Genomic DNA, 71,672 nt, shown 5'->3' with positions numbered 1-71,672 from the left:
AGTCATATCATTTTTCATGCAATGATATACTTGGTTTTAAATTTAAAATACATTAGTAAAACTCATTATTGTGATTTCCTATACATAAACTAGCATTTTTTGCACGTGATGCGTGCTTGAATTCTTTTCAAGACAGAAACTCGATTTTTTCCGACTTATATAAAAGTCAAAATTTGAACATTAGTCATACAAAGTATGATTATTTTTAGTTGCAAAATTTAATTGGTTTAGTCTCTGTCACTTAAGGGCCTGTTCTCTTCGGCATAAAACAACTGAACTGAACTGAACTGAACTGAACTAAACTGAATTGAACTGAACTGAATTGAACTGAACAGAACTGAATTCAACTGAACTGATCTGTACTGAATTGAACTGAACTGAACTGAAATGAATAGTGATATGTGAGAGTAAAAGTATTGTCAAGAGCTGAGCTGAACTGAACTGAACTGGTCTGAACTGAACTGATCTGAACTGAACTGAATTGAATTGAACTGAATTGAACTGAACTGAACTGAACTGAATTGAATTGAACTGAACTGAACTAATAATAAGCTGGGGAGAACAGGCCCTAAGTCTCTCACCAGTCTCTTTTTTTTTCTTTTCAAGGTCAAAATTCTATGATCAAAATAGAAATTTTATTGAATTTATCTATGATTTCTAATATTATAATTTTTTAGTTGATTTTTAAATTAAGTACACTACTTCATATATTGTGAAGAAAGTGGACACTTGGATTTCAAGTCAAATTTTTGTGAGTATGTATTGACGTTGTAGTGTATTGGTTGTAGTTTGTAAGTTAATTTTTTGGTTTTTGTAAAGTTTCATCATTTGAGTGTTTTGTATAATGTAAATTATGCAATTCTATGATTTAAGTTGACTTGTGAATGATTGTTATAATTTTATTTCCAGTATTTTTATTTGAATCTCCCTTTGGTTTGTAATTGGATTTGTAATTTAGAAAGGAAAAGGGGTAAAATAGTCTCTTCATTCGGGGATACTATAGCCCCCCTTCCCTTATATAATAGAGATATGTTGTACTTTAATTCTTGAATGATATTTTACATAAACCTTTTTACCTTGATAATTAATCGCTATTATATAATAGAAAGAGATAGGTCCAAATATATGTAAAAGTTTCATTATATATAGGAAACACTATGAAAAATAAATAATTTTTTTCCTTGTCTAACTTCTAAATTATGATTTCACTACAAATACACCTCAGTTTTTTTTTCCTTGTCTAACTTCTAAATTATGTTTGCACATTTATATTTAAAAATTTTCATCATTCCAATTTTTGTCCTTTTCTAAATTTTAACACTTTGAGCTTGAATTATATTTGAATTGAAGTTTTGATTTTTTTTTCATAAATTTGATATTGGATTTTTTTAGAAAAACAAAAATCGTTACTTTTCGCAAATTAATTTAGTTTTTTTTTTTTCTGAAAATGGATTTTTGCAAAAATTGTTCGCAAAAAGTTTGATATTGTTTTGCTTTTCAAAATTTATTTCTGAACATGGACTTTTTGCAAAAGTTATGGGAAAAAATTTATATATTGGCATTTTTTTTAGAAAAAACTAAATTTGTTTTATACGAAAATAAATTAAATTTAAGTCTGATTGTATAAAAGCCCTTTTGAACTCATTGTTGTCATCTCCATTTTTTTAACTACATAACAGTCAACTAATTTGCTATTGTTTATTTCAATTAATGTGAAATAATTTTGAAGGTTAAAAGAATTATGTACCTTTTTCGAAGTTACAAATTGCCGATGGATGAATGTGTGATATCACCGTCAAAATCTTATGTTTTTCTCAAATTTGTGTTTATAGGTAACTTTTGTGAGTATGTAATTGTGAATGGTTCTTGAGAACAGTGATTTGTAAGTAAATTTTTGAAGTAAATGTTTTTTGTATGTATTGACGTTCTAAGTTATTAGTTTTACTTTGTATGTTAATTTTAAGTTTTAATAAAGTTTCCTGATTAAATTTGAGTGATTTGCGTGATTTTTATAACGTGATTTTCTCAATTGTATGGGTGATTTGTAAAGTTTCTTCTCTTTAAGTGATTTGTGAGTGAGTGTTGTAAATTTATTTTCGGTAGTTTTCTTTGAGTGACAATTTTGATTTTGTAATTCCTTTTGTGAGTGAGTGTTGTAATTCCTTTTGTAATATATAAGGGAAGGGGGGAGCAATGGTGTCCTCTTTTGAAATGCCTATTTTACCCCTCTTTCCTTTCTAAACTACGAAAGGACTATCAAAATCAAAATCGACACTCAAAGAAAACTATTCAAAGAAACCTACTCAAAGAAAACTACCGAAAATTAATAGAGTATTGTATTTAATTTAAAAATCAACTAAAAAATTATAATATTAGAAATCATAAATACATTCAATAAAATTTCTATTTTGTTCATAGAATTTAACTTTCAAAAGTAAAAAAAAAAAAAAAAACGAATGGTGAGAGACTTAAGTGACAGAAACTAAACCAATCAAATTTTGCAACTAAAAACAATATATTTCGTATGTCTATATTCAAATTTTGACTCTTATGCTGAAGAAAATCGAGTTTTTGTTTCGAAAAAAATTCAAGCACGCATCGCGTGCAAAAAATTCTAGTATATTTAGTACGAATTACCTAACCTCATTTAAAAAAAAATATGTAATCAATTGCATTTCAACAAAATTGAACCGTTGGTGAGCAACTTAAATTCCCTTATATATGCTTTTAATGTTATTTATTTGCTCATTTTAGTATTTTTTTTAAACAAGTTTGTCAATGATCATTTTGTCCAACAAAAAAAAGCTTTACGACAATTATATGTATTACTTAGACGAAATTTTGTTACAATATGAAATTGCTATGAAGATTACAATTAATCCTAGACGTAAACAAGCAACAAAATCAAAACATTGGTGAGCAACTTAAATTTTTTAAATATGCTTAAAATATTTTTTTGCTTATTTTAGTATTATTGAAACAAGTTTGTCAATGATCGTTTTGTCCAGCACAAAGTAAAATGGATAAAAGAAAGCTCTTTGCCATTATGTAGAGCATTGTCAGTATCTAATGCAAGGAGGTCAACAATTAATAAATTTCTATCTATAAATGATGCATGTATGTGTATTGCCAAGTTTTGAAATATGGGTGTTATTTTATTTTTTAATTTGTGTTATTATGACATCCCTCCGTTTCCTAAAGATCTTCCCTCTTTCCGTTTAAGGGTGTTTCCAAAAGATCTTCCCTCTTTTGCTTTATTCCTTATCTGGCAAAACAAATTTCCCTATTTACCCTCTCATGTCACTATCATATGGTCCACCATTACCTTATTAATTCAATTTTACCCCCTTTCTCTCTCCTACTTTAACCCCTTTTTATTTGTTTATTTATCTTAACCCCTTTCTCTCTCCTACTTTACTCACACCATGCCCCACACAACTTGATTTTCCTTGGTATCTGTAGGAACAGTAAGTGGGAAGATCTTTAGGAAACGGAGGGAGTATTTAAGTTAAGACATTAACAATAAAATATATCTCAGAAAAATTACAAAGTAGTACTAAAAGTAGTCAGGTTGGATAAGCATCCATTAGCATTAGTGTCAGCCTTTGCGATATGTGCTTGAGGAACTTTAATGATCATATACCATAAAAATTCTTCAAAAATTTCCGAATTCTGTCAATGGTACAAATCAGATTAATATGAGAAGTAGAGGTACCCTGCAAAAGGTAAACTAGGTTAATAAAATATGTTAGGAAGGTAATATGTGATAAAAATGTTGCTTGAAGTTCTGAAAATAGTTTCATTTCTGTGAATCCATAAACTCCATGCATAAAGCAATAATAAACTTGATCAAACAATTGCTGAGAAGTCCATCCACGCTTCTAAAGAGCAGGATATGTTTAATAATCCACTAAGTTTGAGATTGTGGATCATGTGAGATTGACGAGTTTAGAAGATTATTCTGATTCTAAAGGGTGTTAACTGTAGTACAATTCTTGAAGATATGATTTTGATATTTTACTTATCTTTGTTGTTTATTCAATATGTTTAATTTCACTCTTATTATAGGTAAATTGATTTTTTAATTTTATGACATACACCATTTCAAGATTTTCAATTATGTATTACTTCCTCCGTTCTAGAATAAATGAAACACTTATAATTTTGGGCCGTTTCAGAAAAAATGAAACGTTACTTTATTTAGTATTTACTTCTCTGTATCTCTGTGTTCATCACATGAGTCTCTCTTTTTCTTTCTCTCTATCTATCTTCTCTCTTAGATCCCCATGCTAGTCCCCTGTATTTCATTTAAAACATAACGGATGAAGTATATAATTTGATAAAAAAATACCAAAATATATGTACAGGGTGTAATCGAGTTGAGCAGCTCGCAAGTAGCTCGAACTCGACTCGATCAAAGCTCGACTCGAGTTAGCTCGAAACTCGATAACCTTGCGTACAACTCAATTGTTTTCATTAATTTCTCTTCGAAACAAAGAATTACATTAACACTCATTAAAAATAAATTGATTTAGTGTAAAAGGAAAAAAATTGTAAAGATAAAAAATATAATAATTAAGTGCCGAGAATTTTAAAGTGAACCGAAAATTTAAATGAGTTGCTCTTGAACAATCGACTCTACTCGAAATTTAGCGAGCACGAGTCGGACAACCATGTGCTCATAATCGACTCAATCTATTAACATCATTATTACTTGTGCATTTTTACATGGGTCCAAAAACTAGTAACGAGTAAACCATAGAAGTCATCAAACTGTTGCTAGTTGCTAATAACGATAAGCAACCGGAACTAGTCCATTTTATGGTGGTCGGAGCAACGGTAAATCCTATCATGGAAAGCGCGCAGGTTGAAGAAGCATTGAAAGTCTTAAATTCATCTCTCTCTCAAATCAAATGGCGCCTTAAATCTTCATCAAAGCTTCGTCTTGAAATAGGTTTGTTTTTCCCCCCTCTAATTTCTTGATTATATTACTCTAAACTCCCCACTTTTTGATCCACCCTTTCCCTTTAATTATTGACTTCCTTGCATTCAATCCAATTTAAATAATGATTTCACACATGGGTTTTGATATCAACTTCCATGTCTTTCTTTATCAATGTTTATTCAACTTCAAGTTTCACTGATTTTAATGTGTTGATGTCTTATTCAAGATATTCTGAAGATTATTCGCTATGAGATCGTCTCAATATTTATTCTAGAGGGGTCACTTTTTTGTTTAAATTAGTTGTCATGTAACTTGTTTAGTTCAAATAGTAAGTTAAGATGGTCTTTTTATAGACCAATTATTACATCATTAGCGCTTTGTGGATGTTTTTGGCATTTACAAGTTTCATGGTCTTTGGAGAATTGTGTAAATAGAGGAAAAGAAAAGTGAATGAAGAATATTGGGGAATTGATGATTTTGCTTTTGTAGATGTTATGGCATTGTGCTCAGGGATGAGGCCTCTTGTGATGGTAGACTATGGTGGAAAGATGCCTGAGCTGCAAGAGCACTTGTGTTCACTTCTTGAGGTTATTCACAAGGTTTTGCTTCTAATTTGCTCGAATTTGTCGCGATTCCAAATTATACGCAGCTGAACACCTTTGTCTGGTAGCATTAGACATAGGAAACATTTTTAAAAGGTACCAAAAAATAGAATTGGAGTTAGCAATTGGCCTGTTCTTCTTATTGAGGAGGTTAAGGGAGAAGCAGAATTACTGTAAAAGTGCTATAAAGCGAGAAATTTTGGTTGACTATTGAGTCTATCTTTTTCTCAAATTAGTTGGTGGATTTAAGGTGCAGTTATCTATGCATTTTCTTTGATAGTTTAATGCTTGTTATAGATTGCATTCTTGCCTTAAGGATAGTTCAGGTTTAAGTTGGAAATATATTCAATTTATTACCTCCATTACAACAAAACAGGCAAAATAAATCACATTTTTATGGAAGTATGTACGGATTAAACAATGATTGTTAATGATGTCATCATCACAGTGTATCATAATATAATGAGAAAATTATTGTCCATTTCACTGGGTTTAACACCAGATGTCTATGGTAAGCTAGTTTTAATCAGAGGGAGAAATTTCAAGACTGTCATTATTAATCTGTCATTTTAAAATTTTGATGTTCCGCATGGTAAAGGCGTAAACTATTATCTTAGCAAATCCATCTTTGTGGATCTTGGGTAAGGACTTGTTAGTTGGATTAAAAAGAGCACTGGTTAATGTATTTAATGTTCTTACTCTCTGCTCAAGCAATCTACATTGTTAATGCATTGTTCAGCATAATTACTATCTTAGTAGCAGTAAGTTGTTGTAATAGTTTTTACTAATTTTTGCAGTTTAATTCGAGTTCAATTAGAAGTTGGCTTTGAAGCATAAGTAAACGGACTACCCTTAAAGTTAATTTTGGTGTTTTTTGCAAAACTTTACTGTAAAAGCTATATTCGATAACTTTTGCAAAATCCTGCCTCAAGAGCAAGTAGCTTTTGTGAACTTTTCCCAGAAGATGAAAGCTAGTCCTATCCAATAAACATTCTGACATCGATTCGTAAAATCAGTGCTGCACACGTCATATATGTTCTAACTTCTATTGGAAAGTGTATACACCATATCAGGTATTCATGTCCCCCTCTTGGAGAGATTGGTACAAGTTACAGATGAAAAGTAGTTGATCGATGTGTTTTGGATCTCCGTCAAGCTATAGGTAAAACCATCCATTCTAAGGTCTTGAAGCTTTAGTGCTTTTAGTCTCTAAGCTACTTGGGCTAAAGTTGAAGCCAAATTTCAAAATGGCTGGACTGGAAACAAAAATGGGGACAGAGGTCCTGATTTAGGACCAACCAGTCTAAGGAGGATCAATCCTTGTTCAGGACCTGGTCGCCTCCTATCTTTTGTCCAAAGTAGTTGATGGGACTGGGATGGTTAGATCCCCCAGCCTAGATGAGACCAGTTAGTTCCTGGACCAGACTGTGCTGTGATGCAGTAATTAGAGGTCTCCATGTCTGACGATGGTTTCGGACCAGTCCGTGTATATGGGGATTGGGGGGGACTTTAACCAACTTGAAGTTCCTCCACCCATGACTTTTAAAATTCTCTCCCTTTCTTAGGAGATTCTTGCTCTTGAGAAATCAAATTTTAAGGACATTACAGTTGGTAATTCTTTGGAGGATTTTGATTTGTCTAATGGTAAGTAGTATGTAGACAAAGCAACTTCAGAAATCTTATATCTTTCTTGCACTGCACAGAAATTCCGAAAGCTTCATGCTCATGATCCTTGTCTAACTTCTAATATTGTCATTAATAAGTGATTGTCTAATGATGCCTTTTTTCAGGAGTCTACTATTTTCGAGCAGTTGAGAGTGATGGTTATTGAAGATATGATCTACCTGCTAAATGTTAGGGAATTTTCTGAATATGTCAGCTGGAGTTTGAGCGCGGATGCTAAACAGCATTTCGTGGACCTTGAACAGGATCCTCCAAAGGTAGCTGCAAATCAACAGAAAATTTTCAGCTGTTTGTATGTTTCTTGAGTTTTTTTTCTTTTCTTTTCTCTTTGACTTCCTTAGCTTATGTGCATCAGATGATATCAACAGCTCTTCAGAGCTCAGCTATCAAGGACTTGGTGTCGGTTCAAAATTTTTTCTCTTTGGTGTTTACTAGTGATGGTGTTAGTACTGTTGCTTTGCATGGACAAAATGAAGACCGACAGCAATATGCTAAATCTCCATCTAAACCTTGCCAGTTTTTGGAGGTTCTTGATCTCAGCAGTTGCATGCAAGACAATCAGATAACAATACCGACCCTAAATGGGTAACTCCTATTGAGATTTCTACTACTTGCTATGAACTATGAAGAGCTCATGTTTCAAACACTTGCATTGGTAGAGTACGTGGCATAAAGATTTTGTTCTCCATGGTGAATTATCTCTTGATTATGCTTTTATAAGAGCTAACAAGTTCATTGCTCTTTCCCTAGATGAATTTTATAGGGGCGACTTCTATATTAACCAAATTTCATATAGAGAAAGTCTTATGGTCCTGATCGATTAATAATGCAGCAGGTTACTGGTTTCTTTATACATGTTTTGAATATTATTATCGGTATGTCATTGACAAAATTTGTTTCATTGATGAACTCTAATTCATCAATGTCCATTGATTGTCGATTATTAGATTTGGTCTTCTATAACTCAAATAATAGCTTCATTCCCCTTTCCCCATTCTTGCTTTCCTGCTGATTCTTTGCTCTAGGTTCTGGTTCTGAATACACAAGGACGATGGCATCTGAAAATATGCTCAATCACTTATCATGTAAATTTTCGTTTGATTAATTTGTAGGTGGTGATAAGAATATGTGCCCTGCATAAGAAGGCACCCTTTATTAATTTCTGTTACTGTTACTACTATTCCGATGCAATACTTAATACTTCCTCCGTTCTGAAATAAGTGAATCACTTCTCTCTTTTATGTGAGAGCTTTTTGAGAGAAGTGTTTCTCTTATTTCAGAATGAAGGAAGTGTATAATATTTTCATAAGAAAATGAGCTCTGTTTGTAATTGTAGCTCTGAATTGTATGCAGCTGGCTTCTTGGATATCCAGTGGTATACCTGTTTGGCAAAGACCACATATCAGACGCTATCTATAATCTCTCAACCAAGCCTCTTCGCCTTTACAAAGTTCTTGTCAACAGGTCTGCTGCCTTTGAACCTTAAATATGTTGCTGTTTCTATGTACTCTTTAGCTCTATGCTTTTCTCCATGTTGAGCTGAAAATGAGAGTTGGCAAGTTTTATGGGATCTGTGAGAATCTAAACAAGTTGTCTTCATTGCTTATGCATCTTTCTTTTAAGAAATAGGACAGCATACCTTAATTAGGATATAATGTGCATAATTATAGAGTATACACAAGGCTTGAAGAAAGAGATATTATAATGTAATAACTGAAACTGATAGCAATATAGCATATATTTAACAGCAAGATAAATTTCTAAATGATTGTATATACAACTTTCAAATAGTTACCCGTGGTTGCTAGTGAATGTCAAATGATGCTGGTGTGACCTTAGTTTTAGTCTGCTTAGAGGTATAGAGAGGATTAGCCTTAGGTATTTAAAATATTAGCTAACTGTTGTAGTATTACATAAACTGAAGCGGGATATATTCTGATAATGTCCGGTGAGGACTGGTTCTCATGGTTTTCTTTGATCTTTAGAGAAGTTATATACACCCAAGATATAAGAGCGATTCTCCATCTTTGGAATCTATCTTAGTAAATCGAAATCGATCTTGTGCTCTCAGAATTTGAAAGATGATAGGATACCTGTCGAAGAATGTGGATTGGAAACAAACATGAAACAACTATAGATCTAATTGTTTTTTACTTGTAAATTTTCTCAAATTTGACCGCAATACCATGCAATCAGTTGAGGTCACTGAGATCTCATGAAACATTCCACACTTTGCACTCTCATGACTGAAAATACTTAAACATATTGATCCTTGTTGATTTTTCTTTCTCACTATTAGGCCATCATTTTCTTTTTCTTTCTGTCTGCGGCTTATGTCTTCATAACTTATTAATTTTCTCCCCTCAAAAAAAATAAACAGAGCAATGCTGATAGAGAGTAATATGTTCATGGATATTTAGAACTTCTGTTTGCTCTTCCAGTTTTCCTTGTGAGCTTATGTAGATAGGAAGCTAGGGATTAAAACAGGTGTTTTTTTATTTTGTGAAGTTTCACATTCTCTTCTTTCTGAATGTACACAACAGAAACCCAAAACTACCTTGTCGCACTTGTATCATAAGCATCCTTGATGATAATAAGAAATAATTATAAGCAACTTGAAGAGCTGAATCGTTTGAGGCACTGGCCTGCATCACAACCTTGTCATCTTTATCTTAAGTTGCTCAGAAGATCAATAGTTAGCATTGTGCTTATATATATGTGCTTATGTTTTGACACATTTTGCTGATTGTAATATGATGTTTCTGGTGGTTGACTGAGAGCATACCGAGTGACTCTAATTCTTCCAATCCTGCAGAAATGCCTCGTGCAGTAATGTGTCACCATTGGACGAGCTAATGAGGTAAGCCCATATTTTGATTATATTTCTCATCTTCTGTCACACACACGTGACATGCTCACCCATGGAATCACACACATACATTCTTACATTAATCTGCCTTGTGCCTAGCATAGGATTTGTTTAAGCACTTTTCCTTTCTGTGACACTGATTTATTTAAGCATTTGATAATTAATATGCACGAACAAACCAAACACTTACAGAACAACTCTGACAATTTTTCTCCTCCAATAGGATGGTACGTGCATATGCACACATCTCCCCAGTATATAGTCTATCTGCTAAAAATAACTTATCTCTAGGATCTTTGGCAAGTTTAAAATTACTGTTCAAATATTCTAGAACTTTTACACTCTTGAAGCATAAATTATGTATTTGTGGTCATCAGTAGACCTTTCTGATGTTTTAGCTCTGCTGGTTAAATCTTGGATAAGACACATGACACACCTTATGGCATACTTTGACATGAGCTTGTGGTATAGGCTGCACTTTCTTCTTGCTTTTTGCCAAACACTAAATTATCAACATTGCTCAATGGAGATCACTTAGTCTAGTACAGAGAATACTGAATGCAGTACGATCAGCATGAACATGGCAGTTGCTTGGTTTTTTTTTTTCTTTTCTGGTGCTACTAGAAGTCAGATTGACTCGATGAAGATGTTTAATACTTGTAAATCATGAAGTTGTTGATTCTGGTGAATTATTAGTTTATACAGCAAGATATTGAGTATAGAATAATGGATGTTCCAATTTCTTTTGATGTGTAATGCCTTTGCTAAGACTACTGGTCCTCTTATGTTGGTCATCATCGAAGGAGCGTCTTTTCTGTCGTAATGTAGAATTAAACACTAGACATACATCTCCTTTTCAGGTCCTTTTTATTTTTAAAAGAAGTTATGTACCAGAAATTCTGATATATATCTGCTGACATGATAATTGGTTACAGTTTTTCAGTGCCATACGACTTGAGCATGGAAGGTCGCAATGAACCATGGGCAGAAGCGTTTTGGCTTCAGGTGCAAGCGAAACATGAAAAATGCAAACAAGTCTGGAGTTCCTTGCAAATGGAGGTGAATGAATGTTATCCACAGGCAATTGCATTGTAAGGCAGAATATTCATCTTGGGAGAGTTATAAATCAGCAGAGTAATTGAGTCAAACATGAATCCTATTGTCACTAACAATTGTGCCCTACTTTTGAGTTTTTGAGCATTGAAATGAAGGCCATTATCAGTTTAGGTCATACTAAACTGTCAAATTTATAAGTCACATTTTGGTGCTTAACCTTAGCGTTGTTAATCCCACTCCCAACTTCCAACGTAGCAGAACACCATATAGAATACTTTAGGAACTCCCTGGGAGAAAGATCGATGCAGACAAGACAGTGAAGAGAGAGGTGGAGAGGAAGAAGAAAACCACTCATGAGATCTGATGAAAGAATACGAGTCCTAATTTGTGAATTTGAAAAATAATTCTATGATGTGCTGCCATGTGCATGTGCATATTTTTACTCACAAAGATAGCAAAAAATATGGAAAGACTATCAAATTATCAAATGTGTCCATATGTGGTGGGGTGCCTAGTTCGGAAAAAGGCAAATAAGTAGCATTTCTTTGTAATATTCTACAAATTTAACCTCTACTATTGATTGTTATTTCTTTTCACTAGTAGAAAAATGATAATTTGCGGTTGCTTATTTGCATCGCATGTATCAAGAATTGACGCAAATGGTCAAGAGCAGACGATTTGCGTCGGATTGTAATCAACATCCGACGCAAATACCCACAACAAATAAATGGCAAGAGGATTTGTGTCGCGTGAACCTACCCATCTGACGCACATGAGTAATGTAGATCGATTTTCTAGATCGATTTTTAGAAGGAAGAGAAGCTGGCTATTATTCTTCAAACTTCATGAAAAATGTATAGTTTGAAAATTTTGAAAGCCTCCTCTTTCAACAACGAGAATGAGGGGGTGGGGAAGTGAGAAGATCACTATGCTCATCTTAAGATGTAATAGTTTGATTAAAGAGAGTAATCTTACTTTTGCTCATTTTAAGATGTACTTTCTCACCTTTTTTGTAGTAGTCCAATTTTAGAAAGGTTGTTCTAGTTTATAAATTGAGTTTTGCTCAACCCCTTCCTGTTTTTTCTTAGTAACACTTTGTATTTTAGTACAAAAATATGAGAGCCTTCCTAAATTCTAGTTTTGAAACGAAGGATTCAGGTGAGGCAGATGTGATTCTTGGTATATAGATTTTTAAAACTACATATGACATGTCTTCAAACCAATCTCATTATATTGAGAAAAATTTAAAGAAGTTTAATCAATTTGATTGTACTCTTGTGAGAATCCCATATGATATAATTCTAGTATTCATTTGAAAAAGAATAAGTGTGACAGCATGTCACAAGAACAATATGCCAAGATAATTGAAAGTGTAATGTTTTTGATGAATTACACTCAATCTAATATGGCATATGTTGTTAGTATTAGATTGAGCAGGTATACTCATAATCCTAATCAGGAGCATGGAATGCTTTGGATAGATTGTTGAAGTACTTAAATGGCACTATCAATCGGGGTTTACATTATTTAAGATCACCTTGTGTTCTTGAAGGATTTTGTGATGCCAATTGGGTGTCAAATAATGATGAGATTTATTCTACTAGTGGTTATATGTTTCTTGCTGGTGGTGCTATATCTTGAAAATCATCAAAACAAACTTGTATTGCCAAATTTATTATCGAATATGAGTTTATTGCTTTAGAATTGGCAGGATAGGAAACTGAGTGGCTAAGGAGTTTGCTTGTTGATATTCCATTGTGGGGGGGGGAAGCTAAGCCAACTCCATCAACTTCCATGCGTTGTGACTCACAAGCAGCAATTGAGATAGCGAATAATCAAGCTTATAATGGAAAAGGAAGGCTATTCCCTTGAGGCATGCTATTGTGAGAAATCTAATTAGAAATATTGTAAAGCCCACTCGAGTACGTAAAGTCAGAGAGGAATATTGGTGATCCTCTCGCCAAAGACTTTTGTAGAAAAATGGTGCTGGGGTCAGCACTAGGAATGGGTTTAAGAGTAAATTGTGATGGATACCCTTCTTAAGTTTTCCTAAGTTAAAAGGGTCAAAACAAGTCACAAAGTGCTCCAGATGTGTATACTACGACATTCCTATTAATAAAAGTGATGTAGTATTTTTAATTACTATTATATGTGTAAGGATGAGCAAAAGGCTCTTAATAAGTTCATAGCCTTGATAAGGTGGTTTGTGACATTACAAACTTGATGGACTTACCTATGTGAATGTGGGGGGGGGGGGGGGAGGGTGTTACACCCATCCCCTATGAGAGTCCCTAAGGCTTAGGACCTCTTAGAGCATTCATGAAAATCCAGGCAAATTGTAGGGCAATTATATTACAAATCGCGAGAATTTGAGAAAGGTGTAAGTGCGCAAATACGAATTAATTACTAACATCGTCGAAAGGTTCAAAGAAAAATCTACCTAATACGACAGTAAGACATGTTTGTATGCACTGGGTATCAATTCAAGTCTATAAGACATTAATGCTTACAAAATTGAACATTCGTGCCCAAGACTCCTTTTCTATTGTCTTTTCCTTCTTTATTCTTTTGAATCATGTGGGGGAATGTTGGAGTTAGTTAAGTGTATTGGTTTTTTCTCACTGCAGAACTTGCTTCAAAAGAATAAAAAGCTAGTTGTCTCACATTGGCAATTTAAAGGTTTTTCCCTTCCTTATATAGAGTTTCCTTCTTTATGCATTTGTTGAAGGTTGAGTGAGAAGAAACTAGTCACCACATGCACGCGCTGGCCGGGCCGGGCCGGGCTTAGGCGAGGGCGTGGCGCGGTTCTGGTTGTGGGATATTTTCCAGTTACTAATTTTTTGTCGGAAATCAACGTCCATGTTTTCGCTAATTTTGTAAATGTTATCATTGATTGATTCTTACCTCTATTAAAATTTTTGTTATTCCTTAACATTCGCCTAATTAATTACCTTCCCATTTTTGGTTCTTGGCTTCCTCTATAAATTGGAGCTTGTTCAGTCTTCTTGGATATACACACAAAAAAATCCTTTTTTCAATAACCTTCTTATACACGATTTTCTTATCCTCCATTTTCTGGGCTTTGTTTAACGTATTCTCGAACTGTGACTCTATACTAAACCGAAGGAGCAGCGGTCGTATAACTCTAGGGGTTGGTTGCCAAGAGTCCGTGTGTACGTAATAGGGCAAATTCAACTTTAGGGCAGCATTGCCACGACTGTTCAGAGAAATTGTTCCAATTGATCTACCTGTTTAGTTCCTACATAAACAACCCCTCTCTTGTCCGTTCCACTCAACTCAACATTTATGTGTTAGGATTCTCACCATGGTTTTTCATCCATTTCCTATCTTACGCGATGACACATAAGCTAGTAAAAGGTGAATTCCTAGAACCCTCCATATTTCCCTCCTTCAAACATTCCAAATTTCAACCATTCTTTAAAAAAAATATTCTCAATCATTAGTAAAGGAAATACACTATCTATTTCTTTTAGGAAATGGAGGGAATCCCAACTCATTTTCTGTAAATTTCCTCCTCAACAATTCGTGTTTAAGGTTTGTCTTTTAGATTTTAAATGTGAACATGTTAGCAGGTCTTTCAACCCCAAGGCCTAACTATCATGGTAACACAAAGCATGCAGAAATAAAGCATAAGCATATTTAAGCAAGCAAGTAGTAAATTAAGTTCAAATTATGATAAACAAAGGAAAGAAATGAGGTCCTTACAACAAAAGATGTGAAGGTTGAATTCTTGGAAAGAAAATGAGATTCTTCCAATAAAAGATTTGAAGGTGGAATTTTTCTCCTCTATGCTGCAAAATCTTCAACCCAAAATAATATTACTACTACTACTAATTAAAAATAAACAAGTGTTTAAGAGTAATTAAAGTACTAGGTATATTTGGACTCGTCACAAAATTGTTAGCTGAACTCCATAATAAATGAGGTTTATATAGGAGAGGAAAAAGTAGAGCAGAAGAGAAGTAGTCAACTAATATAAAAGGAGGTGGGTTCTTAATGTACGTACAATCTCTGCTTAGTTTAGCATGGTCCGTGCTTAATTTAGTGCATGATTTGTGGCTTCTTTTCTGAAGCCTATACTTGCACGGTCGCCCCGACATCTTGCACAGTCTATGGACTGTGCTTGGGATTTCCTTGTCTTCTTTCTTTTTGGTGCAAGGCATATTGAGAGGCACTTTTATGTGAGAAGTGAGAACAATGGTTTTGTTGGAGATCGTAGCTTTGATAATAATGCCATTCTTGGTGCAGAGATGTCCAGATGGAATAGCCTTGATCGGACTTTGAGCATATGTATTTCCTTTGGGCTTGGATAATTGGGAATTCTCTAACTACAGGATCGCCCTAATATTCTAAAATGGACAAACAAAACAAAGTAAAGTGATTACATGCAAAATATCCTGAATGTGATATTGTTAGTGGTAGTGGTACTACCGTAGTAGTGGTGGTGGTACTACCGTAGTAGTGGTAGTGATAGTGGTAGTGGTGATAGTATCAGTGATGGTGGTGGTGATAGTAGTAGTGGTGGTGGTGGTGGTAGTGGTGGTGGTGGTGGTACCATGATAATAGTGGTGATGGTAATATCAAGATGATAAATAATACCAAATAATCACATGTTAAATGGCACTCCTACGTACTACTTCCAACTTGAAGACAAAACATTCCATTTGTAGTAAAAAGTATTCAAAAGTAGTTATCATGTGGTATAAAGTACTCCCTCCGTCTTTTTTTATTTGCTACAAGCACTTTTTCACAAAGACTAAGGAAAAGGGTGGGGACCACTGTGCAGTGGGTGTGCAGTGGGTGATTTGAAGAAAAGTAATGGTGGTTAATTAACTTGTGAAAAAGCAGATTAGAAGGCAAAAAAATGAGTTGGCCCACATGATTTAAAGGTAGGCGCCACATTTATAGAAGGAGGGATTTCATTTCCCTCCAAAATTTTTATACAAGCAAATGGAACTAAAATTTTCTGTTACAATTATACAACCAAAGGGAACTAAAATTTTCCCTCCAAAATTTTTAAGCTAGATTACATAACAGGGTTTTGAAATTTTCCCCAAAAATTCGAAATTAAGGGGGAATTGAATTTTCCCCCCAAAAACATGAAAAAAAATCCTAACAAACTGTGTACTATATATACACAACCACTTTTACACTTGCATTTATTATTTTCACCACTTCCATCAACAAAACCAAAGACACCAACCAGCAGCCAGCCACCACCACCATCAAAGACACCAACCAGCAGCCTAAACCACCATAAAAAGCACCGAACAGTAGCCATTTCCTTGGGGGGGGGGTTTGGGTAGATTAACTCTCAGATAAATCATCATAGAGTTTTTTACAAGCCATTTCTGATTTCATAGCTTCACTTGAGGAAAGTGTGGAAGCTTTCTCAGCTTGAACATGTCTGGCATCCATAGCTTAATTAGCTATGGCCCCCCTAGACAGTTCTACTGATAACACTTCAACACCATCCCATCAGCTCTTAATTCACCACCAACTTACCCAACTTTTGATCTGAATGACCCACTGCCAGAACCAGAACCAGAACCAGTACCACAACCATTACCAGAATTACAAGTTCAACCACAACAAGAGGCCTTTGATCTTAACAGAGCACCAGCAGCATCAAGTGAAGAAGAAGAAAATTTCTTCACAGCAATGGAACATGGAAATGATGAAGAAGAGTTTGTTGCTGAGTGGTTAGATGATGACTCAGATGTACACGTCTCAGAATATAATTGGACAGATAGTGAATCAGAGGAAGAACATGAAGAACAGCAACAGCCAGAACAAGTGGTCAACATGACCCATTTTTTGCACAACCATTCAAGATGTCATGTTGCAAACAGGCTACAACAAGTAGCTTATACAAAATTTAATGGCAGATTCACTATACCTCAAGGGGCTATCAAAAAAATTGCCATTGAATTGAATACTTCAAGGTGGACAAGTGGAAGAATATGGAAGAATGTAAGACAACAACTTCAAGAAAATGCAAGAATAGATGTGAATCACAGAAAAACAGGGAGGGTAGGAAGAAAAAGAATTCAATTGGATCCTCAAAGGTTAATGGCAATTCCTCTAAGAAAGAGGACTACTATAAGAGCAACAGCAGCAACCCTAGGCATACACAGGTCTACATTGCACAGGTTGGTGAAAAGGGGGGCAATCAAAAAACACACTAATGCCATAAAACCACATCTGACCCCAGCACATAAAATTGCAAGGGTGTTGTGGTGTTTGGGTTCTATCATACCAAACACTATCCAAACAATACCAAAATTCAGCAACATGTATAATTTGGTGCATGTGGATGAGAAATGGTTTTGCATGAGCAAAATTTCTCAAAGGTACTACCTAGCTCCTGGTGAAGTAGAGCCATATAGAAGATGCAAAAGCAAGAGGTTCATAGTCAAAGTCATGTTCATAGCTGCACTAGCAAGGCCACACATTGCACCAAGTGGAGAGGTCAGTTTTGATGGGAAGATAGGAATCTTCCCATTCATAGAAAAGGTGGCAGCAAAGAGGTCAAGTTGTAACAGAGATGCTGGGGTGTTTGAAACCAAAGCTCAATTAAGCATCACAAAAGATGTCATAAGGGAGAAGTTCATAAAGCACATACTGCCATCTATAAGAGAGAAGTGGCCAGAGGATGGATGCAAGCAAATATGGATTGTCCAAGACAATGCAAGGCCACACATAGCAAGTAATGATGAGCAGTTCATGTTGGAAGCACAAAAAGATGGTTTTGATATCAGATTAATCAATCAGCCAGCACAGTCACCAGATATGAATGTGTTAGATCTTGGTTTTTTTAATGCAATTCAAACCTTAAAAGATCAAATAGCACCTAGAAGTGTGAAACAGTTGGTGAAGGCAGTGAACAAGGCATTTGACAACTATGATCCTAAGCTATGCAATCATATTTGGTTAACTCTACAACAAGTGATGAAGGAGACTCTAATAGTTAAAGGTAACAACAATTACCACATACCACATATGGGGAAGAAATCACTTGAGAGGAGGGGTGAGTTACCAACAAGTATTGTCATTAGCCCACAATCAGTAGAAGAGAGCAGAAAATGGGCAGAAGAAGGTCATCTTGAAGATGATCAAGAAGAAGCAAACTATGGGGATGAAGATTCAGATGATGGTATTGGGATAATATAAAGCAAAAACAGCAAGCAAACAATTTTTTGGGCATTCAAGTGCAAGAAGAACAAAATTTTTTGTAAGTAAAACAACATATATAGGTTGTTAAACATTTTGTATATGTAAATGCAAACATTTTGTATTAAACCTTTACATTTATAATATGTAAACATTTTGGGTTATGTTTAGTTAAAAAAAAAACAGTTCATGTCAAGTTAAAAAAAAGGGTACATGTACAGTTAGGTAAAAAAAACAGTTCATGTTAAGGTATGGTAAAAAAAACAGTTCATGTCATGTTAAGGTATGGTAAAGAAAACAGTTCATGTTAAGGTATGGTAAAGAAAACAGTTCATGTTAAGGTATGGTAAAAAAAAACAGTTCATGTTAAGTACAAAAAACAGGGTATCATTGTATCAAACAAATGATTGAGAAAAAAAGAAAATCAAATTAAACATTGTTGCAAGAAAAATTCAATTAGATTTCATTTTTTTCTCAATCATATTTAAGACAAAATGATAATGAAGGCCAATTTAATAAAACACAAGTTAGGCATGATTAAAGTTCCTCTCAGGGAGTCCCCACTCATCCATAATACTCAACACATGCTATTAAAACAAAGGTAAAGTTGAAAAGAAGAGCACAAAAAATTGGTGGCAATATGGTTGTGTCTAGTCTTAAAAGGCATAATGTCCAAAGGTTGTTAAATCATCAGACCTCATTCATCATTGAGGAACAAAGTGCACCTCTCAAGTAAACATATTATATGTCATTAAAACACTATTGGACAGCCAAACAAGAACCAAAAGGTAACACATATGCCTCATCAATTCTTTATACTACAATCCTAATCATTTTACCAGTGTTTAAATGCAAAATGGAGTCATACTTTGGATGTAACATCCCATTTCATCCTAGAGGATCACACCAACACAAACAACATCTAAAATGATAAAATCAGAACATGGAACATGTAACAAATGAGAACATGGGAGATAATGAAAGCAAAATCAGAACACAGAACATGAACAAATGACAACATGGAACATGCTCAATGCAAAATCAGAACATAGAACATGGAAGAAATGAGAACATGGAAGATAATCAATGCAAAATCAGAACATAGAACATGGAACAAATCAGAACATGGAAGATAATGAAAGCAAATTCAGAACACAGAACATGAACAAATGGGAACATGGAAGATAATCAATGCAAAATCAGAACATAGAACATGGAACAAATCAGAACATGGAAGATAATGAAAGCAAATTCAGAACACAGAACATGAACAAATGGGAACATGGAACATGCTCAATGCAAAATTAGAACATAGAACATGGAACAAATGAGAACATGGAAGATAATGAAAGCAAAATCAAAACACAGAACATGAACAAATGAGAACATGCTCAATACAAAATCAGAACATATATACATGATCAAACATATTAACATGATCAAATAACACTTTTATAAACAGATCAAGGCAAATCAAACATATTTACACATTCAGAGCACAAAAACAACAGATCAAAGGAAAACTCAAACAAATGCAAACATATTAACACAATCAGATCACAAAAACAACAGATCAAGGCAACCTAAGCATTTATTCGAACTAATCAAGGCAAATCAACATATATATAACAAAATCGAGGCAAAATAAACAGAAATAAAACAAATCAAGGCAACCTAAGCATTTATTGGAAGTATTCAAGGCAAATCAACATATAAATAACAAAATCGAGGCAATATAAACATAAATAAAACAAATCAAGGCAAAATAACCATATTTCTAAACAGATCGAGGCAAATCTAACATTTATACACATTCAGAGCACAAAAACAACAGATCAAGGGAAAAATCAAACAAATCAAGGCAACCATAACATTTATTCGAACAAATCAAGGCAAATCAACATATATATAACAAAATCGAGGCAATATAAACATAAATAAAACAAATCAAGGCAAAATAAACATATTTCTAAATAGATCGAGGCAAATCTAACATTTATACACATTCAAAGCACAAAAACAACAGATCAAGGGAAAAATCAAACAAATCAAGGCAACCATAACATTTATTCGAACAAATCAAGGCAAATCAACATATATATAACAAAATCGAGGCAAAGTAAACAGATATAAAACAAATCAAGGCAAAATAAACAAGTTTATAAACAGATCGAGACATAAACAACATGCGTATAAACAAATCGAGGCAAAAACATGAAAAAAACACAAAAACCTAAACATGCAATCTAATCAAACGCAATCCCACAGGCAAAGCATGTTAAAAAAACTTCCTAAAATTTTAAAAACAAAGATTTAAGTTAAGGAGTGGACCGATCTGAGTCAAAATTTGAAAGGGGACTCTCCGAAACCATTTCGAGATGGTTTTTATACCAAGAGAGGTAAGCTCGCCATGATTTAAAGCCTTCGGAGGTGGATCTTCCAGTTTTCAGGTTTTTTGCCCTCAAATACACCACCAAATTGAAGATCTGGTGGTTTTCTTGAAGGCGCGCCACAAGACCAACAAAACGAACCAAAATCCAAGGATTTTTTTGCAACCCTAGAATTTTTAGCCTCCGCATCTAACTCGTCCATCAAATCAAAGAGCCGTTTCTTTGATTTCGGAGTTAACTCATCCATGAAATACCCAAAAATAACCAAGAAACAGGGGACTCGTTTTCTGAAATCACTCAAAAATGACAAAAACTAGGTTTATAATGATCGCAGAAAAAAGTAGATAATTAATCTACTGTTTTTTCAACAATTTTGGAGTAAAAAAACCCTAGATCTGAGGGTTTGAAGAAGAAGAAGAGAGAGGAAAGTGAGAGTCAGAAGGAGAGAGAGAGTCAGAAGGAGAGAGAAGAAAGTGACGGAGGAAATGAGATTAGGGTTTGGAGGAGTAGTTATAGGGGGGTTGGGGTAGGGTTAAATGGAGGGAGTGGGGTAATAAATAGAGTTAGGTGGGTTGGGTGGGTTTAGGGTATTTGTTTAAGTGGGCTAATTTTTTAGGCTGAAGTTTAGGATGTTTGTTTTATTAGCATTTGTAGTAAGGTTGGCAAATGTAGCAAATAATAAGGGACACACCTAAATGGCAAAATGTAGCAAATAAAAAAAGACGGAGGGAGTATTTAAAATTGGACATCATTTTGTGCAATTGTATGGTTCACAATGTTCAAATCTATACAAATATATTAAAAGGCGTGCGTGACAACGTCGATGCGCCACGTGGCACTCTCCTCCTGCCACTAGAATTTTGCCACGTGTCTGTTAACCAACAAAGTCAAGTAGTCATTATTTAAAAAATAATATGCTGAAGCCTAGGCTCGAACCTTTGACCTTACGTAATTGCATGTTTTCAAAGAATTACCATCTCATCTAGCATCTCTTAATGATCCATGTTTCCACAAAATTAAAAATATGTGTTGTAATTAATGTTTGTTATTAAACATATCCCTTGCATCCTTAGAAATAAATAAATTTATTTGCATGTTCATTAAAATTAATTATCTATGCATGATATCATTTGAAGAGCAGTGTTGACCACTACAGTACTACCCCTAGGGAGTTTTAGTTCATGTAATCTATGTACAATAAAATATTTAGAAATTGCGTAGTATAGGATTCGATCCCAAGACCTCGAGTACATATACTACAGTCTTAACCACTAGGCTAAGTTGTATTTATTGTTATTATCATAAAGTATTATATTAATAAATGAAATTTTTTCTTACCCGGGACATAGCTCGGGCCTAATAACTAGTTTGCTTATAAAAAGGAGTATGGTTTCTCCTCTAAAAGCAGAGTGAAAAAATTGTAATAAGTAAGAAAATATCTCTAAAAAATTATATTGCCACCAACTTTTGTTTTCAATATCAATTCAAAGTATTGCCACCAACTTTTGTTTTCAATATCAATTCAAAGTAAGTTTGAAAAATTATGTCTCAATTTCTTTCTATTCAAATTTATTTTTGTTCATTTATTTATTTCTGATTTAATATTATTGCTCTATAATAGTCAAAAATGATGCTTGGGTTTATTATCTTGGTTTCCCCGACATCTTGCACAGTGCAATGAACTGTGCTTGGAATTTCTTCATCTTTTCTTGTCTTCTTTCTTCTTGGTGCAGGGCATATTGAAGGGGATCTTCTATGAGAACGATGATTTTGTTGGAGATTGTAGCATTCATAATAATGGCATCGTTGGTGTAGCGATGGGATAGTCGAGATTGGACTTCGACCATTATATTGCCTTTAGATTGCTGAAAATTCTCTAACTTTGTCACAATCGCCATAACATCCTAAAATGGACAAACAACCAAAACAAAGCGAATATATGCAATATATCCTACAATGCAACTATATTGGCTTAAAATGGAGTATGAAAATGTACCTAAACTAACATTTAAAAGTGTGCATAGAGCACACACTTATCATATGCCAAGTAGATGTACACTGCATCATTGTCATGTAATAGTATTACATGAACTCGTTTGCTAAATTACGCCCTAAAATTTTCTAGTAACGCCCTAATACGTATAATATAACGTATTTTCAGATTTTCTAATTTCAGATTTTCTCCCCTTTTTCATTCACTTTCCCTCCCAAGTCCAATCTTCTTCCATATACCAACTGGACACCGGCGCACCACCACTGCTGCACCACCGCCGCACCACCACTGCTGCACCACCGCCGCACCACCACCACACTACTACTGGCATCACCACCACCGTCGTACCCCAACCACACCATCACCCATCTTCTTCTCTCTCCTTTGTTTTCTTAATTTACAGTGAAAAAGAAGGGAGGCGTCCACCATGGTGGACGCCTCCCTTCCTTTTTAAAAAAAAAATTCAAAAAAAAAGGTGTCCATGGCAGGCGCCTCATCGTATGGTGGAGCGCCTGCCATGGACGCCTCCACCGGCGGTGGGGTGTCCATGGTGGACGCCTCTCTATAATTTCTTTTTTAAAAAAACAGTTTCCTCTAGTGTATCGGTGGTGGTGATGCGTGATGGTGGTAGTGGTGACGGCGGAGACAAATGTTTTGGTGTGCTAGTGGTGGTGTGGCGGCGTCAGTGGTGGTGTGGAAGAAGGGAATGGGAAGTGAATGAAGGGGAGAAAGAAAATGAAGTTGTATTATGTGAAATCTTCAATGAATTGGTGGTGGTGACGGCGGTGTTGGTGTGGTGTTGGTGGCAGCAATGTTGGTGTGTAGTTGGTGGTGGCAGTGTTGGTGGTGGCGGCTCCAATGGTGGTGAAGGAAAAGGGGGAGGGGAAGTAAAGAAGAGAGAAAAAAATGCATGTATAAACATACAGTATAAAAGTACTGTATTTTGGGCGTTGGTAGGATATTCTAGGACGTCAAATAGTAAAACCCTACATGAATGGAGAGCTAAGGCGTTAATTTATCTATTGTGATTGAAGTGGCCTGCATAAATATACTCTTTAATGAATGATTTGATATGATTTGAAAAATACACAATTTTTAATTTTTATAATTGATAATATTTAATACTCATGATATAGTTGGATGTAAGAGTTATTATATCTAGAACGTTAGTAGGAATTAATATTGGCTCAAGTGGTGATCTTTCTCGTCTCTCTTAGTAAAGTCTATGTTTTAATTCCTACCTCAAACATTTGCTTGAGTTGTAACTTGTAAGACGGGTTTGATGAGTTTGGAGGTGTGGGCCTATGGATGGGTGCCTTATGCGAGGGAGTTTAGGAGATTTCTTCTTACCAATTATATACTTCCTTCGTTTCTAAATAAGTGCAACACTTCTTGTTTTCACGTTTGCCAATGTATTATTTTAACCATTAATATCTTCAATTATCAATAAGTAAAAATTATAAAAAGTTGATATTAAAAGAATTCACATTCAGACGAATCTAACAAGATCTTGCATAACTATGTTTTTCCTAAACCCTAAATCACCAAAGCTAATTAAAGTTTAAACTGTGAATAGTAAACACTATGCAAATGTTGCACTTATTTAGAAACAGAGGAAGTATATAACTAGTATTTGGGTCCAGGCATTGCCCCGGGTTGGTACTGTTTCCCAATCTTGATATGTATTTTTTTTCAACCCTATTAATATAATAATGTGATGAACACTTCATGCATGATTAAAAGTTGGTTGAGATGGTAATTGTGTCATGTATAAAGGAAGAGGTCACAGGTTCAAATCTTGTTGCAAGCTAATTTTACTTTTGTTAATTGACATGACTTATGTACACATTTGACAATTCTAATGGAGTAACATAAGTGTCACGTGGCGTGTATACATTGTCATGCATGTATGCATATTTTTCCATTCCCATCAAAATATATTAAGGAAAACTTAATATTTAAAAGGTACAAATATAATAATGTGGAAATTTAAAGCATGATTAAAGGTTGGTTGAGATAGTAATTGTGTCATGTATAATAGCAAGAGGTCACGTGTTCAAATTTTATTGCAAGCTAATTATTATAGAGAACGTATTGTGTCGGACTCGTCCGACACAACACTCTCATCGGACGAGCAACGCAACGCGCGCGACTTATTAAAGACCGAAAAAATAAAAATAAAAACAAAAAAACACTTTCATCCCCTTCATCCGCTTCATCCGCCATTGTTGAAGAACAAAAACATATCCAACAGATCCACTTTCTCACTACAAATCTAGTTCCACTACTGAAATCTAGTTCGTTACAAATTGAACAAGAATGTCAACCGAAGATTCGAATTCACAAATCGCAAGTTCGTTACAAATTGATCTGAGCAATGAGAATACTCACAGAGATCTCACATTACAAATTGAACTAAACAATGAAAACCGTAACACAGATATCACATCAGAAAAAAAAAGAAAGAAATTACATGAAGAATCAGCTGGAATACAAGACAAAGCAACAGTGTATGTTAATTAATTTTTTTCAATTCATTTACTCATTCATTTTTATAATTTTGATTGTATCAGTTAGTATGCATAAAATTACTCTTTACATTGCAACAAAAGTCTATTTTTCACTCATTAACTTCTTTTTCAGTTAGACTTAATTAGTTTTCAGTTAGACTTATTAAAGTGTTCAGTTAGAGTACTTTAGTTTTCAGTTAATATAGTTTTCAGTTAAACTTAATTATTTTCAGTTGGACTTATTACCTCTTCAGTTAACTTATTTACGCTTCAGTTAGACTTATTTACTCTTCTTTAGACTTATTTACTCTTCAGTTAGACTGATTCAGATAGACTTATTAAGTGTTCAGTTAGAGTAATTTAGTTTTCAGTTAGACTTATTTACTCTTCAGTTAGACTGATTCAGTTAGACTTATTAAGTGTTCAGTTAGAGTAATTTAGTTTTTTTTTTATCCAGTTAGACTTATTTACTCTTCAGTTAGACTGATCTCAGTTAGACTTATTAGTGTTCAGTTAGATAATTTAGTTTTCAGTTAGACTTATGACTCTTCAGTTAGACTTATTTACGCTTCAGTTAGACTTATTTACTCTTCAGTTAGACTTATTTACTCTTCAGTTAGACTGATTCAGTTAGACTAATTTAGTTTTCAGTTAGACTTATTTAGTTTTCAGTTAGACTTATTAACTCTTCAGTTAGACTTATTATTCTTTCATAGTTATTTCTTTCAGTTAGACTGATTCATAGACTGATTCATTTAGACTAATTTAGTTTTCAGTTAGACTTATTTATTTTTCAGTTAGACTTTTTAACTCTTCAGTTAGACTTATTTAGTTTTCAGTTAGACTTATTTGCTCTTCAGTTAGACAGATTCAGTTAGACTAATTTAGTTTTCAGTTAGACTGATTCAGTTTTAGTTAGACTTATTTAGTTTTCAGTTAGACTTATTTTCTTTTCAGTTGGTCCTTAATTTATTTCATTTAGTATATTATTCTTTCATATTGATACTATTACAATCATTCTCAGCTACACTTGTTAGTTTTCAGTTAATGCTTTTGTTCTTTACATTAGTGTCCTAATTTTTTGACAATGAACTCAACAGCTGAACATGAATATCTCAAGTACATCAATGACGAAAATATCAGTAGCAGTTTAATAGGGAGACATGTTACAGATCACAAAGATGGTTACAACTTGTATCAAGCACACTCAAGAGCATTAGGATTTAGTATTAGGAAACAAACTCTAAGGAGGAGGAGAATTGATAATTCAATATACGAATTCTACTTGGTTTGCTCAAAGGAAGGAGGCTCAAAATCAACAAACAAATAACAGAACAAAAAGAAAAAGACACACAACAAGAAAAACCTGTTCAGATACCAGATGTTGAGCAGCCAACCAACAAAAGAAAGGAAAGAGTAGTCAATGAAACAAGAACAGCATGCAAAGCCATGGTCAGATTTAAGCAAGAAAAACCTGGTGAAGACTTTGTTGTAGTAGCTCATGAGTTGCAGCACAACCATGAGTTGGTAATACAACAAGAAATACATCATCTGAAATCAGAAAGGAAGATAACTGAACAAAAAGGACAACTAATACAAACAATGGTTGAATCTGGCATAAAGCCAATGCATGCATACAACTTTTTGTGTCATGAGGCTGGATCAGAAGAAGTAGTGGGCCACACAAAAAGGGACCATCTAAACTATATCACACAGTACAGAACAAGATTGGTTGAAGGAAAGGATATGCAGAGTGTGTTGGACTTACTTCAGCAAAGAGCGGATGATGATCCTGCATTCTTCTACAGGCTGAAATTTGGGGAACATAACAACATGTCAGCTACTTTTGGCGAGATTCAATGATGTTGGAGGACTTCAAAGCATATGGAGATGTTATGATATTTGACACAACATATAGGACAAACAAATATGGACTGATATGTGCACCATTTGTTGGCATAAATTGCCATTGGAAAACAACAATGTTTGCATGTGCTTTCATAACTAATGAAAAGGAAGAGAGCTTTGAATGGCTACTAGAAACATTCAAGAGAGCAATGTGCCAACAAGAGCCAAAGACAATTTTCACTGATCAAGATAAGGCAATGGGCAATGCAATTGAAAAGGTATTTTTCAGTTAGAATTATTTAGTTTTCAGTTAGAATTATTTAGTCTTCAGTTTGAGTTAATTATTTAATTCAGTTAGACTTATTTATAATTCAGTTAGACCTATTTAGTTTTCATTTAGACTCATTAATTTTTCAGATAGCCTTATTTACTTTTTAGTTAGACTAATTTACTTCTCAGTTAGACTAATTTATTTTCAGTTAGACTCATTGAGTTTTCAGTTAGAGTATTAGTTTTCAGTTAGACGTTTTAGTTGTCAGTTAGACTATTGAGTTTCAGTTAGACTTATTTAGTTTCAGTTAGACTAATTTAGTTGTCAGTTAGACTCATTGAGTTTTCAGTTAGACTTATTTAGTTTTCAGTTAGACTCATTTAGTTGTCAGTTAGACTTATTTAGTTTTCAGTTAGACTCATTATTTCCACTATTTCAGTTAGACTTCTTTCTTTTTCAGTTAGACGTCATTGTTATTCAGGTAGACTTATTATTTTCAGTTAGACTTATTTAGTTGTCAGTTACACTTATTTACTTTTCAGTTAGACAAATTTATTTTCAGTTAGACTTATTTAGTTTTCAGTTAGACTCATTTAGTTTTCATTTGGGCTTCATATTACTTCTTTTTGTCTAATGAAATTTTCAGTTAGCATTTACACTGTTTTCAGTTAGACTTCTTAATTTTTCAGTTGGTCTTCATTTATTTCTTTACCTTTTCAATTAGATTCACAAGCATTCAAATGAAAGTGATTTCTAGCATAATATGTACTATCTTAAAACAGGTTTTCCCAAATACAAGACATAGGCTTTGCCTTTGGCATATAGAGAAGAACTTTGTAAGCCACTTCGGATCCCTCAAGACCAATGAAGACTTCAAGAACATGTTCAAGAACTGTTTGATGGGGTGTCAAAATGAATCAGGCTTTGAAGAATTGTGGGCGAAAATGATGGAATTGTATGGACACGAGAAAAAGAATGGTTCGAGCAAGTATATGATCAGAGACACAAGTGGTGCACCGCATTAAACAGGATATGTTTTCAGCTGGAATCTTATCATCACAAAGAAGTGAAGTCACAAATAAGGCAATATCATTCAATGCAAAAGCAACAACAAACCTGTTTGAATTCTATCATATTTTGAGCAAACAGTGAAAAGATGGAGAAGCAATGAAACTAGTGACAACTTCCGGAACAGAACTGAACGTCCAAAGCCGTCAAATCCAAATCAAAGCTTCTGAACATGCAGGCATACAGCAGCTGATGTATACACACTAGACTGTTTAATGACTTTGAAACAGAGTATGAGTGGGCAATGGCATCATTTTTACGAGCATTTGCAACAGAAAACTCACAGCTGAAGTTGTTTGAAGTCTCACCAGAAGAAGATTTCAGCAATTCACATACAGTAGCATACGATGAGGCTACAACAGAATTAGTGTGCTCATGTCAATGCTTCACAGAGACGGGGATGCTTTGCTTTCACATAATAAGGGTCATGCACATGTTCAGCATATTTCAAATACCACAACAATATATCCTTAAGAGATGGACAAGACTTGCAAAGTCAGCAGTATGGGAGAATGTTCAAGGTTAGTGAAATAAATCAATATGACTAACTGACAAATGAAAGCAACTAACTGAAAAACTGAAGACTCCAACTGAAACAATTAACTGATCACCTGAAAGATTTAATTAGTGAACTGAAAAAAAAAGGCTCCAGCTGAAACATTACTATAACTAACTGATAAATTAATGTTACTACCAGAACATTAATTGGGGGTTTTGTTTGTGTGTGGGAGGGGGGATATTAGTGGTGGGGGTTTTGGGGTGTGGGGTTTAACACTTAACTAACTGAAACAATTAACACACCACCTGAAAGAATTTATAAGCTATCTGAAAAATTTAGTTAGTCAAATGAACTAATTGACTAAGAAACATTTATTAAAGCAGACAAGGACCAAAGCCAAAATGCACAGTTGTGGACACCATGGAGACATGCAATAACCAAGAATTTCTACAACCTAGTGTCAATATGTCAATCAAATGAGGATGCAAGAACATTATGTGACAAGTCGTTGAAGGAATTATACAAATCAGTGAAAGAAGTTTTCAAGACTGATCAACAAAAACAACAAGAAATCGAAGATGAAGAACTACGAAGACAAACAGTTGAAAATCCTGAGGTGATAAAGACAAAAGGAAGACCACCAAAGGGAAACAAGAGAGTAAAAGGACATTTTGAGAAGCGTAAAATGAAGACAAGGCATCCGAACGAATATGGAACAAAAACCCCAAATGTACCTCAAGTTGAATAGTGTTCAAATAATATTAGTTTTCAATTGTATTCCACTCAGTAATTGTATTGAAATTTACACTTGTTTATTCCTAAGCTACTCGAAATTCAGTAATATTAGTATTTATTGTCCTTCAGTTAGACTTGTTTATTTTTCAGCTAGTGTTTCTAGTGCTTCACTTAGACGTGTTTTCTTTAAGCTTATATTAATTGAGTTTCAGTTAGACTTGTATATTTTTCAGCTAGTGTTAATTCTTGCTTCAGTTAGACTAATTTATTTCTCAGCTTATCTTATATACTGCTTCAGTTAGACTTGTGTCTTTTTTCAGCTAGTCTTAATGATGCTTCAGTTAGACTTATTTATTTCTCAGCTTATTTATACTGCTTCAGTTAGACTTGTGTCTTTTTCAGCTAGTCTTAATGATGCTTCAGTTAGACTATTTATTTTTCAGCTTGTATTAATTGTGCTTCAATTAGACTTGTGTATATTTCTGCTTCAGTTAGACTTATTTGATTTTCAGCTTCTATTAATTACGCTTCAGTTAGACTTGTGTAGTTTTCAGCTAGTGTTAAATTTCCTTCAGTCAGACTTATTTATTTTTCAGCTAGTATTAATTGTGCTTCAGCTAGACTTCTTTATTTTTCAGCTAGTGTTTATAGAGCTTCAGTTAGACTTGTTTATTTTTCAGTTAGACTTGTTTGTTTTTCAGCTACTATTTACAGTGTATAAGTTAGACTTAAAATTTATATTTACAAATATATGTCATACACTTATTATTATGAGTTAGATTTTTCATTTTTCAGTTGGTATTTGTATTTTTCCAATTAATTTTCAAACAACTTCATTTTTACACAAATGTATTCCATTCAAAGTAAGTGTAAATGTACAATTCATTAAAGAACACAGATATAAAATGTAAAATGAGTTCTGTGCTATTTGTACTGTACATTGCAAAATTCAATGGTTTCTATTTCTACTGTACATTATAATAATAATAAAAAAAGTTTGGCACCTAAGAATAATGAAATTTCAACAGTTGCTCTATTTTCACTTTGTCTCCAAAATTATTATTCAACACATCTTCTACTTTCGCCTCATGATCCCTCCTTCGCCGTAAAATGTGTGCTTCTTTTCTATTCGTCTTCTTTGATCGATTAAATGCTAATTTATCTAGAACAGCCTCTTTATCCTTCCTTATCTTCTGTCTTGCCATCAGTTCAGGTTTCTTTGCAGACCAAACATAACAGTCATGCTTCACTTTCTCTCTCAGTTTGTTTAAAGGATGGTCCACAAGACGAAGAGCAAGCCTACACCGCTCAAGGTTTTTGGTGGCTGCCTAAAAAATAAAAAAATCAAAACTATTAAAAAAGGTTCAAAAATGTAACAATTACAAAATAAAACTAACTGAAAATAAACAACAACATCAACTAGTCTTTATATGCTTCATTTTTTTCAGGTAGTCCTTATAATGCTTTCAGCTAGTAATGATTGTGTTTCAGTTAGACTTGATTGTTTTTCAGCTAGTATTTATTATGTTTCAGTTAGACTTGTTTATTTCTAAGCTAGTCTTTACAGTGCTTCAGTTAGACTTCATTATTTCTCAGCTAGTCTTTATAGTGCTTCAGTTAGACATCTTTGTTTTTCAGCTAGTCTTTCAAGTCCTTCACTAACTGGCTATCATACCTTTTTCTATTAAAAAACTTTCAAAAACAGAAATGTAACAAGCAAAATACTCCCTAAAAACAATAAAGTAATCATACCCTTTTCAGGTCAACAAGTGCAGCATGGTTAGTATTTTGACCGTCATACAGCTCCATGGTTTTGATTGCATAGACACCACAATCAAAATTGTTGTCCTTGCTTCTCCAAGGGAAGTAAAGAGTTGATGTTTGCCAATGGTGGAGACGATCAAAATCACGACATCTCATAGTCTCTTGCATAAAAGAATCAAAAGCACGACACTGCATTTGAAGATCAAAAAAAAAAAAAACAACAATTAAAAAACAAGTAATAAAATGGAACAAAAAAAAAATACAAATGCTCATAAAAAGGTACGTACAAAGTATGTAAGACCGTTAAATTCCTCATGCTTATATCTATCAATGTCCTTCATGTCTGTACGATTGTCAATATTTTCAATCCTTTTTGCTTTCTTGTTCAGCACCAAGACAGTATAATGATCATCCTTGTGAACAGGAACAAAAATCTGGAAGATAAACATAAGATGCAAAAGCAATAAGTCTACCTGACAGAGAACAAAAACAAAATGAAATACTAAAAACACTAGCTGAACTAAAAACATACACTAACTGAAAACATAAACTAGGACTAACTGACAAGTAACATACACTAACTGAAAGAGAAAATTACACTAACTGAAAGAGAAAAAAATGGTTAACAATAATACAACTAACCAGTTCAGCTTCTCGAATATCATTCCGTGGAAATGATTTCACCCATGAAGAAATAGCTTCCTTACATTTCTTGTGAATAAATCATCATCTTTTGTAATAAGCTTTTTCTTGTTTTCTTCCCATTCCTTAAACTTCTGATCATACTGACTAGTGCCCTCCAGGTTCTTCAAAATAATCTCATTTTCAGCAATCTCACTCTCAAACTGAACCTTTTTTACCTTCTCAGCACACAACCAATTGATATAGTTCTACAACAAAAGAAAATAGATTTAATGACAAACTGAAACATTAAGTTTAGTTTTCAGTTAGACTTTTTAAAATGTCAGTTAGATTTATTTACTTTTCAGTACTATTTAGTTTCAGTGACTATTTAGTTTTCAGTTAGACTCATTAAGTTTTCAGTTAGACTCATTAAGTTTTCAGTTAGACTCATTAAGTTCTCAGTGAGACTCATTAAGTTTTCAGTAGACTTATTTACTTCTCAGTTAGACAAATTTACTTTTCAGTTAGACTCATTTAGTTTTCAGTTAGACTTATTAAGTTTTTAGTTAGACTCATTAAGTTTTCAGTTAGACTCATTAAGTTTTCAGTTAGACTCATTAAGTTTTCAGTTAGACTCATTAAGTTTTCAGTTAGACTTATTTACTTCTCAGTTAGAGTAATTTACTTTTCAGTTAGACTCATTTAGTTTTCAGTTAGACTTCTTTATTTTTCAGTTACACTTATTTATTATTCAGCTAGACTTATTAAGTTTTCAGTTACACTTTTTAGTTGTCAGTTACACTTATTTACTTTTTATTAGACTGAAAACATAATATGACCAACTGAAAAACATAACATGACAAACTGAAAAACAGAAGATGACCAACTGACAAAATAATATGACCAAATGAAAACAAACATATAAAACTAAGCAATAACAACACTTACAAAAGGCATAATATTAAACCAGAATCTCCTTGTTGCAGAAGGTGATTCCTCTTCTTGCCTATTGAACATGAAGGCGCATCCGTCAATAACTCCACTTGTCAGCCAACCTTGACGAGGCATGCTAATTAAGTCGAATTGTACAACTGAACCGCATAGTTGCTATGAGGATTATCAAAATCCACAATGAGATCACTTGTTAGTTCACTTTGCATAATGTCATTTTTCATCTTCACTTCCTCAGAATCTGTATCCAATGACATATATGCAACATCTTCATACTCATTGTAAAATAGATAATCAACCAGCAACCTCTGGTCAGGAGACAGATCACTCAAATATCTATTATAATCTGCAAACTTCGACACATATTATGCCATGGTTGTTGACAGGAACAGCATGCAATCCAGGGTAGAAGATGAAACCACCAGCTTCCTTCTCATCCTCTTCTTTTTTAGCCTTGTCAGAAGATATCAACTCCATGATCAGCAATCCTATCAATCAGGTCCTCCAAACCTTCATCGTCATAATCATCACCTGGTTCCTTAACCTCACAACTTTCCCAACTTTCTCTGAAGTAGGGTCATAGTCCCACCCCTTCAATAATTCAGGTGTTGAAGGGATTTCTGACTTTGATTGTTTCTGAGGTTTGTAGGATTTGTATGATGATTGATCAGAATAAGAGCCATCACCCTGCATTCAATTAAAATATTAAAAAAGGATGACAGATATACTAACTGAAAGATAAACATACACTAACTGAAAATAGAAACAGATACTAAATGACAAGAAACATAAACCAAATGAAAATTAAACAATTACTAACTGACAAGAAAGATACACTAACTGAAACAAACATAATACTAACTGACAAAAACAAACACTAACTGACATGAAACTTACACTAACTCAAACATAAACTGATACTAACTGACAACAAACAAACATACACTAACTGAAATAAAAGATATACTAAATGACAAGAAACATACACTAACTGAAACAGAAAAATAAACAAATTAAAACAGAAACTAAAACTATACTTACTCGAGGATATTTTACATTTACTGGAGTGATGATTGGAATTGAACTTCCAACACCCTCACCACTCTCTGCACTGTCTGGAAGATCCTCAACAACAGGACTAGGAGTTAATAGTTGGAATGAAGGGCATCGAAATCAGCAATGTTTTTCCTTTTAGCAGAAGAATCAACTCTCCAAGACTTTCTGCTATATACATTCTCAACAGCTTCAACAACAGGAGGAGGAGGAGGAGGAGTTGGAGTACGAAGATCAACAATATCAATACCAGCAGCGGTGCGAGTAGGGACGTGTGTAGAAATTTTACACTTATCCTTATCCTTAGCCCCTTTGACTTGATCATCATCAGCATTCCTCCTCTTCCTATCAGCTTCCTTTGGTTGTTCTTTCTCAACATCTTAATTCAAAAACAAAAAAAAAATAAAAAATAAATATAAAAAGTTCCATTTGATATTTATATGATATTCAGTTGGTATTAAGACTATTTCAGTTAGAGTATCAAAATTTTCAGTTGGTCTGAATATTCTTTCAGTTTGACTTGTTTATTGTTCAGGTAGTCTTTATAGTCCTTCAGTTAGACTTGTTTATTTTTTCAGCTAGTCTTTATAATACTTCAGTTAGACTTATTTACTCTTCCGTTAGACTTATTTACTCTTCAGTTACACTGATTAAGTTAGACTTATTAAGTGTTCAGTTAGAGTAATTTAGTTTTCAGTTAGACTTATTAACTCTTCAGTTAGGCTTATTTACACTTCAGTTAGACTTATTTTCTCTTCAGTTAGACTTATTTACTCTTCAGTTAGACTAACTTAGTTTTCAGTTAGACTTATTTAGTTTTCAGTTAGACTTATTACCTCTTCAGTTAGACGTATTTGCTCTTCAGTTAGACTTATTTGCTCTTCAGTTAGACTAATTTAGTTTTCAGTTGATATACTTTTCAGTTAGACTTATTTAGTTTTCAGTTAGACTTATTTTCTTTTCAGTTGGTCCTTAATTTATTTCATTTAGTATAATTATTCTTTTATTTGATACTATTACAATCATTTTCAGCTACACTTTATAATACTTCATCAGTTATTGTTCAGGTAATCTTTATAGTGCTTACTTCCTATTTATTTTTCAGTTCGTTTTCATATTGTTACAAACTAAAACAGTATTTCAGTTGCTATTTATAAGATATTATTTCCTTTAGAGCATCACATTTTTCAGTTGGTCTTTGAATTCTTTCAATTAGGAATAACATGAAAGAAACTTACTTCCTCCTTTCTCTCCTTCTGCATGAACCCCAGCATCCAACTCCTTATTTCCTCCTTCCTCTTTATCTCCTTGAAGACCACAATCATCATCAGCATTGCCAGTCTTCTTATTATCATCTTCCTTCGGTTCTTTCTCATTATCTTCATTCAAAAACAAAAACAATAAAAAAAATAAATAAATACACAATAACTGAAAAACACAAAATCAGAAATGAATAAATTCATTGACAAACTAAAACTATTTTTCCACCAGATACCAAAAGTTTCATTTGGTATTTATATGATATTCAGCTAGTATTAATATTATTTCAGTTAGAATATCAGACTTTTCAGTTGGTCTTTTTATTCTTTCAGTTAGCTATTTAACTTTTTCATTTAAGCAAACTAAAACAATACAATAAGAAGAACTTACTTCCACCTTCCTCTCCATCTCCATGAAGACCAGCATCCTTATCTCCTACTTTGTCTTCATCTCCTTGAAGACCAGGATCACCATTATCTCCTCCTTTGTCTTCATCTCCATGAAGACCAGCATCCTTATCTACTCCTTTGTCTTCATCTCCTTGAAGACCAGGATCACCATTATCATCAGCATCATCATCCTTTGTCTCATTATAATTCTGGTGATCCTTATCATATCATCATCATCATCATCATCATCATCATCATCATCATCTTCTTTATGCTGATCATCATCAGCATTCATCTTCTTCTCATCCTCCTCTCCTTCTTTTTCATCATCTTCATTCAAAACATAAAAAAACAACTAAATACACATAAACTGAAACAATGTTTCCAACAAATAAAAAAAAAAATAAACTGAAAAAATCCAGCAATCAAATGAAAACTTAAGTGAATTGAAAAAATTCATTTAGTATTCATCTCATTTTCAGCTGGTGTTCATATTATTTCAGTTAGACTGTCAAAGTTTTCAGTTGGTATTTTATTCTTTCAGTTAGAGTATCAAAGTTAGCTATTTCACTTCTTCAGTTAAACATTTCTTTCACTTAGAGTCTAAAATTTTTATTCCAACCAGATTACAAAACTACAACATGAAAATAATATAATGAAAGGAACTTACTTCCTTCTTTCAAATCAACTCCATGAACACCAGAATCCAAATCAGGAACATTTTCAATTCTTCCAAACTCCAATTCAACAGGCCGCTTCACCAATAGTGAAATTGTAGGATCAACTTTGTTTGCACTGTCTTTCGCTTCCAAATGACGCTTGCATATGTCGTCAATTTGACTCAGAAAATCTGGGTTAAATACTTCACTATCATCCAGAGAAATACTGTCTTGAGACAGCTTCTCGCCTTCCTCCCGAATATTCTGGGCAATCTCCAAATTCACTTGACAGAATGCAAGCGCATTCCTCTTCAACTTGTGCATGTTCTTCACATATTCCTTCAATTAAAAGAGCAAAATAGAATAAACAAACAAATCAATATGATGATGACACAGAAACAACATAAACAAAAATATAAGGACCATCTGAAAGAATCAAACTATCAAATGAAAACTTAAATGAAATATAAATAAACTTATTTAGTTTTCAGTTACACTAATTTAGTTTCCAGATAGACTTATTTAGTTTTCAGTTAGACTTATTTACTTTTCAGTTAGACTTATGTACTCTTCTGATGCATCCCCGAAGCTTGAATGATACTTTCTTCTGTCCAAGCTCAATCTTCTTAATCATAATAGACTGATGACAGTCCAAAACAGCAGCACAAAGACTTCTCAATATATATCCACACCATCATAACTTGAAATTGCAGATGCATCTTCTAAACTCTTGGCACATTTCAGCACAGGCCCTAAATCAGCTATAGGACATAGAAGCTTGGACAACGAAAAGATAACAAATAACTTCTTGAAATCATCACCGAAATTCATATTTCTTAAACAAATCATCCCAATTTTTTCTACCAATATATACCTTCTTGGGATCAGAAATACCAAGAAACCTATGCCAATCCTTCCTGGCACTTCCAGCCTCTATCTGACTACCTTTCCTCCTAAAGGCGTCATCATCTATAACCTCTACTGCTCTATCTGACACAGGTAACCCCAAAACATCACTAATGGTAAACTTATTAAAAATCAGTTTACCATTCTTTGTTGAAAACATCATTCCAGATGCATTGTAATTTAACAACACCTCCAAATTCAGATTAGGACAAAACTTCTTTATCCTAATATCTAAGAGACTCCCAAACCCAATATCCCTAATGTCTCTTTTTTGCTCATCACTCAAATTACTAACCACTTCATTTAAATGGGAATAGTCTGACAATACTTGTAGATTAATTGACTTTATTTCTTGCTCAGTGAAATTCCTAACAAAAGTGAACAAAAATAACTTTAAAACATAAAAAAAAAACACAATCATATAATATAAAAGGAGAATAATGAAAAAAACATACGATCTATCAAATGTGTCTTTCTGTTGATCGGGATTAGATCTTGAAAATGAAAACTTGATTGGTGATAAATCAGATTTGCCTTTCTTCTTAGACAAGGATTTATCACATCTGAAAGAAAGAAAGTTTAATCAAACAATAAAAACTGAAAAAAAAACAGCATCAACTGAAAAAATACAAAGATCAACTGAAAGAATACCAACATCAACTAAAAGCAGACCACCATCAACTGAAACAATAGCCTAGATTATTTTTAAGGTAGTCTATATAGTGCTTCAGTTAGACTTCTTTGTGTTTCAGATAGTCTATATAGTGCTTCAGTTAGACTTGTTTGCATTTCAGCTTATATAGATTGTGCTTCAGTTAGACTAGTTTATTTTTCAGTTAGTCTTTACAGTCCTTCAAAGTAACTTCTTTATTTTTCAGCTAGTATTTGTTGTGCTTCAAGTAGCCTTGTTTATTTTTCAGCTAGTCTACATAGTGCTTCAGTTAGACTTGTTTGTTTTTCAGATAGTCTATATAGTGCTTCAGTTAGACTTGTTTATTTTTCAGCTAGTCTATATAGTGCTTCAGTTAGACTTGTTGTTTTTTCAGATAGTCTATATAGTGCTTCAGTTAGACTTGTTTGTTTCTCAGCTAGTCTCTACAGTCATTCAAAGTAACTTCATTATTGTGCTTCACTTAAACTTGTTGTTTATCAGCTAGTCCTTATTATTTCATTTAGTATAATTATTCTTTCATTTCATTCTATTCCAATTACACTTAAAATTTTCATTGAAAATTTACATTGCTTCAGTTAGACTTGTTTCTTTTATCAGTTAGTCAATATAGTGCTTCAGATAGACTTGTTCGTTTTTCAGCTAGTATATAAAGTGCTTCAGATAGACTTGTTCGTTTTTCAGCTAGTCTATATAGTGCTTCAGATAGACTTGTTTGTTTTTCAGATAGACTTCTCCCTTTGTCAGCTAGTCTATATAGTGCTTCAGATAGACTTATTTACTTTTCAGTTACGCTTATTTAGATTTTAGTTAGACTTATTTAATTTTCAGTTAGACTTATTAAGTGTTCAGTTAGAGTAATTTAGTTTTCAGTTGGACTTATTAACTCTTCAGTTAGACTAATTTACGCTTCAGTTAGACTTATTTACTCTTTAGTTAGACTGATTCAGTTAGACTTATTAAGTGTTCAGTTAGAGTAATTTAGTTTTCAGTTAGACTTATTAACTCTTCAGTTAGACTTATTTACACTTCAGTTAGACTTATTTTCTCTTCAGTTAGACTTATTTACTCTTCAGTTAGACTGATTCAGTTAGACTTATTTAGTTTTCAGTTAGACTTATTTAGTTTTCAGTTAGACTTATTTAGTTTTCAGTTAGACTTATTAACTCTTCACTTAGACTTATTTGCTCTTCAGTTAGACTTATTTGCTCTTCAGTTAGACAGATTCAGTTAGACTTATTTAGTTTTCAGCTAGACTTATTTTCTTTTCAGTTGGTCTTCTTACTACTTCATTTAGTATAATGACTCTTTATTTCATTGTTTTCCAATTAGACTAAAAATATTCAGTTAAAATTTACATTGTTTCAGTTACACTACTTCATTTTTCAGTTACACTACTTCATTTTTCAGTTACACTACTTCATTTCTCAGTTACATCTTTATTTTTTTTAAAAAAGTAAACAAAAACAAATAAAAAAAACAACAAAAGAAAGGTAGAAATGTCTAAATGAAACTAAACAAAATCAACTGAAAGAATATAAGAAGCAACTAAAACAATACTAGAATCAACTGAAACAATACAAGAATCAACTGAATGAATATAACTATCAACTGAAAACAACATCAACTAAAAGAATACAAGTAGCAACTGAAAGAATATTATAATCAACTGAAAGAATATATAAATATCAACTGAAAAACAACAACAACTGAAAACATGTGTATAAAACAACACAAACTGAAACACAAACCCTAAAAACATGAAATAAATACTCTGATAAACTGAAAACATTCAAAAATAGAAAAAAAAAAATCTAAACTACTCTAAGAACTTGAAATCTACCTTGGATCATAATCACCATCTTTCTCTTTCTTCTTCCCAGCAGTAGACATGCCAAAATTTTTCCTGAAGATGCAAGACTCTTCACCTTCTTCGACTTCGGGCTACATTACAATTACAACAACAAAAACGCTCAAATTTTGAAAACAAAAAAAAATTTGCAGCAAAAACAAACGAAATTATACCTAGAATCATCATTTATAATCCTCTTCACCATATTTGCGATGCAAACGTAATGAATTACGAACAAAAAAACACGCTAAGTTTCAACAGCAGAGAAGCAGAGAAGCAGAGAAGCAGAGGAGCAGAAAAATTCTAGAAATAATCAGTAAATAATATATCGGTTTCTTTGAAATGAAGAAGAATCAGTTTTAAAACTAGCGAGAATCAAGCAGAAATCCAAAAAACAGTTTCAAAATCGAAAAAAGATAATGACCTAATAACCGTTATATGTTTTTTCTAAAAATAAACAAAACTGCTGATCAACAAAACAAATATGAAAAAAAAAGAAAGCCCGCGCGTTTTTGATGGCCAGGCCCGTCCGACGGAAGCTATTGGGTCAGACGGTCTGGCCCAATACTTTCACATTATTATTAAATTTCATCTAAATGTAATTTTGAATAATGTAATTACAATCATCGGTAGTTCTAATTAAATATTATGTGGTGTAAATACAAAATATAAAAAGTACTTGATGACGAAGTGATTTTCTTGGTATTTTTATTACTTGTTAATGGATGTTGTATACTTGTATTGTTATTGCATTTTAAAGTTTAGGTAAAATTAAAATTTTATGTCTATGGTTTTGTAATTGATTTGAAAATTGCTTTAGTTATGTTAATTTGTTCTTCAATCATAAACTTTTTCTTTCACTATGCATATTTTTATAAAAGTTTTATAGCTACTTTGAACTTCCGTTGATGTACATATTTTAAATTAGGAAAGGCCATGATTGAGGAAAATATCGAAATCTTTATAGGTAATATTTTTTATTGGATGAAAGGTTAACAAATCTTTTCAGAAGGAACACGGAACACCATAACTCTCCCTTAACTTATATAATAGAGATATAATGTTAGTAAAAGGTTATTTTTATATATGAAGAAAACTGAAATTCGTAATACATTCTTAGACTGGAAAATAAATATTAAAAATGGTTTGGCACGAACTGAAAGAGGGGATATTTGGAATTCCCTTAGTCGTGTCATTAAATTATTATCTGCACCTACACCATGGTCCATATATACCCCATATGTCTTTCTTGGAAGTCTGCTACATACTTTAGGTTTTCTTTATTGGTTCCATTACGAATATAATTTTTACATTATATTGTCTCATCATTATGTTATATATTATTTTCATATATTGTTAAGATAAAGTTAATTTTTCTAACCATGCAAATGATTTCAGAATATAAAAAAGCAAAGTTAACCAAATGATAGCAGTACGCCATTGATAAAATAACTAAAATTGCCTCTTTGAATTGCAAAAAGACGCACAACGAGAATATTTATTTATGATTACGCTTTCAAAGACTTAAGCTTATCATATTACATATTATGGGGGAAAATTTAGAAAGGGGGATTCCACTGTAAGGTTTTGTCCCCGCTCTCTTTCAATTTGCTAATCAAATCAAATCCTGGAAAATCAAAAGCAACCTCCATAACAGAACCAAGTGATCTAACCACCCAAAAAAATTAAGACAAAGAACCCAACCAAGTTGATAAAGGACAAATGCAATAATATGAAACGCATTAAGACTTAAGAAGCGTTCTTCTTAATAAGCTCTAGCGCATCAGCAACTGTAGGAAGTGCTGGGATGGCTCCCTTCTTCGTGGTTGTAATAGCTCCACATGCGTTAGCGAATTTCAACACCTCTTTCAATCTTGATTCGTCCTGAATAGATTCAACAAATTTGCAGTCCATTAGTAAACTGATGATATTATCACTGAAGCATACATATAACAAGTAACGACTATTGCTGAACATGGCTCTTACCTCGATGATAGAATGGTCATCGACGATCTTGTTTAGCAATGCACCAACGAAGGAGTCACCAGCACCAGTGGTGTCAACTGCATTCACCTTAAATCCATCCAAGCTTCCCTTGAAATTCTGCAATGTTGCAGAAAAGAAGTAATTATCATTTGGTGATCACCTTGTTGAAGACGTCAATGTCTTTCAAATTCACTCTAATTGGCTAATTAGTGTAATAACAAGGAAAATCTAAATGGTCCAATTAAGACAATCGTTAACTGAGTAAATGTAACAACTAACAACACTGTTCTTAATTGCCCCCAAGTGTTAAGGCAAACCTCCCATAGTATACTTTACCTAGACATAAATAACCTCTTCGTGATATAATTATCATGAATAAAACACATTTGCACAATAAAATGATATAGTTTTGTAATACAGACGATAGACAATCTTTAATACTCATTAACCTTGGTAAGATTAGAGACAAATAGATTATACTACGATGTTCATGATTCATGATTGTTCCTGAACTTAAAAGTGGTCCATCTATCTTCATCTTGTCCTGTTCTTCTTAAGATTATAGGCTATTTGGCAAATGCTTTAGTAGCAAACAAGTTGCTCTCACCTCATAACCCAACCCATGATTTTGCTCTTGCTTAAGCGCATAAAGATAAAAGGGCAAGTACAGTTACTTGTTGCTACCATACTATTTGCCCCTTTTTCTAATCTTAAAAGGCCAGAAGACCCAACAATATTGACATAAATTAGACACTTCGTCACTACCTATGTGTCAATCTAGACCCATATATTCGTATTTTTTTCGTTAAGAGGAAATTGTTTGGCATCACTAGCACTCCCTCTCAGCACAATTCACATGGGAATTTATAATAAGTGTGCCATTTTCTCGTGTTAACAAAATGTAAAATCCAAAGACTTAAAAAACAAATAATTTGACTTCTTCAGTGAATTCAATCATTCACATGACCAGATCCCCTCTTCCCCAAAAGGGGCGGGGAAAAAAGAAAGAAGAAACCTGTGGTATTAGTTTACTTGAACAAAACTATGGGAAATAATATTTGACCAAAACCAGGTGACAGGACTGTATAAAATTAAAAAATTACATGAAATACATGAAGCATGGAGAACAGGAAAAGGACATAACATTTTAAAGTATAAAGACTTTTATATCTATGAAACTAATATAGCTGACTACAAATTACAAGTATAAATTGTCACACTCACATGCAGAGTCATTGTTGTGGTCCATGCCATGGGTTATTTTACGTAAAAACTACATCACTAATCATGCTTCTCAGCAGAGCAAATATAGAATTGCAACAATAAAAAAAAAAAAAACAGAGCAAATATTTATGCGTTAACCATGAAGCTTGATAAAACAATTATTATGCGCAATTTTGTCAAATGCTGAAAATATCAGTAAGAGAGAATGATTGTTTATCAATACATTATGGACCGAATGGTCACCTAATCATAATTTACCACTATACTAATACTATCATAATGTGGAATTTCTAATACAAACATCAATTGAAAAATGATCATTCCCCTGTATTTACCCGTAGAGAAGTTTAATAGCATGCCATCTAGGGTATTGGAATTAATGGTATGAAGAAAAGTAGTGTGGATTTTGACGGGAATTACCTTGGTGTAGTATCTGCAACCCTGGTCGCCAAGAGTGACCAAGAGAAGCTTTAAGTTAGGGTGCCACAATGACATTGCTGTAGCATCATCTATTGTGGAGTTTCCTGTAAGGAATTCCAACTCGTTATCGCTGACCTTGATCACCTCTGCCTTATCCCAAATGCTCATGATCTGCTCGCGAGCCTCCTCTGCAGAAGGCCACAATGGCAGCCGTAGGTTTGGATCATATGAAAGCAAAGCTCCGGCCTTTTTGGCTTCCTCCATCGCTTTCAAATGTGCTGATCTACAGGGCTCCACAATCAAGCTAATTGATCCATAATGGAACACCTTAGCCTGTAATTTAAACAAACTTACTAATTTAGACTAAACCAATTTCAGAAAACGTGCAGAATTAGGAAGTCAAAATACAGATTTGATTGATCAATTTAAGAAACATTAGGACAACTTATTAAATTAATATTACCCAATTTGCTAACCTCCTTGCAAACAGCAGTCCAAAAGAGATAGAATGTTACATACAAGTAGTATACTTTTGCACTAATCTAACAAAATTAAGTAGCGATTTGTGTTCCCGTATCCATTATAGTAACGCGATTTAGGTACATTGCATAAACCCACCAATTCTAATGTCAAATAAATTACATTGTCATTATGAACCTCATCCAATAAACTACATAGGTTCAATTTCAGAGGATGTACGCAAACAAACTGCTAAATTAGCTCAAAGTGATCTAGTCACATAAAGCTACTCCTTACTTAATGAAGTATTAGGTGGGTTCAACAGCTAAAAGCAAGCTTGAAGAAGGAACAACATAATTGAAATAATATAATAACAATTTGACCCCTTGATAATTTGTTTACAAAATAAGTCCTTTTGCATGCTATACCTAAACAACTCGTCCGAATAAAATTTTATTAGAAGACCACTTTGATTCTAAATGAAACTAACATCATTGTATTGAATAATCCAAAAGCAAAACAGAACGGTCCAATAAAAAAGCATCAGAATTAATAAAGAGAACAGAGGATCTCAATTATGTTTTGTGGCCCTTTAACTCTGCGTAGGACCAGCAGCGAAGGTGGGATTGAATATGAGGTGGCCCCCTCTTTCTGGTTAATGGTCATTGTAATTAACGATGGGCCAACCAGCTTAAACGTATTACTTTTTTCTTTTCAACAAATCAAGGGGAGATGTTTTTTCTACTATACCAAATCTTTGAAGAATTTCATAATACGGTTTGAAAGTAACACAAAGTGGAGTTATGTCACATGCAAACATTTGCAGTTCTTAATCTTCAACTACTTATTAGATCTGGGCTATGTCCGAATATGAAAAAATTTCATTTATTAATATAATACTTTATGATAATAACACTAAATACAACTTAGCCTAGTGGTTAAGACTTTAGTATATGTATTTGAGATCTCGGGATCAAACCCTATACTACGCAGTTTCTAATTTTTTTTATTGCACATAGATTACATGAACTAAAACTCCCTAGGGAGAGCGCCACGTGACACAGTTAGGATCGGAGGCACAACTGGCTTCAATATGGGTTATCCTCTAAACTAGTGACACTCACAGCGGAGCAACATTCTTTCTAATTTTTTTTATTGCACATGAATTACGTGAACTAAAACTCCTTAGGGAGAGCGCCACGTGACACAGTTAGGATCGGAGGCACAACTGGCTTCAATATGGGTTATCCTCTAAACTAGTGAAACTCACAGCGGAGCAGCATTGTTAGGTGTGGGTTAATAACTTCATATGACTACCTAAATTTTAATTTTCTAAATATTATTATGAAAAAATGTAGTACAATCTTTTAAAAGTGGAGCGTATAACCTCTAAAATATTTAAAATTTAATTTGCACCCACTACTCCTAGTATATCGTTTTGAATCCGCCACTAGTGAAACAAATAGGAGCAAATTGCTAAATTATTCCCTTACAAGAAAAAAAAATGATTTTTTAAATGGATCAAATGATAATTACCTCTTAGGATAAAAGTTGTAAGAAAAGAAAATCGAACTTACAAGTTATAACACATTATATTCTTCAAAGCAATGAAACTCTTGTTGATTCACTCAATATTCGAAACATGACAGCCTAACCACATATTTAGGCGTACTAGTCGAATACTGTGGAATTCATAAATAATTAGATTCTTTACACAACTTTCCTTAAAAAATAATAGTAGTATACTATTATACGCCAACTTTAACCCCAGATGATAAGTTTTCATGCAATCTATAACTTATACTCCATTTAATCTTTATTCATTTATCAACTTTTCTTTTTAATTGTCATTTAAAATTATTAATTTACCCACTTCTTTTTTTGTATTTTCGATATAATTAATAATTCACCAGTTTTATACTCACTCTACTTTTTTTGGTCCATAATATTAATTTATGGTAAATAATACGAGTACTTTACCAATTTCTCTCAAAATTTTACGTCTTATAAAGGGAGTAAACTAATAAAAATTAGATATTTTATAATTTATTTTTTTATATTATTGAAGTTTTATTAGTCAAAGGATCTCATCTACTGATTACAAGGTGGAGCCCATGTGATATACTCCTACACATCTGCAGCCACGAGGTCCCACTCTCACATCCAACAATTTCCCCAAACTCAGATTACACGCGTGAACCGCGTGATATAATACACCAAGTTCCACACTCATCCAAATCTTGCGAATTGTCCAAAGTCAATCATACACCAAATTACAAAGCAACAAAAATTTCACACACGTAGGAAATTTAGTATAGCAGTACTACTGTACCAAGCTTTACCTAACCAAGAAGTATGATATATCCCACCTTATTCATAAAACTTAAATAAATATATGCACGTTTTATAATTAAACTTTAATGTTGTAGCTAATTTCATATCCAAAATTAATTGGTAAAATCTACACTCCATATTCAAATGGATCGTCGACAGTGTTGCTCGAGCTCGACATATGTTAGAGAAAATTTCATAATGCAGTTATTAAATCTTGGATCCATATTTTTTGAGATCTTACAAAAAATTAGTATGAAATTCTATAGTAAATATTTTTGTACACATATCAATTTTTCTACGCAACAGAAGCGTAAAAAGTCAAATAAATCCAGACGGATCTCAGACAAAAACAAAAATTACCAGTTTAAACAAACATCACATCACATCCACTAATTAATTTCAATGCATTAATTTAAACTGCACTTGCGAAAAAATAAATTCATTGATCACAACCAATACAAGTAGGAGAGAGAAAGAGAAGTGAAAAAAAAATTACCGATCGAATGAGATCGAGGTTAAGCTCGTCGGGAGTGAGAAGCATGTCGGCGCTAGGGTTCCGGTAAAACATGAACTCTCTTTCACCGTCAGATTTCAAAGTGACGAAAGCAAGCGCAGTTCTAGCGCCTTTATCGAAGCTCAAACCGTCAGCAGAAACGCCGTTTTTCTTAAGGATTCCGGCGAGCATGTGTCCGAATTCATCGTCACCGAGTTTTCCGACGAAAGCGGCGTTTCCGCCGAGGCGAGAAACAGCGATCGCAACGTTCGCCGGAGCACCACCGGGAGCTTTGAGGAATCCCGGCGCTTCTGCGAGGGAAACGCCGGAAGATGTAGGGACGAAGTCGATTAACATCTCGCCGAAGCTTACGACTAATCCTTTGGAATGTCCGCCATTGTTAAGTTCCGCCATTGTTGAGAGGAGAGAGAAAGAGAAGAGTTGATTTAAGAGAGAGAGAGAGAGAGAGAGGGGAAGGAGAGGGAGAATAAGGGGGAGAAGAGGGGGTTTATATAAAGAGGTGGTTTGGTTTGGTTTAATAAAGGAAAAGTTGGATTTGATTTAGGAGAAATTGTTTTTGGGGGATTAATGTGAGAGAGGTTAGTGAGATTTATAGATTTAAAAAGGGGGAATTAGTGGGTAAGATCAAGGATGAGGTTGGGGATAATAATGATATATGATGACAATTTTATTTTTAACTTGGATCTCACGAAAGTTATTCATGTCCTTTAAAAAAAAAAAAAGGGATGAGTGGGGACCATTTTGTGTTAATCCAATTAGGATTAAGATTAACCCTACTAATACTAAAATTATCATAAGTCTGATTAGGTGTAATTTCAAAGGATTACTCACTCTTAACAAATCGTTAAAAATTATTGATATTGAAATGGATTCCAATTACATTTAATTCCATTAATAGTGGGTACATTACCACAAGATCGACTAAGGATAAGAGTTAGTTCAAGTGGGTAGAGCGCTCCTTCTTGGCCTGTGAGGTCAGGGGTTCGATCTTTACCCTCAATATTATATTGTGCTATTTCTTTAGCATGATATGCATGCCTTATCAACCAATATGTTGGTGTTTCCTATAGGCTTAGTAGCCCCTTGGGCTGACTTAATTTCGTAATTAAAAAAAAAAAATCGACCAAATTTTATCCTTATTTACCCTTTTAACTTATTTAGATTTATTTATGGAAACTTAATCACTTTTATTTTTCTTAAATTAATTGAAAATTTTCATACTAAGAAAACACAAAAACTTACAATAAATTTGGAATAACCTAATTTATTACATCGGTCATAAAACTAAAATCAATATAACAAAAATCCACCAATATTGTTTCAATTTTCATCCACAGTAACACACATGCGTAGTAAATTTGTCTATCTTGAAATTATCCATAGATTTTATGTTACTACCTCCATATATTGAAATATCTTCCTACTTTTTCATTTAAGTGCATCTCTTAAATATCTCTATACACTAAGCGTTCAGTAAACGTTTGCTCTCTTTTCAAACTACATTTATTTATTCCTTATGTGGTAAAGTTTTGATCCCTTTTCAAACCACTTTAATAACTCTACTTGTTGCACATAATTCTACACTCTCTCACAAACAACCTCGTTTCTCTTATTCAGATAAACAAAAACACCCGTTTTCATACTCTTTCTCCTAACTTGGAAAATATGATGAACGCCATGCACACAAAAATCCTCCAATGTTCTTGTTTGATGACAATGTTTTTTTCCGGGTTAAGAGGGATGCTAGTATTTCTTGTTAGATCATATTTCCCATTTCGTTAGCGCGTTCACAATGTGCCAGGTGCAAATTATAAGTACTCCCTCCGTCCCAGAATATAGTTCCCATTTCTATTTTAAGAGTCAAATTTTAAAAACTTTGACCAAATATTCTTGCTAATGTATAAAAAAAAACATATTCATGAGGGGTCTTGTTAGATTCGTCTCAATGTGTAAATTCGTAATATCAACTTTTTATATTTTTTACTAATAAGAAATAGAAGATATCGTAGGTCAAAATTACATCTTGGAGACTGTGCAAAATGAAATGAGAACTATATTTTGGGACGGAGGGAATATATGTTATACAAATTTAAGCCTTTGTGAAGTAGAGTCTTCGTATCAAAAATTCAAATTAACATTGATTTGGGACAATGAAGTACATTTACCTTATAGTAGTATTAGTTATATTTTATTTTCAAGATGTACAATATTTGGGGAAAAAGAGATTATAAATTGTTATTACAATATTTCTAGGAAAGTTGTAACATAATTTTGTTCCTATCTAACGTCTCGGAGCCTTCATTAGCTTTTGCCATATAGTATACTATATATATATAAAAAAAAAAGTAAGGGCCTGCTCGTTATCGTTTTTGTTTTCATAAAAACTAAAAACCAAAAACAGGAAATCAGAAAAAGTAATTTTTCACTTTTTAGTTGTCAGTTTTCAAAACCATCATGTTTCCAATAAGTTTAACTAATTTTTTATTCATTATAAGACATATATAATATGGCTTTGAAAATTAAAAAACCAAAAAACAGAAAACCATAATAATAGCGAACGGGTCCTAAAACTTTGGAAATTTCTGCTAGTAATTACTAGATGTTGAGATTTGAGTATGGAGACAGTCACGTAAATAAAGAATCAAAGAAATGATTAATGCATAGCTTGATACCAATATTACCACAAGTCCATAACCATAGTCCATAGACCATAGAGTATTAATTATTTATGCAACAGGGAAACCCACTGTTTTGTGCTCTATTCACTTCTCGTGGTCTCGTGAGCGATCCGGCGGGTCGTCAATACCCACCCACGGTTTCATCGCGTAGATATAATACATGAAATTATTCTGTCGCGAAAACGAGATTTTGGAATCCGAGAAACAAAAGGAATTAAATCGTTTTATATTGTTACTACTTCTTCAAGCCTATGTAATTTATAATTACTATTCTTTTATATGGTGAAGTTATATCTATACTAATATATTAAAAGGCGTGCGTAAACGAGGAACGGTCCCATGATCTCAAGTTCATGTACTAAAGTTTTAACCACTAGACCAAGTTATATTTAGTATTATCATATCAAAGTACAATATTATTAAATAAAATTTTTTCTTACATGGGGCATAGCCCGGACCTAATAACTAGTTTATATATTATTAGATGTGATAATTTATATTGCATAATCTCTTCAGGTTGTTCAGTAAAGAATCAAACTTTAACTTTTCACTATTTAAATTGTTATTTATTAATATATGTGTAATACTCACTCCGTCCCATAATATAGTGTCTAATTCATTTTTGGTGGGTCAAACTTTAAAATCTTTGACCGACTGTTCTCACTTGTATATATAAAAAAACATATTCATGTGGGATCTTATTAAATTTGTCTCAATGTGTAACTTCATAATATCAAATTTTTATATTTTTTATTAATACGGAATTGAAAATATTAAAGGTCAAAGTTACGTCTTGTAGACCTTATAAAAAAGAAACAAGCAATATATTATAGGACAGAGAGAGTATACCGATAGGAATTAGTTTAAGTGGGTAGAGTACTCCCCCTTGACCCTTGAGGTCAGGGGTTCAATCTTTACCTCCGATATTATGCTGGGGTATTTCCTTATATTTTATAGTTAATTAAGGTATTGTTTTTTTGAAGTGAATTAGTGGACATTTACTTCAGTTTCGTCCAGTTAATTTCAGTCCCGTTAAATTTAGTCAAAAAAAAGCATGGATGATTATTCCCAACCTTCCAAACTATTCAGATGACTGTTTTTGACAACTTTATTCGTTTAAATAATTGGGAATGCGTACCAACCAAAATCTGGTTGTTGGCTGCCTTGCACGAAGAAAAGGTCATTTTGCCTGAATCTAGTGTGAATTGAGAGCCCACCAGTCCACCACTAGTGGTGTCAGAAACAGATCTGACCGCTGGGTCAACCTGATTCTGACCTGACTTGAACCTGGTTCGACTTGTGAGGGTCAGTCTCCAGACCTGACCGAAACCTGACCTGGTATTACCCAGACCTGACCAGCACCTGACAAGATTATATCCTGACCTGTTCAGACAGACCTGCTTTCAAACCCGAACCCGACCGTAATCAACAAGATATTATTAAAATTCAATTATTTTTTCATATCTACAAAGTTATTGAAATATGTTAATTTATAATTTTGCTTACATTTAATAATTAATTAAATAAAAAATTAAATTACATTCAATTTGACTATTTGAAGGTTACACTTTCAATATCATGTATTGGTTTATATTTTTATTTTCATTTATTTTTGTACAGTACTCTCTTATTTTAATTTGACATTTAAAGTAAATGACAAAAGCTGGAGAATGGTGGGAGCAATATGGGCATTCAACACCTGTAAGAATCAAGTGAGTAAGAAAAAAAAATTGTTCATAAATTGAAATAAATTAAAGAATATATAAACTAACTCATCAGAGAAACATGAATGAAATGAGTAATTACAAAAATAATTCAAGGAAAAATTCACAGCATTATACATTTGACAGATCTAACAAAAACAACTACAAAAAAAAAATAAAAATCGAAAATCATTCAAGAATTAAAATGAAATTAGAGATCCAAAATCCTAACTTGACCGGAGCTTCGACTTCGAAAAATCGTAGACCGGAGCTTCGACTTTGAACAATCGTAGACCGGAGCTTCGACTTTGAACAATCATAGACCGGAGCTTCAACTTCGAAAAATCGTAGCTTAACGACGGCGAAGACGAGGGTTGGTGCGAAACACAGTGACTTTAGGTTGAGACGAACAAGGTGGTTACTTCGACGAACACGATTGACGAGCGAAGATCGACGACCGACGACAACGAATGACGACGACGAGCGAGGAGCGAAGAGCGTCGATTCAGCGAGGATGATGAGAGGCCAACGAACACATTGGTTGTGGAGGATGAGAGAGGCTAGTAGATAAGAGTGAGAGATGAGAGAGAAAGAGAATCGAAAAGGGGAGGAAGGGTGGTGGTGGCGGCCGAATTCCGGCAAGGATAGACAAAGGAAGGAGGAGCACAATGGAAAGACTGAACATAGAGAAATATGATTTTTTAGTTTGGAGGAGAGATGGGAGAAAGTAATAGGGTAGGAGATGATCTAACGGTTCAGTTTGTTTTATGACATGCATCTAACGGTTAATATTCATGATCCGTGTGCTTTGTGTTATTTTCTTGTGTGCCCTTGATTGTGATGATCTAACGGTTTAGATTTTGCCCATTATATGATTTTGGATTTGTCCTTAAGAAAACAAATAATCCTACCAAATCATTATTCATAACAACTAATCTCCATGTTTCACATTCCTAAACCCCAAATCTCATACCTTATAACCCCATTTTTCAAATAATAATATAATTATTTATAGTTGTAATCTCATATCCACTAATTGATCGTATATTCGTAGTTAATATATAATACTCATTATTATTATCGTTAGTTATGCTATTAGAACATATTAAGAGTTTATACTCATTAATAATCAATTACTTATTAGTTAGAATGATTCCAATATTATTATATCGTACAAAAGTATTTAAGTCTACTGATAAAATAGTTTGTTGATAGTCACTATATACAAAGTTAAGACATATAGCTCAAGTAGATGTTTTTTGTTTCAAAATGCATTTCTTATAAAGACGATTAACTCAAATATTTTATTGTTATCTTAATTAGCCTATCAATTACCATTGACACATTCGTTTCGTATAATATGTAGTTTGAATCATTCAAGTAGATTTCTTTGTTTATGAAACGCATTACACTCGAGGACGATTATCATAATGATTCCACTTACATTGACTAATCTATACACTAATCCATATGTATTACTTTGTGTTTATACTAATGTATACTAGCTAGAAATGTAATACATTGATCTATACACTATCTATACATTGACATATAATCGAAATGCAATACATTAATCTATGTACTAATTTAGTTTAGCCTAGTGATTACTCCCTACATTGGCTTCCGTCACGTTATACTCGTATTAGCTTGTGTTGATCGACGTTAATCTTCATTATCACCAATTATATCACATTATACTCGTATTATTTTTTGGTCAATGATATGAGATTTAAGAAATGATAATACTTATGGACAAGGGAATAACCGAGTAACTAACTAAGTGTTAAATTACTATATGGTTGTGCAACTTATGAATCCGACCTCGTTGTAATCACTTAGGCCTCGTTGTTAAATGCTAACAAGTTACTACTTGTTAACTATTTTAGTTAACTTATGGTTGTTATTGTTAACAGTTAACTTATTTTAATAAGTTATGATTAACTATTTTACTTAACTTATGGTTGTTACTTGTTACATGTTCTTATGATTAACTATTATCATTTTCATTTGATGTTTATTTGTAGTATTGTTCTCATTACCATCATAGCTATTTACAAACTTGTATATCAATCATAATGCTTATAATAATAAATCATTTATATGAAGTTTGGAATTGATCGTATACTCGTTATTATTGTCGTTGGTTATAATATATAATATTAAAACATATGAAGAGTCGTTATACTCCTTTACTCATTAGAGTCGTTTTACGCAGTTGATTATTAGAAATAAGAGTTGACTAAAAGAATACATTAAACATAACGGTAATCAATATAGTGTTTTTATTGATTTTTCGTTGTCATCCTTATATTTATCGCGTGCACACACGCGCGCGCGCGACACAACACACACACACACACACAACACATATATATTATATTATATATATATATATATAATTATATATATAATATATTATAATATATAATATATATATATATATATAATATATTATATCGATCTTAATACTTTTATTAATATGATTCGTTTACAAAATACATAACAAAATCAAGATGACCCGACCAGGAGTTACCCGAAGTTGAATTGGCGTACAATAGCGAATGGACCCGATGTTTCACAATGATCGAACTAAGGTCATTCCTAATTCAACCCGAGTACATTTCACTTAACTCAACCGTACATGAAACTTAAATACGACCTTCGCAAACCCGGAAAAAAAATGTCAATGGACGATTATACCGGGAATGGATCGACTTGTAAATGGAACGTTCAGACCTGTCCGGCACCCGGGAATCCAATGATTCAAATGTGTTCGACCCAGTTGAACAAAACCTGACCAGTCATGACCCGGGGCACTGACAATCAGAATCCTGACCTGTCCGGGTATGACCTGGTTCGCCGTGGGTATACCCAGAACCTGTTTACTAACCTGTTTTGACACCACTATCCACCACACACAAGCATGGTGTTGAGAGTTGAACAAAACAATTTTCCGCAATGTGTACGTGATTAGCCCGGGCTCTACATTAGCATTTAGCACGCTAAATTAATTTAAAAATAAGTTTAACTATATAAAAGCAAGTATTTTAAAATATAGTCGAATAAAATAAAAATACATAGAGAGAGTTTGAGATAAAAGAAGATCAATTTGATTTTGAGTAAATAATGTTATACTATGTCAATTAAAATGGCCTTTGTTACGAAATAAAAATATAATACTCCATCTGTCTTACTTTTTCTGTATTTTTTTTATCTTTCTCACTTAGAATCTTGACACTATTCATAATTAGAGAGAATCTTTTAAATTTTTCTCAATATATAAGAAAAAATATAGTCATGCGGAGTCTTGTTTGATTCGTCTCAATGAGTACTTTATTAATATTCAATAATTGTAGTTTTTACTATTATTTAATGAAAGATATTTAATGTAAAATAGTGCATTGGCAAATTTGCAAAGTCAAAGTAGGAAAGATAAAAAAAAGTACAGAGGGAGTATAATATAGTGCTTGCATTTTACTTTAGGTGTCCCAAAATGTTGTTCTTGTTTCTATTTTTTAATTCCACAATTACCCCTTTATTTGCCTAAAAAAATCATGCAACCATCATTTATTTGCTCCTTGAAAATAGTTTTTTTCTTTGTGTATTGAACTTACGGGTTGAATACTCTTTCACCAATTATTCACCATTCTCTCTCCTAAAATCAATTTTTTTCCCACAACATTAGTTATTTATCATTCATGTTCTACTACTTTAATTCTCGTAAAAAATAGAGAAATAAAGCACTATATTATGGGACGGAGGGAGTATACTTTTATATTAGGAAAATTTGCCAAAAATACCTTTTAAAAGTTCAGGTTTGCGAAAAAATCTTATAAAGCATTCTTTGCGAAAAACAACCAAAAAGTAAATTATTTTGCAAGATGAAACCTAATCTCATTTTCCAGTGTTGACCATGGACTTTCCAGCATTGACCACTTCTATTTCCCTTCTTCCTCTGTAATCACCACCTAGCCACCACTACCACCACTACCAACACTTGCTGCCAGCCCCCACCCACCCCCAACCCCCACCAGTAATTGGAATGTACCCCCAACGCCAAGTTATAACTTTTTCAGATAATGGAAAATTAGAAAATACTCCTTCCGTTTCATGAACATGTACCCATAATTTTAGCACTATTCAAGCTTCGTTTTATTCAATTTTTTTAAACTTATTTTAACTTATTTTAACATATTTAAACTTATTTTATCTAAAACATATCTTATTTATCATAACTTATTTTGTTTTATATGAACTAATGATAACTTGATGAGAATTATTGTTAAACTGTGACACTTTTGTAAAAGTTTGATAATATATATTATTCATATAATTATAAACTTGATATGCTTGTTTACATCATTCTATGCACATCCTTATAAATTTGCATTTATTTATTCCCCTTTGGAGAAGTCATAGCAAACAAAGGTTGAGCCAAGCATAAAAGGTACCATTATTTAATTGAGTTTGTCTTGTAAAATACCACCTACTTTTAAATTAAAATTAGGTAATAGTAAGTCCAATATTAAAAGAGAATTAACCCAATAGTGTAGTTTAATTTCTTTAGATGATTAATTTAATCTATCGAGTAACTAAGTCTACTTTTATATTAAAATTAGATCGTCTCTTTTAATAATTTTTGTATTTAATATAACTATAAGATATGATATCTTAGATACGTGCATTCCTAATCTTCACCAAAATAATAACATTTTAAAGTTAATAAGTTTAGATATGTTTTTAAGAAACTACTTTTCAGTATTAATTAGAAACCAACCTCATCTTAGTATGAACAATAGAGGTTTTTTTTTTTTTTTTTGATAATTTAGTTCACTTCATTGAAACTCTTAAAAGTGTTGAAGGTATACATCCAAATGTCAAGGCAACAACACCTTGAACTGAAAGACAAATACAACAGCGCCAAAATCAAAACGCTCTAAAACACAACAAAAACCCCTCAACAATATCACCGCTAGAACGACCTAGAAACAAACAAAACTACCACATCAAAAAACCATGAAATACCCAAGCTCATCAACAGAAAAAACTACACAACTAAGACAACTTCAAGCAAAACAACAATAGAACACATGAACTTCTTGAGATGATTTTGAAGCAATGACACCATATCAACCATTGGGATAACCCTCACTACACCTCTTTGAAACTTGAACCCCATTTTTCTTCTCCATATTATGACTAAAACCAAGGTGATTAAGCAATTGACATTGATTTTTCTTTGTTGACCTTCGAAAATGAGAACTTGGTACAACATTGCTCATAGACGAGTTAGGCGAGAAAACTGAACCCTCGCTAACGACCCCAACTGAATTTGTTTTTGAACCAATTCCTTTAGCACATGTAGAATTCTCATCACGATCAGTACAAACTGAACTTCCTTTGATACACATATCATTTGCAAATGAGAGGACACTTGCATTGCCACTCAAACTAACACTTCCTACTAAACTCTCTGAACTTGCCAACAATTTCTCCTTGACAACACCATCATTTTTTAAAGGGTCATTGATCAGCATACTAGGCTCCTCAACAAGATGATCCTTGCTCTCTATATTAGGAAGATTGGATAACGTCTGCAAATTTTCCAAGTTGAGCAAAGCATCAACTTCTAACTTGAGCTCATAATCATGATATAGAGGTGTATTGCCTTGCCGAACAATAGACAAAGAATCCAAACAAGCATCATGACAATCATCATCGAAAGCAACAACCTTCGATTTCTCTTGAGCAACATGTAAAAAAGCATGAACAAAACTCCTCCAAGGGTTGCCACTACTCAAAGCAGGGACAAAAACTAAATACCATAAACCTTTAATCTGCACACTTAACTTCAAAAACCACCCCCATCGATTAAAACCATATTGAATTTTCCACCAGAGGCAACCAAATCGTCTAGAATGCTCAAATTCAATCAACTTTGAACAATCTTTAAGGACTCCGGAAACCCATTCAATCAACTTAACCGGAATATTAATCCACCGTTTTCGATTGTTATAAAACTCACCAATTTTTAAGAAACCATGACTCAACTCAAATTGAAAAGCTTTACCTTTTATTTGAATTCTCATGATCAGACTTCAGTCGACTAAACTCCCTCGAACGCCTGTGAAATCTGGTTTATCTTGAGCAGGAATAAACACAATTCCAGTTCCAGTACTAAACTTCACAATCTGATTGTACCTCTGCAACAAACTCGAGGTCGATATCGAGTACCATTCAACAGAGGAAACATATCACCAAGATGATGTGGGTAACACAAGAACAACACCGATTCTTAGAGAGCAACAATTTGAGAAACTGATGAGAGAGGGTTATTGGAAATTAACCAAAGAGAAAACTAAGAAAGTGAGAGAGAGATGAAGGAAGCATCGAAAACTATGGATGAGTGAAAAGGAGAAGATGACCCTGCGGCGACGCACGCCGGAAAAGAGAGCCGTGGACGGCGCCGCCGCCGCAGGGGAAGCTAAGTCGCAGATTAGGGGAAGGGTTTAGAGGGATATCAATCGTTTTCCTCTCTGGGACTTGTTAGTCTATTCTTTAATAGAGGTATTTTATTTGAAGTGAACAATAGAGATGTTAGATAGTAGCATCGATTTATATTTACATAGCATAGTTATCATCAATAAACCTTGTACATGTTAGCTAGTAATAGCGTCATGGTTAGGTTACAATTCGCTTTATTCAACTTATCTAGACTTGTCTAAACTTATCTTATCTTATTGAGCTTATCTTATCTATATGAATTTATTTATCTTCTAAAAACTTATTTTTCTAAAATAAGATAAAATAAGTCGAGTTCAGCATAAACTTAAAAATAAATAGAATATTCTAACTTTATTCAATATATAAGGAAAAAAAAAACACAATCAAGTAGAGTATTATTTAATTCAAATAAACATATACAAAACCAGTAATTTAATTACTCTAGCTAGTCAACTTTTCTATTAACGTTGCAAAGTCGTTTACTAAACATAAACTACATGAAAAACTAATAAAAAGCCAAACATACATCAAAAGCTAATCACAAACTCATGTACCAAACATCCCAGAAAATTGTAAAAGGGCATAATATGGAAAACCTCATCCACATAATTCATAAAGGTTGTAAAATTGAACTTTACAATTTCTCTTGACAAGCTAAGTTATTCACTTATTCCTAGGAATGCACTATGCAGCCATGCAACTCAAGTGATAAGAGCCTAAGAGGCCGAGGCAAATATAAGGGTCGTTTTCTACAACCCCAAATCCAACAAAATGTAGTTTTCTTTAGATGCATGTTGGCACATATATACAAGATTGAAGTATATTGATATAGATAAATCTAAAACAAGCAAAGATTTTAAAGGTATCAAATAACTCCAAAATTCAGTAAATGATAGAAATAATGGGACAAATTGAAGAGGAAAAGTCTATAATAAGATAGATATGCGAGACAGAAGAAAGAAAAATATCAAAAGCAAGGGTGCTTTCTAGATAATCAAACATTTGAGATGCATACTATGATACACCATCTTACAAATGACAATGATATGTCATATGTGAATATAATGGTCCCATATATATGCATGCATATTCTTCTGCTGGTGTGATGGGCAATCACATTCCAGTATTTTTACATAGTATACAAATGTAACTACATGTTGCGCCAAAAAAGAATAATATGGAAAGATAATGGTGAAAGTAAAAAGATTTCATGAACAAAACATATGCATGTATTATTGTATTATGAGAAAGCAGGAGGAGACATGCATTTCCTTTTCCTTTTGCAGAAAGACATGCCCTTCTTTTTCGCACCTTTACATATGATGGTTTATAATGAACAAAGGAAGTACGTCTTATATAAAACTCATGTAGGAGAATTCAACAACTACCACAATACTTTTTTTTGTAAGGAAAAAAAACTATTGTGATACGTTTTATTCTTTCTTTCACATAAACAATGTTATCAAGATCGAGAACCCACTTGAAATAGTTAATTATAGGATCGAATCGGCAAAATTGGATTATAGGATCGTAAGATCTTACAAAATTAAGTAATTTAATAATAATAATCATGCTACAATATGATAAGAAACTTAGGATAAAAATTTACATACATTAATAATGACCTTTTTCATTTACAAATGGTGATACTCAAAATAGTTATTATTAAGAAATTCATGATAAAATTTACATACACTAATAATGACCTTTTTAATACAATTGCTCGATCCCACGATTCTACTTTTAATGTATGTAAATCATAGGATCGAACAATTGTATTAAGATCCTATTATGTGGATTTTGGTAGTTGAAATCCTACAAAATTAAGATTTTACTTAAAATCGAAATATATGAGATCATTCAAGATCACAAACTCGTAGTATCGTAAGATCCGTATAGGAATTTTAATAACAACGCACATAGCAAAACTATCCTACTATAACAAAAATATAATAAAAAAGTTACCTGGTGCATTATTCAAGCCTAATAACTAGTTGTATATAAACCATACTCTAATTTGCTTTGTTCTCCTTTTAGATTTTTTTCCTTCTTATTTCGATCCAAGGAAAAAAAACAAAAAAGTCCAAATAAGTGTTATGACATTGTGTTCATTCAATATGCTACTATAAGCAAACCCCAATTCTGTTCGCTCTTATTATCCGCCCGAAAACTATATTTAAGTAATATTCCAATCTAGGAATATATTCTGAATTATTAGTCTCTACATATACAAAGAATTTAAAAAGGAGGTCAAACATTTCAACACTCTGAATTAGTTAAAATTCTTTCCTATAATGAAAAAGAAGTTAGGATCCATTCCTTGGTCAAAATAAATTAAGCAATTTGTGTATTTTGTCCAAAGCCAAAGCATGTCCAATTGTCCATCCACCAAAAAGCTTTACAAATCCAAATATCCCATACAGAATAAAAACTACGCTTTAGGCCTGGAAGTCAAGTGGCATTACAATATATCAAGCTTAAGACCTGTTCTCCCCAACTTATTTTCAGTTTAGTTTAATTCAGCTTAGTTCAACTCAGTTTTATTTTTTTATAATCATTTAGTTAAATATTATTCTTATGTTAATCTAATTTATTACTAATTACTCTCATTATTATTTATTATTTTTATATCATTATTATTAAGTATTATTATTATTATTATTGTTGATATTATTATTTCTATATATTATTTTGTTTATTATAGCTTTACTCATTATTATTACTATTATTATTAGAATGAACATGGTTTAGGTCAAAAGCACAAATAAACCCACGTTTTTTAGCCCATAAACCAATCAAATCATCAAAACGGTTTATGATGCAATTTTGCGCAGTGTGACCCAATCATTATTTTTCTTATTAAATATTATTATATTATTAAATCTAATTATTAAAATAGTAATATTAATTCAATTCTTATATATTATTGTCATTATATAATCATCATCAAAATATATTAATAAGAATAATATAAAATAATTATTATTAATTATCTATTTAATATTTATATTATTATTTTTCAAATATTATTTATATATTTATTACATTCAATTTAATTCAATTCAGTTTAATTCAATTTAATCTAATTCAATTCAGTTCAGGTCAGGTCAGCTGTTTTATGCCGAAGAGAACAGACCCTTAGTTTGGTTCACTCGGTAGGAATTTCACCTCATGACCTTAAAGTCAGGGGTTCAAATCCCATCAAATGAGGGACACTTGAACGAGAATTCCCCTTACAACTCTCCTTCCTTCCAAGTACCTGGGCCTCTGAATTGCTGAATTGCGAGGGCGGCCTATAAATTATTCATCTTACAAAAAAAAAAAAAGTGACATTACAATATACAGCTCATGCCATAATTTCAGTAGCTTATCTTTAGCTTCAATCAAAAAAAAAAAAAAAAAGCATACAGTGAGAAATAAATTTAATTATGCACTTTTTCTTTTGGCAAATAGATTACCACAAGGATGTTAGTACATGGGAATTGATCACCTATGACATATGAAAAGCAGAACTAGCCAATAGGCAATCATCTAACAAAACAAAATCAAAACACTTTATTAGTACTGTTTGTACATAGATAAGATAATCAATCAAAATATCAAATACTTCCATAATTTATTACACACTTATTATAATTATTTGAAGGTCAAACTTTCCATACTTTGACCAAATTTTTTTACTATTATATTATATTGAAAAAAAGGTTAGTCTGAGATGTTAAATTCATCCTTTTTTTTTTTTGAAACTTTGTAGTGAGAAGAATTTCCTCTGGGCTAACCTCACACAGGGTTACTCACCCCAAAAGCCCATGAAATGACAAGTGTTGTACAAATTATGGATTAAAGGAAGTAATAGCTAATCACAGATAATATAAATGTCAAAGTTGCCTTTACAGAAGTTGTATATCAAAAAGATAATATTACTTACAAATCCAACCTCTAAAGCATTTAGAAATCGACATATCGTATGACTGGTGACTCGTGATTACTGGTTTCATCGCCTAACTAGGCTAAATAGACTTCAGATACAGTGGTGACTCGTGATTGTCCTGGGATTCTGAGACAGTCAAGATTATTTCTCTATTCAGTTACAGCCTTGCCTAGTTGCCTTGTAATATGTTTAACCTAAAACAAAACAATTATCAGCAAATGCAACATTGTGCTATAATGCCATCTCAAGGAGAAAATATGTGTGACAATTGCAGAACTAAACAATAAACACAATCAATTCTAAGCATTCAGAAATGAGCCATCAGTGAAGAAACATTTACCTTTGCAGTAGGCAATTAATATGAGATGACACAAAATGATCATATCTGGGGTTAGATAACTTGCAGATTAACAACTTGCATATTGTGATTTTTATTAGCTGAAAAAAGCTTTCTCTCTCTTAAGGATCAAGATCATCTTCATCATCAGACATGCTGTCATCATCTTGCACCAGCTCACTGGAAGATAAATCTTCAGTACCATCTACGACCATTTCAAAATGGTATGTAGAATTAAGGGCCGGCTCAAGAATCTCGCTTTTAGTGAAATGAAGATTTACAGTGTCATTTGCATCTTTACTTGGATTTTGAGCAACTACATCGCAATTCTGTTTGTTCGAGTTACTATAAAGAGCTATATGCCTGTAATAGAGCTCCGATTCCTTTTCAGCCACAGCAATGAAGTGTCTCAGAGTTTCTAGCGACTGCTCATACTTGGATTTCTCCAAGGCCTGGCAACAAAAATATACAGATTATTGAACCTACCAAATTTTCATTGTAGCAGTAAGTGAGAACCCAAAATGGAATTATTCAGGCCACGAAGAACAAGAAAAAGTACTTCCAAAATGACATAAGGAATATACTATCCAATTGGTTTTCTATATATACTAAGATCATGATAAGTCGAACGACTTTGTATCTTTAGTCTCATTAAGATTCCGTGAAATAGCAGGTAGCATAAACTTAACACTAATCAGATTGCCAGACAGATGATGAGAACAGCAGCTGAATCAAGTGTCCCTGTTCTAGTCAAATTTCCATATTTTCATAGCAAGGCTAGATTTCAAAGAGCTGCTACTCCCCCTGACATAATTTCTAAGATCGCGTAAAGATTTAGATAAGCATAGATAGGAATACACACCCTTTTCTTGGACAGTGTATCAATGGGTGACATGACTTTCGGTTGCACATAGTTCTTTCCTCTGTAAAATATGGCAGTGTCATCTTCTATTATTTGTATTGCTATCCCACCACTTAATCGTTCTATTTCTTGCACGTATTCTTGTATTTGGCCTGGTTTACAAGGCTTAAAGAAGACCTTCACTGTTTCGTGTTTCTTCCAGTGCATATGCATGTTGAGAATGACACCGCCAAACACCCCTCTTCTGCCAACTGGAACATAATTAGATCTTTTCTGCGCCATCTTCTTGAAGTAAAACTTCTCCTCACCGCTTAGAATGTGAGGTTGAACAACAGGACCCTGAACCTTCGGAACTTCGTACTTTTTGAGTCGTTCAACCAATAAGGCCTCTTTGATTCTTGCCTGCAAGGAATGAAGACGGTTAATGATTATGTGTCAATGACAATGAACTACCATTCTAGCCCAACCATGGCCTTATACAAGAATTTTACATGACATAGTGAATAGAGAAATTATGTTGCTTTAGAGGTTTTCTTCTGGACCCAGGAGGGGAGGGGGGGGGGGAATCAAAAGACAAAATATAAGGAAGAACGCCAAGCCAGAAACTGAGCTAATACAGTCTGGTAAATGAAATACATAAATCTACCAGGTAAGAGAGAAAAAGGAATCAAAAATATACTTTCATTCATAAAAAATATCTACTTACTTTTATTGGATGTTGCAGAGGGAAATTCACACTTTCCGAGATAGTAAACTCATGCATTTTCAGATATGTTGCGTCAACATTATTTTTTAGAGCATTACATGCTTTTAGTAGCATGTGTTTTTCAGTGTTCAGAGTTCAGACTGTTCGTTATCCCATCGTCCAGCTAGATGTTTTCGGCACTAAAATGAACAAAAGCAAACCACACCTTGAAAACAAATGTATGGAGAAGTTCATTTCAAGGTTTATGGTACATGGAGAATGCAAGAGGATAATGTGCAAGAGGATATTATCAGACGGGATCTGAATCTTCCCTCTTTCAACTCTTGTCACCCCTTTACATAAAGCAATTGATCATCATATATAGAACATTCTCATCAGCTATTAACACATACTACATGCAAAACAGCAAACTTTGCCAAGATTGGACCAGAACTACTTAAAAACCCTCAAGATTTTGCATTTCATAGCAATTTCAATCTCTTTGAAATGTCTCTGTAATCTCGGAAGGACTTGGCCACAAAATTGATATATAAAAGGGTGGAGAAATCAGAAAGCCATGAAAAATTTCGATACATAAAAATGCACACTTAGCAGACTTTCTTACAGTGAGAAAAGAAAAGCCATTTGCATAACTTAGAATGCAATTACTCAAGCACAAAAAGTAAGGAAACCTTTACGAGCTTGTCTTTGATCCTCTCTTCAACGCTAGCAAACTTTTGCTTCTTCCTCTTAACAGTGAGACGTCTTGGATCTCTCCTATTTGCTGCTTTCCTCTTTTGTTTCTCTCTTAACCTCTGCATCTTGAGCCTCTTCTTTGTCATCCACTTCTCTTTCTTAGGATGATCAACTTCTTGTACTTCAAATTTGGGTTTCCCTTGAGATATAACCAAATTCACTGTGCCATTGCTGAAATTCCGGGACACTAAAAAGGGTTTTAATGGGTTCGCAAAACCCAGTGATCTACAAGTTTTCCAAATGAGTCCAGGGTTATGCGACGTCAACCTGGAAGAGGAAGAAGAAGAAGAAAGAGGTAAGGACATAGGAAGGGGTGAGTGAAGCCTTTCAGGGTAAAGAAGGAGAGAGTACCTAGGAGAAAGACAGTCATATTGGGAATAGGAAGAGCTGAATATTGACACAGAGAACCTAACAACTCGTCTGAGACAATGGAAGTATAAACTTGCCATGTGTGAATCGTTAAGATAGACTGATAGATGGGGCACGTCCTAATGTTCTCAGCTATACATCTCAAGAACTGTATCAATCAAATACCACAAAGCAACTGTGTTTCTCCCAAACTTCTCAAATGATCAAGCTCCTACCGTCCCTGAGCCAGGGCAGGAGGGGCGGCCGCCCTCGGCCCGGGGATCACAGGTCATTTATCCCTGATTTCCAGCCACAACACTTGAAAAATTCATCTGATGAAATTAAACAACAACAAGTGAACACAAATATGCGCATCTACAAATTGTAACATAAATTTTCTTATCATTTAGTTCCATGAAACAAACATGAATTAACAAGTTATACCAGAAATTCATTCGAATCATAAGTTTATAACATTTAAATTATCCCTAAAAACATGAAATAACATATATGAGATAGACAAAAAATAAGTTGAATGAAACAAACAATAACAACCGCATAAAATCAATCGCATGAATAATCACATCAAATAGATCTTAAAAATCGCAATTCCACATCAAAATCCGCAACAAAACAAGTAGATTCATCTAAGGAACAAAACAAGAACCTGGAACGAGCTTCCTCAATTCGAGCTTCTGCAATTCGAGCTTTGGGATTTGCATACGAGTGACGAATATGGGGACGAGAGGTTCTAAAGGAATTTGCTTATGAGTTGGGCCCGTCACCGTGAGGGTGTTGTAACTGTACAATTATACTAGGGTTGGCAAAAATTGTCCTACCTGATATCCGGACCTGAAACTGACTTGAAAATTTTGGGTTTGGGTTGAGGTTTTCGATCTGAAAAAAAAATATAATGAGTTAGGTTCAGTTCAACTTTTTCAACCTGAAAATAATTCGAAATGACCTAATTTAAAATAACCTATATTATGTTGGGTTAGGTTAAAATATTATTCTTACTTATATTGTGCCAAGCCCGATTTTTGGATCTTAAGGATTTCTAAACATATAAAACATAAAAGTGATAAAACCTTACTCACTCCACCATTTTCCACTTCTCAACTCACTTCTCATTTTTCTTACCCCTCAAAACCCTAGAGTTGCAACGTTGTGCGAATTCTTCAAGGTGTGCGAAATTCCTCGAGTCTTCATAAACTATTCAAATCGTAAATGGTAAGTTATTCTAAATTTTCTCTGAGTTCTCTCTAATTATATTTTCTTTTTGTCAAATTTCTTCTTTTGTTATTTTTTTTGCTGTAATATTTTTTTTTTTTAGCTAATCAACTCTTAGGCATTGTTTGGTTCACATGGAAATTAACTTCCTATGGAAAGTTTTATTTCATGGGAAGTTACTTCTCTTAATGACTTCCTAGGAAATGGCATTAACATGTTTGGTTGGTACTATGGAATTTGCACTTTCTATAAATCTACTTCCTTGTTGTTTGGCTCACTTGTTATACTTTCCATGGAATTTAACTACTCATGTATAATTTTTTTTAACATCTACCACTAACACTTAAAACTATTCATTAAAAATTAACACAAATATGATAAAGTAAATTATAATATCAAACTTCCTAAAAGTCAACTCTTATCACAATTTTATCATATCAGAAATGTAATTCCCAAATCTCCCAAACAAGTGAGTATTTGATTAAGTATTCTTCATTAGTTCACTTTGTTTAAAAATAAAATCAAATGTTACTAATGGAAAAAGACACGGATGAAGGTGTATTCCTATTTCTAAGTTGGCTACCAATATAATCTATTTGACAATGATGGTGTTTGTTTTCATAAACTTGCCAAAATAGGTAGAAATTTGATGTGTTACAATCACGACAAAAATAAAGATGACAAATAATGTTAAACATTGTTACAAAAAATTCTAATGCAATCCCATGCAAAAATGTTAAGTAATCACGTGAAATATGGTACACTCTTTCATTCACGACGAATTGATCTTCCCATTTGATGTTGCGACAAATTCACCTTCTACAGAAAATTGGATGTTGTTGCAAACCGTGAATGATGCTTGACATAATTTTTTTTCTCAAATGATGTATGAAATGAATTTTGATGTTGTATTGCAATGCAAATGTGATTAGGGTGTTTATAATGCAATATTAAAGGTGGTTGTCAAGGTCTTTTTTGAATTTTTTTAGAATAAAATATCATCAAATCAAGAATTTCCATATTAAAGCTTGATTAAATCAATACCTAAAATCACGTCATCCAAATTAGGAATGATTTTGATTTAGGTGATCAACTTGCACATGATTGAAGATTGTAATTGCTTGTTTCCATGTGGAGTGAATTCCTAAAATCACGTATTCCTTTTATGAAAAATAGTGGTCAAATTTAAATGGAATTGGAGATTATAAAAACCGACCTTGACTTTTTTATTCCACAATTTACGCAAATCATAAATAATTACCTTAAATCACCCCTAATTAAGTCAATAAAATTTCTGAAAATTTTATAAATTTCGGATTCCACGTAGGCAATCCTACGTGGATAGCCTAGATGAGCGTTTTACACTCCTCATGCTCTAGAATTGCTCGGTGATTGTGAGCTTGACACATAGGATTTACTAGCAATTTACGCACGCGATGCGTGCCTCATTTTTTTAAAACACAAATTTTAACGTTTTTAGGCATTAGCAAGGGTAAAATTTGATCCATGATCCCAAAATTGTAACCGGAAAGTATAAACTAAATTCACTTTTTTTTCCTTGTCTAACTTCTAAATTTTGTTTTCACACATTGATATTTAAAATTTTCATTATTTTAAATTTTGTCATTTTCTAAATATTAACACTTTGCGCTTCGATTATATTTGAAATGAAATTTTAAATTATTCATACACAATTTGATATTGCAATTTTTTTTAGAAAAACAAAAATGGTTACTTTTCGCAAATAAATGTAGTTTTTTTTTTCTGAAAATGATTTTTTGCAAAAGTTGTTCAGAAAAAGTTTGATATTGTTTTGGTTTTTCAAATTTTATTTCTGAACATGGGTTTTTTGCAAAAGTTTTGGGTAAAAATATTAATATTGGCATTTATTTTTTAGAAAAAACTAAATATATTTTATACGAAAATGAATTAAATTTAGGCCTGATTGTATAAAGGCCCTTTTGAACTCATTGTTGTCATCTTCATTTTTTTTAACTACATAATAGTCGACTAAGTTATTATTGTTCATTTCAACTAATGTGAAATAATTTTGAAGGTTAAAAGAATTATGTACCTTTTTGGAAGTTGGCAAATTGCTGATTGATGAATGTGTGATATCGCCGTCAAAATCTTATGTTTTTCTCAGATTTGTGTTTATAGGTAACTTTTGTGAGTATGTAATTGTGAATGGTTATTTAGAATAGTGATTTGTAAGTAAATTTTTATAAATATTTTGTATGTAATGACGTTCCAGGTTATTAGTTTTAGTTTGTATGTTAATTTTAAGTTTTAATAAAGTTTCCTGATTATTTGAGTGATTTGCGTGATTTATATAACGTGATTTTCTCAATTGTATGAGTGATTTGTAAAGTTTATTCTTTTAAGTGATTTGTGAGTGAGTGTTGTAAATTAATTTTCGGTAGTTTTCTTTGAGTGTCGATTTTTGATTTTGACATTTCTATTATAATTTAGAAAGGGAAGGGGCAAAATAGGCATTTCAAAAGAGGACACCATTGCTCCCCTCTTCCCTTATATAATAGAGATCATTTTGCTTTAGATAATGATATTGATAGATTGCCACATGTGATTATTATGCTCAATTTTTGAATATTGAAGTTTTATTTTGTTTAGGATTACGTACTATGACTTGGGTAGTTGGCTGAATTAGCTGAGATAACCCGTGAACTAATAAGTTTACATAATTATATTGGTTTGTTGTTAATTTGTAAACGTGATTGAAATTTGAAGATGTTAAGATTTGAGTTTGTTTCTCGTTAATTAACTTGAATTTGTTCTATACTTTTTTCTATTGTTAAATTAGGGTTGAGTTTTATCTCATTATTGTATTATATACTTATATTAGCTCTAACTTCAATTCAATTGTTATAGATTTATATAAGGATTCTATCTAGCTTTTGAGGATATTAGCACCCAAAAGTCCATCCTCAAGACAACCTTTAGAATATCCTTTCCTCTGTAAAATCTAATTGTGAATTAGGAGATGATTAATCTTAATATCGGCCAAGTACGCTTTAATTTTCTCCCATGACCACTGGCTAATGGCATGTTGAAACTTATAAGAAAACAAGTATATGGACATGTTCAAACTCATGATGAGATACAGAAAATTAAAATAGATTTAGACATAACCTTCACCATTAAAGACCTAGAACACATAAAATATTTCCTAGGTATTGAGATGACAAGAAACGAGTCAGGTATCACTCTTCATCAGAGAAAATTTATTCTGGATATCCTAACCAGTACAGGAACTACCAGTTGCAAGCTTGTGAAATGTCATTTTCCAAAAGGTGTTAAGCTATCTATTGATGATGGGGATGTCTTGGAAGATCCAGAATTCTATAGGAGCATTATTGGAAAGCTTCTTTATTTAAACCTAACAAGGCCTGACATCTCATATTCTATACAACAACTTAGTCAGTTCATGGCAGAGCCTAGAAAGCCACATTTACAAGTTGCCATACATGTTATCAAATATCTTTTAGGACTATTCATCAAGGCTTATTTTACTTTGTTGACTCTTCACTAAAGCTTACTGGATTATGTGATTCTGACTTGGGTAATTGTACCTTTAGTGTAAGGTCTTTAACAGGATATTGTGTTTTCTTGGGCAATTCTCTCATATCTTGGAAAACAAAAAAAAAAAAAACAAAAAAAACAGTGTCCAAATCATCTACCGAGGCTGGGTATAGATGTACGTCCCAAATTACTAGTGAATTAGTTTGGCTTGAGGGACTTCTCAGTGCTCTTGGTCTTACCATTCCTACACCGATTGATCTTTTTTGTGACAACAAATCTGCCATCTATCTTAGCTTACTCACAATCCCATCTTTCATGAACGCACCAAGCATCTCAAGGTCGATTGTCACTATGTTAGAGAACATCTCATCAATGGTTTTCTCAATGTTCTTCATGTCATGTCCTTTCTACAACTGGCAGACATCATGACAAAATGTCTTAAAGAGCAACAACACAAGCATCTCAGTTTCAAGTTGGGACTGTTTACCACTAATCCCACTTGAGGGGGGGGGGGGGTGTATTGAACATATCCTGTGCATACATGTAGGGAACATTATCTCTCCATGTTCCTAAACTAGAGTATTTTTTCCTATAATTTTGTACCTAGTATTCCTTATTGATCCTAGGCAGATTATATTTTTTTTTTGTCCTTTATGTTTTGTCTGTTTGTACAACACACTCCTCTTTCTCTAGATTTAGTTTTACCTCTGCATATATATATGTAAAAAGGTTGATGTAGTCGTTGTAGCTTGATAATACAAGCATCACTTTGAGTGTTAATAAAAGAAGAAAACTGGAAAGAGAATTCCAGATTAAAAGAAAGATCGATTCTTTGATTCTTTTCATATATATATACTAGTCTTACATGCACGCAATGCGTGCGATAACGTGTGATAACAAATGAATTAGAAATTAAAATTAATTGGGTATAAAAACTGTTTTTACATTTTATTTTCTCAAAAAACCGATGTTCAGTTTAAATGTCCTACTTTCCCTCTTTTATTCAAATGAAACAGTTAATTATCCTCTATGTTTTTTTTTTCTTTTTTTCCTTTTTCTATTTTTTGGTATCCCCATGTGTTGCCTTATATGATAGAGATAGGATAATTAATTTATTATTTTTTTAGGGTAATTAGTTCATTATCTTTTCTTAGGGGAATTAGTTTAATACCCCCTCCGTCCCAAAATATAGTTCCCATTTTCCTTTTTTCACGGTAATTTATGCAAGTAGAATCTAAGAGGGATAGTAAAGATTTTTTGTTTATTTAAATAAATGTTGTATGGGAAAAGATGATTTTAGGAGAGAGAATGAAAAATAATTGGTGAAAGAACATTAATTGCAACTTTTAGGTTGAATAAACAAAGGAAAAAACAAAATTCAAGAAGCAAATAAATGATGGGACACGGTTTTTCTAGACAAATTACGGAAAAATGTGGAACTAAATATGGAAATGGGAACTATATTTTGGGACACTCAAAAAGAAAATGGGAACTATATTTTGGGACGGAGGGAGTATGTTTTTCCCCAATCCTTTCTTATATGACAATACAAACCCTAGCAGGCCTACCCTATATAAAACTACAACTCCTTTATAAAATGATTAAACAAACTATTGCTACGGCCTAGCCGGTACCCAACGCATAAATCATAGCATCAAATTTAACAATTTATTGTCTCTTCTCTTAACATTTGATTTTCCTTGTTCTCAGAAATTAAGCTACTATGAAGAAAGTTAAACTGAATCGAACCCTTATCGAGGATATACCTTCCCCAATTATCTTTGATATCTTGTTAAAACTCCCAACTAAGGCGTGCCTGAACTGTAAACTTGTTTGCAAAGATTGGTATGAAATCATCATCAGTAATGAGTTTGCTACTTTACGTTCATCTTTTTGCTCCTATACTACCATAATGCTTTATGGTAAGTTTAACAACGGAAGGCTGAATTATCTGTTGATTGATCTAGACAAGTCGTCAAAGGTAGATGATATGTATAATCTTTGTGTGAGTGAGGATCATATGATTAGGTTCAAATCCAAATTAAACATCGCACATCACAAATTACATGTGGTTAATCAGTGCAATGGACTGATCTGTTTGAAGTGTTATAGACAATGGAGTCCTTACTTTATAATTAATCTTCTAACCTCCGAACAAATTATTGTTCAGCAACCGAAAGTATCATCTTGTTCACTTGAGGCTTATGGATTCGGTCAGTGCCCTGTTTCGCAGCAATTCAAAATACTCAGAATCATCAAGGACTTTAAAGCTAGAAAGAAGCATATTGCCCAGGTACAAACACTCGGTACTAACGAATGGAGGACACTCAGTACTAATGCTCCTCAATCTCACTTAAGAAGGAGTCAAGC

General features: G+C 33.1%; 7 protein-coding genes across 12 annotated transcripts in view; 3 read left to right on the top strand and 4 right to left on the bottom strand.

Annotated features, from left to right (window-relative positions):
• The first annotated feature begins 4,719 nt into the window (after positions 1-4,719).
• Positions 4,720-11,356, top strand: LOC104888826 (uncharacterized). Its single transcript, XM_010673924.4, has 7 exons — positions 4,720-4,954; positions 5,435-5,544; positions 7,338-7,487; positions 7,586-7,815; positions 8,584-8,694; positions 10,046-10,090; positions 11,035-11,356. Exons 1-7 carry the CDS (start codon positions 4,822-4,824, stop codon positions 11,192-11,194), a joined length of 939 nt encoding a protein of 312 aa, XP_010672226.1. The 5' UTR covers positions 4,720-4,821; the 3' UTR covers positions 11,195-11,356.
• A 17,298-nt stretch (positions 11,357-28,654) lies between these two features.
• On the top strand, positions 28,655-29,801 carry LOC130590702 (protein FAR-RED IMPAIRED RESPONSE 1-like). Of its 2 annotated transcripts, none has more exons than XM_057393246.1 (2): positions 28,655-28,950; positions 29,309-29,801. In XM_057393246.1, exons 1-2 carry the CDS (start codon positions 28,674-28,676, stop codon positions 29,674-29,676), a joined length of 645 nt encoding a protein of 214 aa, XP_057249229.1. In that variant the 5' UTR covers positions 28,655-28,673; the 3' UTR covers positions 29,677-29,801. The 2 variants fall into 2 exon arrangements, with proteins under 2 accessions (XP_057249229.1, XP_057249230.1); XM_057393247.1 differs by having other exon boundaries at positions 29,312-29,792.
• A 698-nt stretch (positions 29,802-30,499) lies between these two features.
• Positions 30,500-32,127, bottom strand: LOC125495830 (uncharacterized). The gene is made up of 4 exons (XM_057393245.1): positions 32,070-32,127; positions 31,715-31,861; positions 31,416-31,616; positions 30,500-30,991 (listed from the first exon to the last, which is right to left on the bottom strand). Exons 2-4 carry the CDS (start codon positions 31,766-31,768, stop codon positions 30,668-30,670), a joined length of 579 nt encoding a protein of 192 aa, XP_057249228.1. The 5' UTR covers positions 31,769-31,861; positions 32,070-32,127; the 3' UTR covers positions 30,500-30,667.
• A 2,047-nt stretch (positions 32,128-34,174) lies between these two features.
• LOC130590894 (uncharacterized) lies at positions 34,175-40,337 on the bottom strand. Of its 4 annotated transcripts, none has more exons than XR_008968754.1 (4): positions 37,725-38,108; positions 36,375-36,702; positions 35,294-36,034; positions 34,175-34,434 (listed from the first exon to the last, which is right to left on the bottom strand). XR_008968754.1 is itself a non-coding variant. In XM_057393621.1 (4 exons), the coding sequence occupies exons 3-4, from the start codon at positions 36,685-36,687 to the stop codon at positions 35,835-35,837; spliced, it is 513 nt and encodes a 170-aa protein (XP_057249604.1). In that variant the 5' UTR covers positions 36,688-36,702; positions 37,725-37,832; positions 39,783-40,336; the 3' UTR covers positions 34,960-35,834. The 4 variants fall into 4 exon arrangements, 2 of the variants coding, with proteins under 2 accessions (XP_057249605.1, XP_057249604.1); XR_008968755.1 differs by lacking the exon at positions 34,175-34,434 and having other exon boundaries at positions 34,945-35,434; positions 35,706-36,034; XM_057393621.1 differs by lacking the exon at positions 34,175-34,434 and adding an exon at positions 39,783-40,336 and having other exon boundaries at positions 34,960-36,034; positions 37,725-37,832.
• Positions 40,338-41,235: 898 nt separating this feature from the next.
• On the bottom strand, positions 41,236-47,308 carry LOC104888823 (probable fructokinase-4). The gene is made up of 4 exons (XM_010673922.4): positions 46,711-47,308; positions 43,422-43,754; positions 41,778-41,894; positions 41,236-41,675 (listed from the first exon to the last, which is right to left on the bottom strand). Exons 1-4 carry the CDS (start codon positions 47,119-47,121, stop codon positions 41,541-41,543), a joined length of 996 nt encoding a protein of 331 aa, XP_010672224.1. The 5' UTR covers positions 47,122-47,308; the 3' UTR covers positions 41,236-41,540.
• Positions 47,309-61,463: 14,155 nt separating this feature from the next.
• On the bottom strand, positions 61,464-65,334 carry LOC104888822 (uncharacterized CRM domain-containing protein At3g25440, chloroplastic). Of its 2 annotated transcripts, XM_010673921.3 has the most exons (6): positions 65,200-65,333; positions 64,536-64,864; positions 64,121-64,451; positions 62,744-63,145; positions 61,885-62,333; positions 61,464-61,738 (listed from the first exon to the last, which is right to left on the bottom strand). In XM_010673921.3, the coding sequence occupies exons 2-5, from the start codon at positions 64,631-64,633 to the stop codon at positions 62,004-62,006; spliced, it is 1,161 nt and encodes a 386-aa protein (XP_010672223.1). In that variant the 5' UTR covers positions 64,634-64,864; positions 65,200-65,333; the 3' UTR covers positions 61,464-61,738; positions 61,885-62,003. The 2 variants fall into 2 exon arrangements, with proteins under 2 accessions (XP_010672223.1, XP_010672222.1); XM_010673920.4 differs by having other exon boundaries at positions 64,121-64,864; positions 65,200-65,334.
• A 5,691-nt stretch (positions 65,335-71,025) lies between these two features.
• LOC130590761 (F-box protein At3g07870-like) overlaps positions 71,026-71,672 on the top strand; it is a 1,065-nt gene continuing 418 nt past the window's right edge. The window contains exon 1 of the mRNA XM_057393304.1: positions 71,026-71,672. This exon is cut by the window's right edge and continues 418 nt beyond it. Coding sequence (XP_057249287.1) covers positions 71,026-71,672 — 647 coding nt within the window.

The sequence above is a fragment of the Beta vulgaris genome, chromosome 3 (genome assembly GCF_026745355.1).
Source record: "Beta vulgaris subsp. vulgaris cultivar EL10 chromosome 3, EL10.2, whole genome shotgun sequence".
In the NCBI taxonomy this organism is placed as follows: domain Eukaryota; kingdom Viridiplantae; phylum Streptophyta; class Magnoliopsida; order Caryophyllales; family Amaranthaceae; genus Beta; species Beta vulgaris.
The sequence above is the reverse complement of the archived record's forward strand: the minus strand, read 5'-3'. Positions and strand labels throughout refer to the sequence as shown.

Bases quoted from the DNA above. Each gene is read 5' to 3' on its own strand.
- LOC104888826 (XM_010673924.4), top strand. From the start codon at position 4,822: ATGGTGGTCGGAGCAACGGTAAATCCTATCATGGAAAGCGCGCAGGTT. The intron at 4,955-5,434 runs GTTTGTTTTTCC...TTGCTTTTGTAG, and splicing joins AAAGCTTCGTCTTGAAATAG to ATGTTATGGCATTGTGCTCA. The intron at 10,091-11,034 runs GTAAGCCCATAT...AATTGGTTACAG, and splicing joins CCATTGGACGAGCTAATGAG to TTTTTCAGTGCCATACGACT.
- LOC130590894 (XM_057393622.1), bottom strand. From the start codon at position 36,687: ATGCACAAGTTGAAGAGGAATGCGCTTGCATTCTGTCAAGTGAATTTG. The intron at 36,035-36,374 runs GTAAGTTCCTTT...TTTTGAATGAAG, and splicing joins AGTTGATTTGAAAGAAGGAA to ATGATGAAAAAGAAGGAGAG.
- LOC104888822 (XM_010673920.4), bottom strand. From the start codon at position 64,633: ATGGCAAGTTTATACTTCCATTGTCTCAGACGAGTTGTTAGGTTCTCT. The intron at 63,146-64,120 runs GTTTCCTTACTT...CATTCCTTGCAG, and splicing joins TCAAAGACAAGCTCGTAAAG to GCAAGAATCAAAGAGGCCTT. The intron at 62,334-62,743 runs GTGTGTATTCCT...TTTTGTTGCCAG, and splicing joins ATACACTGTCCAAGAAAAGG to GCCTTGGAGAAATCCAAGTA.
- LOC104888823 (XM_010673922.4), bottom strand. From the start codon at position 47,121: ATGGCGGAACTTAACAATGGCGGACATTCCAAAGGATTAGTCGTAAGC. The intron at 41,895-43,421 runs GTAATTCCCGTC...GCAACATTGCAG, and splicing joins GTTGCAGATACTACACCAAG to AATTTCAAGGGAAGCTTGGA. The intron at 41,676-41,777 runs GTAAGAGCCATG...GAATCTATTCAG, and splicing joins ATGACCATTCTATCATCGAG to GACGAATCAAGATTGAAAGA.
- LOC125495830 (XM_057393245.1), bottom strand. From the start codon at position 31,768: ATGAAGGACATTGATAGATATAAGCATGAGGAATTTAACGGTCTTACA. The intron at 31,617-31,714 runs GTACGTACCTTT...CTTCAAATGCAG, and splicing joins TTAACGGTCTTACATACTTT to TGTCGTGCTTTTGATTCTTT. The intron at 30,992-31,415 runs GTATGATTACTT...TTTATTTTTTAG, and splicing joins CACTTGTTGACCTGAAAAGG to GCAGCCACCAAAAACCTTGA.
- LOC130590702 (XM_057393246.1), top strand. From the start codon at position 28,674: ATGGCATCATTTTTACGAGCATTTGCAACAGAAAACTCACAGCTGAAG. The intron at 28,951-29,308 runs GTTAGTGAAATA...CATTTATTAAAG, and splicing joins AGTATGGGAGAATGTTCAAG to CAGACAAGGACCAAAGCCAA.